Here is a 65,977-nt window from a genome sequence, read left to right as displayed (position 1 = left end):
ATCAACTTCACCCAGCTTCCACACCCACTGCCATATGTCTCACACCTCCAGCTTGTGACTGTCAATGTCTGTACTGCAACACCTCAAGGAGACAAGGCAGCCAGACAGTCGGACAAGCCAAGCCTTCGTCCTCCCTCCTCCTCCTTCTTCAATGCTGGCAGATGACATGACCGGCGGCCACACACAGCAGACAGGCGAGAGGGCCAGAGATCACATCCATTCTGTCTGCTGTGAAAAGGAGCGGGGGGAGAACGAAGGGCATATGTAGCTGTGTTGAATACAAGTGTTTTTGTGTGTGTGTGAACTTTGATCTTCAGCATATTAATTCAGTCAGAAGAAAAGCTAAGGCTTTTTTCCCCCTCATATGTGCCCCAATGGCCCGAATACATGAGGCGTTGATATGGCAAGACACAGGCGTCACACTGCTAATCTCTATTTTTTCACGTCTAGTCTATTTTTTTCTTTACACACAACTAAGCTGCTCTGAACAGACAAAAGCTACAAAGAACTGTGTAAAAAAAAAAGAGTACAGTCTCTTTAGAAATGATCAAAATAAATAAACCTCATTGTAACAGAGGCAATGGGACACAAGAGACACAACTTTGTGGGTGTTAAAATAAATCAATCACTGTGATAGGTAGTTCATTAATTGAGTACCAGTTAATATAGCTTACAATTCCAAACACCCACTTCATCCCGCCTAAGTAACCTGTAACATCCATGCCCCGTGTATTACAGTCAAAATACATTCAAGTTGTCTTGAAATTGAGGAACTTGAAAATTTTGCCCCAACATTTTTAAATTAAATGTACTACAAGGAGTTTTTAATTGATTATGATACTAAATTAAATGCAGATGCCTCTACATGACCTATACAAACAAACAAGACCAGAGAGGAGATGTACACTAAATACTAAACTAGTGCTGGCTGGTAACTAGCTTAGCATAAAGACTGGAAACCACTAGCCTGGCTCTATCCAAGGTTAAAAACCATCTGCCTGTCAGCACCTCTAAAGATCACGAATCAACACATTGTATCATTTATTTAATCAATACTTAAATAGCTGTGGATTTACGGGAAGTTTAATGTTTGAACTTGGCTGGGTGAAGTGACTTCCTCAAATCTCGTCAGAACAAAGGGAATCATGGGGATTAGGGCGGGGATCAGGGTCATTTACTACCTTTGTTAGTGCAAGTTAAAAAAGAGCTTCTCTGGAGAGACTGCTACCTAATTGGATACCTGCTTCAATTTCTAGTACTTCAGAGAGAAAGGGAAGATTTGAATTTGGTCTAATAAGTAGAGACATGAGGGTGGAGGTTAGGATTCTTAAGCCGTGGTATGGTCACTGCTGCTTTTAAGGCCCAACACGGGACACCGGAGACATTTAATTGGAGGTCCTGGGTTTAGTTTCAAAGAACAGTCTTGATGTAAGAAAGTTTGATGTTGGATACCTGTGTACCTGTTCTGCCTCAGAGCCTCATTAGCTAATAAAGCGATAATCTCACTGATAGACCCAGTTTTGTGAGAAAGCTGAGTACAGTGGACTCATTTTTGCTTCCATGTCGAATTGGAACTCAAAGGGTTATCTTCATTGGCCCGAATTAGTTCTGTGAAACTTGTGGCGCTAGAAGCAAAATAGCTCCTAATTCCTCTCTTCTGAGGGTGATAAACTCTTTCTTTCCAGCGTTAAACTCTCAGGCTCCTCACAAGTTGTTTTCTATTCCCAGTGTGTCTTTTCCCTGCATTATGAGAATGCCTACATGCATGTATGAAAACCAGAGCAATATGGCAGTATCTACATCTGGGATATTTTGGCTTCATTTTTGTGAGTGGAGAAGACATCTTTTATAAGTTGAACACACAAGCAGTCAATATTCAATATAATAGACCTTTTTCACAACGGCCGTTTTGACTTGAAATAATAGGGTAAATGCAGGTGTTACCAATGATACTAATTAAGTTTCCATTCCATTTAGTGTAGCAGTCTCAAACAACTAGTGCTTGAGACCATAGACTCATTAGGAAACCTGAGCTAACAAATCACGAGAGAAGTAGGGTCATTTCTCCATAAGACACAATGCTATCGGACTTCAGGGTTTTTGGAGCTGTCCCCTGCTGGTCATTAGAAAGAGTGCAGGTTTAAGGTTTTCCCGCTTTGGACTCACCTCACAGACCCAGAAGCTCTGTCCACTAATTATACACTGTCAATAGATGGCATTAGAGAAAATGTCGGAGTCACCAAAACATTAGGATTCATCCCCTGAAGACGGGTTTCCATTGCAAATTTAATGCAATCTGGTCAGTAGTTGTTGGGAAAATAACCTGCTGTGAGGCAGAAATGTTGATCTCAAAATACTATTGAGTTGTGGTAAGGAAGGAACACTGATAGCAGCTCAAACATTGAATTAACTCTCCTGCAGATTAGATTTTCGGACAGACTCTGTGACTGATGTGTTGTAATGTTGAAGGGCGCAGGTATGTGACCCTTTCCTGGAGCTCGTTGTCCCCTGGGGCCCCCCATACTTTCATTTTCATCTCTGTGTCAATAAAGCATGGGAGTGAGAGTGGAGAGTGAATGGCATACAGTTAATGTGTGACCGCGAGTGTGTGTGTTTGCGTGTGGGCTCACAGTTCGTGTGTCGGGCCCCGTCAGCAAAGTGTCCCATCGGCCCCGGCTGCTTCCATCAAGACAGACATTTTACAATACAGTAAGAGACAGCCAATCGAACGGCCTCTGTGCCGGCGTAATTCAACAACGCTCTGGGGACTCATTCAGCAGAGTGGCTGCACAGATAAAAGCTCCCAACATGAAGAAAAAAAATCATAAAAGGACAAGAGACACGGAGAGGGGCTTGATAATGATACCTTTATTCTGAAGGATACCCCACACATTCAGTCAAGGCAGAAGAATAAAATAACGCAGTACAGTAAAGGTTTCTCCACCAAAAACCTTGTATCTCCAAATTTGTTGATTTATTGTTTTAGTACTATTCTGGGGATTGAAAAAAACTGCTGCATCTCAAGATTGTAAAACTCTGGAAAAATGAACTGACTTATACTATATCTAATAAACCAATAAAACACTGCTTCTTACATCCATACTAAATCAGGAATCAATACTTCCTCCTACATTTCTCATATTTTATTCCTCCTGCTATGCTTGGGCAATGATACTTAATTAATTATTTATCAAATTAAAATACAAGCGCTTGCTGGTTCGACCTTTTAAGATGTGAGGATTTGCTTCTTTTCCTCTACTTTATTCAATTAGTAATGATATATAATGTGGGCGTTTTAACTGTTAAACAAAATAATAAGCTATATGTGCTGCTTGTTTTTTGCTTCAGAGGAAAATTCCAGTTCTCCATGGTCAAGTTTGCAATAATAAATATGCATCGTCTGGTTACAGTTTCAAAATAACGCGATCAAGCGAGCAGACACAGTATAGTTAGGTTTGGGTACTAAAACTGCATGGTTAGAATTTGGTAAGTGTAAGGGTAAGTTACATTATGTACAATATATCCACCTGTCTGCCTCCATATACAGACTTTCTCACTCCGCTTCCAGAAATGATGCTAGGAGGTTAACTACAGCATTGTACTTTAAAGCGGAGGGCCACTAACCGAGCAGCAGTATTTGACAACTCTGAAATTAGACTGGGTGGACAGCTGGGCAAGAAAGAGGCTAATCTATTCAGAATCAACTATAAGATCTTACTGATTACATATAAAGCACTTCATGACCTTGCCCCCGGTTATTTCAGATCTCCTTTTTCCTCATTCCACTCCTTGGCTACTTCGCTCCTCAAATCTCGGCCTTTTATCCATTCCCCGCTCTAACCGTAAAACTAAAGGTGACCGCTGTTTTAGCCCCAACATTGTGGAATACTCTTCCCCAATTTCCCAGATTTGCTGAATCCGTGCACTGTTTTAAAACCCACCTCTATAGGCAAGCCTTTTTATAGACCTCCTTGTTTGTTTACTTATCTCTGTCATCCCTCTTTTAATTTATTCTGTCCCTCTTGTTTTATCTTCCATATGTTTGTATTTATATGCTCCCTATGTATGTATATGATTAGGTATGGTTATGTATCTACACATATATATGTATATATGCATACATATATACCCATGTGTGTATGTATATGTGTTTATGTTTTTATTTGTTTGTTTGTGAAGCACGTTCTAACTGTGTTAGATAAATAAAGCTTTACTTACTTACTGACTTACTGACTTACTTATTTACTTACTTAATAGGATGTAATCAAACCAGCAGTTTGTCCAGAACCACTTGAACTGGATTGGATTAAACTTCCTCTGGGTGATCACTTGAAATCACAGTTTTTAAACTCTGTATCCATTAACCACTGGCTTAATAACTGACTATTTTAACAAGCAGCTTCATATTGTCTTTTTTGGTGTTGTACATTTACATTTTTAGACTGCTGGCGAGCCTCCAAGAATAGTGAAATCCTAATATCAGTCAGTTCAGCACTGTGGTGCGTAACAAAGCACTGCAGACTTAAGGGGCCGCTAGCAGTGATTTTTAGACTTGTTTTTACTGTATCTAGGGCATCCACAGGTGCCTTTCAAACCTGAAACATAATTGCCATAAATTAACCTTCCAAACACTTGAACACAGTCAGAAGAGGCAACACGAGAGCTGGATGAGATCAGATGAGCTCTCCTTGTGTAAAAATAGCACAGCTGACAGCTTTGTCTCAGACGGTGCAGAATTCAGAGGATAAACAAGGATAATTCAAGGTGAAAATGAAGGCAGGGTTTTTTATTTGTCTGTTGCAAACTTTAAAATGTTGGTTTCTTGCAGATGGGAAGTTTAGACATATCAGTTTAGACAGTTTTGTTGTCAATGTCAGTATACAATTGTGTGCGTCCACCAACAGTTACACTTATTTAGTAATGGCAGTCGCCAAGTCAGTGATTCTAACAAGGTCCCTGCAGTGAGTTATACCGATTTTTAAATTCATGACAAAGTGAGCACCAGTATTGGACTGGTAGGGAGTTGAAGTAACAGAATTGGCACGGGAAAGAAACAAATTGTAGATGACATAGTAGGCTTTGATAGCTTCCACCCATTGGACTGTGCAGCTCTCTGTTGATTAACTCATTATTTATCAAGAATAAGTTGTAGTTCTCTTCATGCTACTCTCAAAACAAATGTTATATACACAAATGATATACATTAGATAAATAAATAAATAACATATTATTACATGTTGTATTAAGTGGTCTCAGCCTGAGGGAAGAAACTGCTCTGAAGTCTGGTGGTACTGCAGTGGATACTTCTGTATCTCTTGCCAGATGGCAGCAGGGTGAACAGGCTTTGGTTGGGTTGGGTACTGTCTTTTGGTAGCTTTTGGGCTCTGCGCAGGCACCTCACCTCACTGATGTCACTAATGCTGGGTAAATGAGTACTAATGATCTTCTGCACAGTTTTAATTACTCACTTGGGCTTATCCTGGGCCGTGCACATCCAATGCTAGTTTCCAGTCGGGATACTTTATATGGCTCCTCTGTAAAAGTTAAAAAGACCTTGGCATGGAAATGTTGCCTTCCTAAGATTCCTGAAGAGATACAGCCTTGTGACTATGAGATTGACCTCAAATAAGTGGAGTGCCCTTTTAAGTAAAGTTAGAGAGCACTTTACATCCTCATGTAAAGGTTAAGGAGTGAAAGAGGTGACACAAACAAATGGAAACAGGAACACACACACCCCCGCAAAGTTTGAATAACCATGAGATTTTAGCCCTTTAAGACCTCAACCATAAGCTTGGTGTGTGCGTGTGTCATGTGTCTTCTCCATATTCTCTCTTTGGGGGTCAGATTATTTCCTCGTACAGTCTTCTCTCTGCTGCTGCCCCACTGCAGGTACGCTTCTCCGTCAGCCTGCAGCACCACTCCAACTTAATCTGCCTCCTTTGAAAGTGATTTTAGAAAACAGATTGGATGCAGGGGAAATGAAAGCCCTCTCTTCGAGCCCCTCCCCCCACAGTTACCAGCTATACTGCGTAAATGATGGGATTGGCTGCATTGTGCTTTTGCTGATCTGTGGTGCACAAAATATTCACTGTATCATGAATATGGGCCATTAAAAAGGGTAACACAACACTTGTGAATAAAGAAATGCATAATTAACTATCTCTAATTTTAGGATGGTTTTAGATAATTTAGATGATTAAATAAAATTGAATTGAATAGATGGAAGTTGGGTATTGTGGATACATTCTGGCTTGGTTTTAAATAGATTTTTTTCATCATAGTGACCTCAAGGGGTTTGAAATGCTGACTTTGGGTTTCGAGCCATTCTGTATTGTCCTTCTCAGGCCCCTACACTCCCCAATCCCATCAACCCCCCTCTCTCAAACTGCCTCTTCCCCTCTCTGAAAAATATGCAAATGTATGAAAGTAGGCTACAGTCATCCCCCCATGTTTGCTTCTCATCCGTCTGTGCTGTGGGATTTGGAAGGAGGAAAGAAACGTGGATCCTCCTGCCTCCGATCCCTCAATGTTTCTCTTCTTCTGCTCATGTCTAGATCACATTTGGACATCTAATTTCCTGATGTGGACCGCATGGCCTCGCAGATTCACTAACCAGGCGTATATATCAGAGTGGGCTTGTTTTGAAAAAAATGTAGAGGTGGCTAAAGCTGAAACATCCCTCTTGGTTTGTGTAGGACAGTTAAGGTCAACATGCAGCATGTGAGAAAGGTCTGAGGATGATGCATTCCCCTGCAGAAAGGTCTGAGGATGATGCATTCCCCTGCAGCAAGGCATGAGGAGTCTGCTGCTGGATGAGGAATCCTGCTTGAACACTGCTTGTACACATGTACATGACATTTGCAGCAACTGCAGGATTAGACGTAGTGTGTTGTGCCTGATCTCGGCTAGCTCATTTCTTTTACTGATTGGTTTTAATGAACTGCGCTTTAACAGTTTTCTTTTATTTTTTTTATTAATTTATTTTTTCTTCGATAGTGACGGCTGAAGATAGACAGGAAGGAAGGAAGGGGGGTAGAGAGACGGGATGACATGCAGCAAAGGGCCACAAGTCAGATTTGAACCCTGGGCCGCTGGAGCAAGCACTCTGTATAAGGTCGCCAGCTCTACCAGGTGAGCTAACCGGCCGCCCTTCTACAGTTTTTTAATCAATTTTTCATTTAAAGTTTCAAAAAATGAATCAGGATAAACGGGCCTCTTTTAAAGAGACCAGAAAAATAACAGTGTTGATTGTTTCTTAAATTCAATTTTATTTGTTTGTACACCACCATAACAGAAGTCTCTGGACACTTTTCAAATAGAGCAGGTCTGCATCATACTCCCTATGAAATTATTTACAGAGACCCAACAGTTCCCACCATGAGCAAACACTTGGTGACAGTGGCAAGGAAAAAATTCCTTCCTTCAAATTGTGCTCATTCGAATACTGACTCACTGGAGTCATTATTGGCTGATGAGAAGTAGATGTTCCAATGCCATTTTTTCCTTCCTGATTCCGATACCTTATAACTTTGCGGATAATAAATTACGTGTCATCACATTGTTGCACAATAACATGTTCTTACCCATACCCGATAATGAATTTTAGGCAGTATCAGAGGAATTTTTCTTATACTGGTATCGGAACGCAGAAAGAGCACTGTAAAACCAAAATGTGTGGCTGATGTTAGCTTTCCGTATCCTACTAACAATCATTGATGATTTCCAACAATGACCACGATGTTTCCTTAGCCTTGACCAAGTAGTTCTAGGTGGCAAAACTTACTCTAACTTTAACTTTAACTTTCTGTAACCCTGGGTGGCTGTGGTTCAGAGGGTAGAGTGGGACGAAAGTGTTTCCATCTCCCATTAAATTCATTAACTCTTTTTAGAAAAAGGCCCCAAAAAAAAACACCTGAAGCAAGTGTACATTTTTCGTGTGTGACACTTCAAAATGGGCATCAAAATATGTTGATGCAAACTGAGCTAATGTCTTCACAACATCTGCAGAAAGGCATTCAGTCAGTGTTATAAGATCACCTCAAAGGGTCATTTTGGAGGGCAAAGACAGAAGGACCCATTTCATTGTGTATGGCGTGACAGCCAATGCAACCTCCTCATTCATCCATCCAAATTCAGCAAAAATTTTAACTAATTTCCAGAAAATCTACCAAAGAATTAGCAAATTATTGCAAGTTGCCATCCAGTAATGTTACGTGAATATTATTTTGTTTGTTCTAATTCTCCAGTGAGTGCCATTAAACAACTGCAGAAGAAGAGAACATAACGGGAAGACTCCATTAAAAGAGCTCCAGTAAACCATGTGGAAAACATGATAAAATATGACATTTCTGTTTGTTTCAGTTTGCCAAGCTTCAGTTGGCGTTTAGGTCGAGCAATCAAAGTGTGTTTCCGTTGCACTTTGTTGAATACACAGCGTCGTCCATCAACCCTGCTTTTGCCACAACACACTGCACGTATTAACTGGCCAAAGCAGTGCTTTGCAGGTTGACACTGCAAATGCCTGTTCCTGTGCACAATCGATGTGTCTCTACTGTTTACCCGATGAAAAATGAAATTATTACCTCCTTAGTTTGCAGGAATTCTTGAGGGGATTTGGGGTGATATTGGGTGCTGTATCAAAAACAGGCCACATATCTTTGGTGAGTCATAAAAGTATCCGTGTTAGAAGTCTTTCCTCTCTAGAAACAAATATATATAACTACTGATCATTCACCCACTGGCTCCATAGAACATTCCAGTATATCAGAAGCATTGTGTGTATTTCATCCCCCCAAACGAAAGGCCCCGTTGTGTCGTCAAAGGCCATCTGCTGGTCTGCTTCAGTAAACAACAGCTTCTGTTTGACAAATGCTCCATTCCTTCATTTCTAAGCAGCTTCCAGCTGAGGACAGTGTTCTCCTCACAAACACTTGAACTGCAGGAATGTTGGATTTCTACATACGGACTGCAGAAACTTCCACATCGGAGTCGGAAAAACAGGCAGATATATAGACAAAATTTATCATACATTTTTCAGGATGTGAGAACAGTGAAAGCAAGAAGCTGACAGTGAGATCAACAGTCTAGAGCAGTAGTAGAATAGTAGTCCTAAGTGATCCCTGTGGATCAATGCTCCCAGTATATTAACATATGCTCTGTTGTATAACAGGTCGATAAATCATATTGATTCTCCGTACCGTGTATTTTTATGAAATCCATTCTTGTGTTTGATTAAACTCAGACACATCTGTTGCACTTCGGCACAACTGCCTTGCTCTCAGTTTTTTCTAATTGCTTTATGAAATCATGTCCAAACAGTAAAAGCAGTGATTCACGGGTACAGATTAGGCTGTTCAACGTGGTGGTGCATCAGTGGTGGTATAAAGCGAGGGACCAAAACCTCATTAGGATGGTATTTGGAATGGGTTTTCCCAACCTGGTTTCACTCCCCTTGCCAAATGCTGCAGCTTGGTCAGTGACCCCTGTAACACGTAATGTAATTCATGACCTTTTCCTAAACCTAACCAAATTGCTGTTTTGCAATGTTAACCAGCTTTATTTTGAAAGGTCTAACCTGACCTGACATATTTATTGTTGCTAACTTGATGGAGCCCTGCGAGTCCAAAAATGCTATGGGGATACTTACAGTGTCATATTTTGATGCAGAGGGCCACTGACCAAGCTTCAGTCGTTAGGAGTGAGACTGGGTTAGTTTCCCACTCATACATACAGAAAAAGGTTTGTAGAAAAAACTTAAACAGTACAAGACTGACTCTCTTCTAAAGGCCAGCAAAGGCTTTAATATTTTTCCTTTTAATCCAGTGGTAGAAATATAATAATGGCAAAGCTTCAAGAGCTACCTCTTAGGCTCGTTAGATCTACCTGTTTCTTATGTTGTTGCAAATAGAGGGACTAGAGGTGGAAATTATGAATCACTTTTCTGACTTAAATGCTTTTACAGTTCAAAGATTTATAAGGACTGATCAAACGTCTTTTTGGTGTAAGCTAGTAACAGTCACTGTTCATAACATCACAACATCAGGCTGCTGCTTCTGACTGTATGAAGTCTTATATCTGTTCAGACTGTGGCTGAAAGCACAGCCTTTTCTAAGTCCCCCCCAGTCAAAAATCAGTGTTTCCTCTTGTTCCAACAGTGTAATGTCTGATCTTCACTGTGCAGAATGATGTATGTGCTGAGTTTGGCACTAGAAGGATGTTTTCACATTTATCTGCTGAAAGTGGAAAGTTTCTCTGTGCTCGTTGAAAATCAGATTTTTAATGGGCAGGGCCTATGAGCATGATTTGTGACATCAGAAATAGTTTGGAAGTCAATCCTGATCCAGTATGCAACTTCTACAAGTGTGATGTAGAAACTTGGAGCCACCAGTGCACATCCACTGAGAATGGACAGTGAAGTAGGAGACATCTCAGCAGGAAAACTTCAGAAATGAACAACATTTGTATATTCATAGATTCTGGAATTTTTAATGAGGTAGAGGATTTTAATGAGGAAATTATCCTTTTTTGCAGAAAAAACATATCAGACACACATTATTGTTCCAAGCACATTGTTGTTTCTATATGTCTAATAAATGTCTGTAGGGGGTCTTTAAGCAATATAATCATGTAATACGAATGCAGCAGTTTTCTGTCAACATTATGAGGATATTATGAGGATATAATAGTAAAAAGTTAAATGTTCGCAGACAATGTGTTTCCTATGCTTAGCTGCTAAATATATGGTCAGTCATTGCATCATAGGCTCATAGTGACTGCAGCATTCAAACAGGAAATTTAGTTTTACAGTGGACAGCTCCTGGTGCTGAAATCCAGTTTCCATTGCCCATCTTTCATGTGCAAAGTTTGGAGAAAGATACTTTCATTAATAGGAGATGCTTTACCCAGTGAACAAACCATGTCCAATCCCTCCACATCTGTCAGAATATTACAGCAGGTGTACTGCAGCAGCTGTGTTTCATTCAGGAGTTTGAATAGCAAGAACTTAAGTTGATTTTTACTCCAAGCTGACTAAAATATAGTGTTCAGAGACAGAATGAGAAATACTGACAAACTGTTTCATTTACCCTTTAAGATATTTGATGTACGATCACATATTTAAGGCAGTACTGTGATATTGGAAATCGTAATGTTTTACATACTTTTCTACCTTTTCTTTGCCACCCAGTACACTTGATAACACAATGAGTGTTTCTCTCTCTGAATGTGTGTGTGTGTGTGTGTGTGTGTGTGACCCTGTCAGGAAGCCCTGACCCAGCAGCTGAGGCGCAGTTTGTTTCCATTTTAGAGAGGTGAAGTGCTCTGTGATTGACACTGAGGACACGTTGAGTTCAAACTCTTGCGGGTGTATTTTTGGCTCGGCTTCCTGTAGTGCGGCTGTGGTCCACAGATTCCTGAGTTTAAGGGTCTTTGTACGTTACATAAGTACCGAACAGGCATATGGAGTTGAATTTACAAAATCAGTACTTTTAATGAATCAGGAAAAGGGAGAGCAAACGATGTCAATGCTCAGTAATTGTGTTGTGTAATCGACAGTAAAATGAGTCTGCAGTGTTTACTCTGTCATTCACTGTGACCTTGGCTCCTGCTGCTTTTTCTCATGTCCTCGTCCAAACAGATATCTGCTCGCTCTAGACCTTTCCTGTGATTAAAATCTAAGGCTCATCTTAATCACGTCCCTGCCTGTGATCGTTGTCTTTGATTTGAGTAACCCTGATTAACTGCCAGTGCTTTGCTGAAGCTCGCTGCTGTTAGTGTTGGACGGGAGGACAGATGGTGATTGTGTGTGTTGTTTCAGGTTGAGAAGAGAGTCCATCCAGAAGTCCAAACTAAGCAGAGCACATTCTTTGTGTCATGCTGTTGTGTTGGCATCAGGGATGGAGTGCGGTGCATGCGTTTAACTGTGGGTTTGATGTGTATTGTTTCCGTAATCATAATTTCCGTAATGCAATAAATTCATAAAAGAGAGAGTGGAAAAAAGATTACAGGAAACACAGAAGAAGAACGAAGGAAGGAAAGAACTAAAAATAAATGATTAAAAACTCAAAAGAAGGGTTTTTTCAGATGGAAGTGAGTAAAATACAAAACCATGTGGAAAAAAGGCAAAAATGTTTGCAGTTTCATCATTAAATTAATACACTAATTGTAAGACAAAAGGACAAAAGGAGGCTTTTGGCTCCCATTAATGAGGCCTATTATTCAACAGAGTAATTATCATAATTAATGGCTTGAATGACAATGCACTGTAAAACTATTTAAACACAAGTTGGCTTGGGCGCCCGGTTAGCTCAGTGGGTAGAGCTGGCGACCCATGTACCGAGGCTGAGTCCTTGCTGCAGCGGCCCAGGATTCGAATCCGACCTACTGCCCTTTGCTGTGTGTCATCCCCTCTCTCTCTGCCCCCCTTCCTGTCTATCTTCAGCTGTCACTATCATAAAGGCAATAAAAGCCAAACCCCCCCCCCAAAAAAAAAACATAAGTTGGCTCAACTTAAACTTCTTGAGGAAACAGATTTCCTTAAACCATTTAAGGATATTAAGTAAATCATTTGTTAAAGTAACTTGGATAAATTAAGTGAATTCTGCCAATTCCATTCAGTTAATTGAACTAGTAAGTATATTACACTCATATTCAGCATATTCACAAAGTGCTTAACTAAATTAATAATTGTAGTCAGTAAAATCTTTAGTCAGTTATCACCTCATCAAATGAAGGTAGTTTTTTTAATTATGTACTTGAAATACCTTAAAATATCTTGGATTTAAAGTTGTGAACTGTAGATCATTTATAGAATTATAGCAAATAATTTAAATGAATATAGTTTTTTTTATGTATAAGAGTGAACATTCCCAGTGGTAATGAGTGCAGTGTATCATTGACTAGATTTGACAACATGGGGCCTTAGTATGCAAAGAATAAGTATATTAATAATACAGTTATACAAGCTATAAATAGCATGCTATGCAAACAGGGTATTTTCTAATTTGAAGCATGTCACAGTATAGAAACACTACAAGTTGATATAACTTATTACCACAGTGGTTTAGGGTTAGTGATTTTATAATTGTGGGCATTATTTGTTTGCTACCATGTACCACAGCGACTTTTAACAATAAACAGAGACACGTCAAAGTCGCACATTTTCAAATCAGTTTTAATGATCTGAATCCAAAGAATTGATTTAGACCACTAATGAGCACAGCCTTTAGATCTTACCCAGGAGGGAGAGAGAGAGAGAGAGAGAGAGAGAGAGAGAGAGAGAGAGAGAAGGACAGAAAAGGAGACAGAGATTGGGAGAGTTTAATTTTGTAAAACCCTCTCTTCTTGCTGTTTTTGAGGCAATTTTTGGGTTTAGTTTCCACATTCTTTCATTCTTTCACTTACTCAGTGTGCCAGGCTAGCTGTTAAATGCAGTCCCTTCACAGTCTCCCCTGAGGTGTCCTTCCAGTTGAATACCTCCAAAAGGAGACAGCCAGTAGGCATCGTTAGCCACTGGAAGCCTGGATCTGGTTGTTTTTTTCCTAATTCCAAAGGAGCAGTGGCTCGGTCCCGAGGCCCTAGCACAGATCCACACACATAGTGAGACCAGCAACCCTGCAGGCAAACCTTGTTGGCTGTTTGCAAGGGTGTAATTAAGACCCCTCACTTTCAGGCTGATTTACTTACCAAAATCTCCCTGAACCGTGCTGTCCAGCCACCAGAGAGGAGATGAGTTGATAAAACTGGACGAACAAGCCGACCCTCATGAATCACATGTTGGGTTTTGAACAGGGGTCACCGTGAGCGTGCACGAGCATCACCCTGAGGCCTGGCTCCCATCTGTGGGGTTTCCCTCTCCTAGTTTAATTTTCAGTGTCTTCATTTGCTCATTTCAGTGATGAGACTGAACTGAAATACAGTATTTAAAAATGGAATCCCCCCCTAATAGACATCAAGTATTTCACTTGATTAAACTGAAGTGATTTAATAAGATTTTGTGACGCCCTGAAGGTTTCCGAGCTCTGACACAAATCGCTCCTCAGAGTATTGCATAATTGTGATCCTTATCTCAGTCAGATCGTGCACCGACTGCTTCTTCTTCTTCTGTGTTGAAATATTGGAATGTGCTTCTTCTTTCCTAATGACAAGCTCCTTCAGCTGTGATGAATGTTAAGATGCATAGAGGAGTGGGAGGAGAGCGGGAACAGCGTAGGAAGAAGAGGGAATATCACATGTACTTCAGTCTGCTCCTTCCAGTGTTGAGATGTAAAGTACAGCTACGCCACCTACAGGCCACTCGCTGTAAACTCAGCTTTAACCATCGTCCATAGGTCTATGTCAGAGGTGGGCCACACTGATCTGATTTGTGATATGATGATTGGTCCCATGTATCACCTTTTTCTTCTCTTTGTTTACAGCATGATACATATTAATGTAGACTGGGTATGTGAACCGCAATTTCATCATAAAGGTAACATGACTGTTTTCTTTATTCCAGAGCGAAGTACTGAGGAAGTCCTCCCAGACCCTGAAGAAGACATAAACCAGGTTGGTTGACCGTTTTAATGTCCGTCTGTTTAATGCTGTTTCTGCAATTTTTTCAGTCCCAGCAGTGAAATTGTGGATTTAAGTTCACATAATGCTTGATAAATGTATTCACACTGTAATTAAACATCTTGACGTAAAATGATAATAATTCATAGAGGTTGAGTTTTTTTAATTTGAGAGAGTCAAAAGTGACCGTAATTGCAGAAACACCCATGAATGGAATATTAAAGAGGCACTCAAGCAAATTAGGTTTTTTATTTGCCTCAAAATAAAGGTCAAAAGAGGCTGAGATATCCTGACTTTTAGTCCAGGGTATCAGTTAAACTCCAAAAGCACTGGAACCTAAATTTCCCGTAATGCAACTTTTGCTTGGATCTTCTCTAATTTGTAAATGTCTTTCGAACCACGGTCACTGTTTCCAGATAGTGTTGCACTCCTCGCGATGAGTGAATGGGTCCTTAAAAATCATTGGCAGGCATTCATAAACAACATCAGGAAATACTGTTGAAATAGGCCTCAGTAGCACCACCCGGTGGGCTGTAATCAGACGTGCAACATTTATGTAGAACTTTACGCCTCCAGCCTAGGACATACTGACCTTTTGAAAAGTAAGTTATACTTTCTGCATCCACGTAGCCATGAGGGTCCACATTATGTCCATACCATATTGTCAAATAAAATTATATTGCGATTATTTTGACAGATATTATGATTGTGATTAGTGGGAATGATCACTTTTACGTCACAATTCTTTCATTTTCAATGCTATTAAAATCATGGTGATGTGACATTTGTTGGGGTCTGTACCAAACAAACATGTTTTCTTACATCTGAAGGCCAGGCCGTCTCTGCAGCACTACAGTACCTCATTGTAATGCTGTTTGTCACACATTTTACCTTGTAGCTTCTGCAATTGTGGTATTGCACTTGGCCATATTGCGATTTAAATAGTATTCGGATTAATTGTGCTGCCCTAGTCTGCATGCCTTTTGACATCATCCAATGTAGAGTGTACAGGACTGCAGTGCTTTACCCATCCATGGCCCTATATGGAGTACCTCAGGGCTTTTTAATAGACAGTGTTTCAGTTAAAGATCTAGGAGAGCTGACCTGTAATCACTGTCTGCTATTTCTCTTAGAGACATTGGGAACACTTTTTTATTAAGGTGCTTATAATAAGCGTTAGTTAATAGGTAGTAAGGGCCTTTATAAGATTCTTATTAACATTGATATATGTAAATAAGACTATTTATTTAAATGTTGCATTGCATTATAAACACGAGTATAAGACATTTGTAAGCACTTATAAGAAACAGTTGATAGACTGCTTATAATTGTCTATGATATCATTACAAACACATTTATTGTGTTTATAAATAATGATCTGTAGTGAGAACAATGCCTTATTAAGGGTAATAAATTGTTATGCACCTATTAACAGATTATGCTTTTGCAGCTCCTCCATTTGGAATGAGCTCTACATGTTGATAAAATGGGAATAAAAAATGAATTGCGTAATACGATGTTTAAGCAGCGCTCTTATATTACAAGCAGCTTAATATAAAGCGTTTCCGATAGTGGAGCGTGTCGAAGGTCTCTCTGAACCAAAGAGTAACAGTGAGTATGATTCAGTTTTAATTCAGCTTTGTAAACTTGGCTTGTAAGTAATGAGAAAGAGCTTGTTAAGATGTAATTGGTGTGATGCACTGTAGCTCCGTGGAGGGTCAGCCTAAGATTTAACACAGACCACAGAGCTACAGTGCATCACACCAATTACATCTTAACAAGCTTGTATCGCCTAAAAGATTCCATCGAGTTTCCTGGAAGGGAAGTCCAGAGCCTTGATAATAATAATGTAGCAATAATAAGAAGTGTTGAAATGCAGGTGTAACCGACACTAAGCGCTTTGAGAAACGGCTCTTAAAATTTGCAGTATATTATCTGTGGAGAGTCTGGGACCAAGTATGAGACGGCTATTTGAAGGCTGATCAGGTCTACCCCTGTTTAGGGTCAGGACCCAGTAGATCTGTCTCAATACTGATCTTTTGCCTAGTCACAGAGGGGAAAGCACAGGTGTGACTAATAACATTAATGATGTCTCTGTTGAGCGCGATAGCAGGACTCTGGAACTGGAACACCTAAACTATTATTAATATCATTAGTTCCACCTGTGCCTCTGTTCCAAATGTCTGCTGTGGGGAAGGTCTGCTTCCCCAAGGGGATCATTAAAGTTTAATCTTAATTTCTTCAGTAATAATAATCATCATCATAATACCTGGGTAATGAAGAGAAAGTGTCTACTCAGCTGTGATGTTATAGTTCCACTGTAGACCACAAGGGGGCAGTGCTGACTTTTCCTTGAACATGTCTACATGTCCAAATTATGTATGTAGTGCCATCATCCTGTTACCGCTCATCTCTATTTAACAACGCCTGTCTTCCTACATTAAGCTAATTATACACAGTTAAAGCAAACAGTACATAGCTTCAGACTTCACAGTTAACATAAACTTCTTACATGTTTTATTTTATGATATAACTTGACACCTGTTCTTATTTTAGGTATGTTTTATTTACCATCTTATTTGACATTAATTATAGCATCTGTTTTTATGATCAATATATGTCTCTTTATTTGTGTGAAGCACTTGATTGATTTCTCAATTTTAAAGCACTTTGAGCTGCATTTCTTGTATGAAAACTGCTAAACAAATAGTTTTATTATTATTGATATTATTATTATTTCCACATTTTCAAATCTTATATAGGCCATTGGTTCTTTAACTTGCAACACAGTATTACAGTGATTTAGTATTGCACTTCCATCTTATACACCTACAATTATTATTATTATTATTATTATTATTATTATTATTATTACCACTAGGAGTCAAGTGAAAAATGAAAACAAAAACTGATATCCCGACTCCCTAGTATGGCTCAATCTCCAAAAAGGCTGGCCTCCAGGCATCCTCCATTTCCCATAATGCAACTCAGTGGCATATTTTGTTAAACTGGCTTGTAACAAAGGCGTTCTTTTATAAATTTGTAGTCTCCAAGCTCATGCTGAAATTGTATTCTTAGAAATCTGCATAGAGAAGAAGAATGTTTTTCTCCTCTGGAACCAATGATCTACCATGGACACATGGTTGATTTTCACCAAAAGCGTGTCATCTCATCAAACTTACCTTTTCCACATACAGTACTGAACCTGCTATATTTTGATATCTGGTATTATGTGCCATGTAGTTTCCAGGTTGTATTGTAAAAATAACTTCAAATCTGCCAACATTGCACCATAGAACACAGAGTAAAGTTGTCCCTTGTCTACCCTTTAAACACATTAATGTGAGCTTTACTGTTCAGCTCACAGTAAGCTGTGTGTGTGAAAGTTTTATGAGGCATTAATACAGGTCTGTGTTAAAGCTGCAATCATTGATTTTAGTCCACTTGGGGGCAGCAAAACAAGTTACAAAGGTAACACTGACATACCGTCACCTTGTAAAGTTGTTATTGCAAGCATGAACCAAAACAGTAAAGTTGAGTGCCGTAAAACCAAAACAATGAGCTAAAAACACATTTCACATAATGTAAAAATACTGATGAATGTAGCTTTAAAAATGTGGTCGGTTAGTGGGCGTGTTGCTTCAGGTAGCAGAGAGGTGATGGAACAAAGTTAAGGAAGGCTGGTTTGAGTAGTGGTCTGTAATACTCTGAGACAGGATGGTACAACTCTGGAAAGTTATCACCAATCATTTTATCCTGAATGTGGACTATCACAGTATTGCATCTTTCATGTTGTGCCCATTTGTATTTCATCAAAGATTGGAAATGTGTGTGGATACAAGACTCTCGGCGAACTTCAATAGTGGTAGCTACTATGGTTGAGTGACTACTTGGCTGAAACGAGTGTCCGGTACAGATAATGTGTATTTTACGAGTATCAAACGAGCAAAATGTGTCAATATCTGTACTTGTAAATACAGTAACTTTAGAAACATGGCACTTCAACATGGTGGACTTCAGGTGATTGTACTCTTAATACTCTTAATTAATGAAAACATAGTTATGAAAATTATATTCCATTTCTGCCAATAGATCCTCCTAAATGTTGTACACTGGACCTTTTAGCATAAACAGTGGGGGGAAAATGGCTTCATTCATTTATGTAACACTTTCGAAGTGCTGCATAAACTCATTTACATCATGAAAGTGCATAAGCAACTTTTGATAATAAAAGTATCGAGATCTGCAGTTCTGGCCCTGTATTACTCAGATCAGATCGAAACCAACATTTTGTGGTATGCCTAATTAATGTGTGTGCTGCCTTTTTTCATTATGTTTTCTCACTTAGGGCTGAAGTTGGTCTGAACATTATAATTTATTTAACGAAATTTGGAATGCATTTTTTTTTATTAAAGGAGTTATAATGATCATTAAAGCCATTATAGGTGTTCGTCAACAAATTCAGGGAACCAAAGATGCCAAACATCTGTAAAAGTACCGCGTGGAAAAAGTAATGTTCTAGCCATTTTTACTAAGCAGCGTTTCCTTGAATGTTTGGCTGTGTTTCCCAGTGTTTAGCACTTTTGCAGCCACTCTAAACACTTGTCTCATGTAGTGTCAGATGCATATTCAAAAGGCACTTTTTGGTATTTTTTCAAGAGCGCTTGCCAAGTTCATCCTAGCCCAGAGAGTGGATTTGAGAGTTTGGGGTTGGGGTTGGGAGGGGTGCAAAGAGTGAGGAGAGGGAAGCCAGAAAGAGACACAAGAGGGAGGAGCAGGAGACATCCCAGCCCATTTATCTAACAGCCATTTACCACAGCGAGTCAATGTGCCAACAGCTCTCTGCCGGCTTCATGGTAGACTGGCTGCCCCTCCCCCCTCCATCCCCCCTCCTCTGTCTAAAGTTGTATAGGCACACACACTCAGTGTCTATACTTAGCATTAGGAGCACATCAGAGCCCGCAGGGTAACTGAGGGGACAGATCCTCGTCTGTGAGCCCGAGCCATGGCTCTGCTGCTGGACAGCTCCCGCACCACGGCAGCCTACTACTGCCTGATCCGCCGCAGGTTCAAGAGGAGGAGGAAGAAACGCTCCGAGCGCAAAGGTACCCCTCCGTATTGTACCTGCTGCTCTGCTCTGTCAGTCTGTTAGTCTGTCTGAGTGTTAGAGGACCAGAGTAATATAGTGACTTTGGAACAGATTGCGTTAGTTCTGCTTCAGTACTGTTTTATTCTCATCATGGACAGATGCATCCCTGAGGGCTGCTTTTTGAAAGTGACTGGTCTGTTTCGAAGCTGCTTGTTGTCCGATACTGTATGTTGTCATGAATTGTGCTGATTAGAACTCTCTGAAGTATTTAGCATTTAAGTTGTAACCCTCTCATTTCACCCGTTACGTTGCTTTTTCTGTGGTTCTGTTATTCCATATAACAGAACCACATAGGCGTCAACTTTAATGGCATAAAGATAGATTTCAAGTGTAAATGATGCTGGATTCTTATGGTGAATAACACATTTTATTCTAAACTCAATGTCATTTTGAATGCATTTTTTATTAAATGAGTTACTGTGAGCTTTAAGACATTACAGGTGTTTGATATTAAACATCTGTTAAAGTACTACGTCAAGAAAGACATTGGAAGTGGTGTTTTATTCACTGTTACTTGTGTTTCTTTGAAGGTTTTATCTTGTTTTTTCAATGTTTAGTAGAGCAGAATGATTATTTTCATTATGGATTACTCCTGTCTATTATTTTCTCCATTGATCGATTAGTTGTTTTGGTTCCATAAAATGTCATAAAGTTGGAATATATTGATCAGCGCCCAGGGAGACAACCTCAAAAGTCTTGTTTTTCTATAGGCATCAACTTTAATGGCAAAAAGATGATAGATTTCAGTTGTAAGTTATGTTGGATTCTTGTGGTGATTAACATGTTTAAACCAAAACTTTTAATGCATTTTTTATTAAATTAGTTATTATGGTCATAGAGCCATTACAGGTGTTTGATATTAGAGGAATACCTTGACATCTTTGGTTCACAAACATCTGTAAAACATTTGAGGTGGTGTTTTATCCACAGCTACTAGTGTTTCTTTTAATGTTTTTTGCTGTTTTTCCTAGTGTTTATTGGGGCTAAATCATTTATTATTAATTATTAATTAATCTATTGATAATTTTCTCCATTGATAGATGTGTTTCTATCAATGTCTTGTTTTGTCACCAGGCATCAACTTTAATGGCAGAAAAATTATAGATTTCAACTGTAACATGTTTTAATCAAAACTCAGTGTACTGATCTTTAGATGGTATTTATGCTTCTGGACCTATAACACCAAAAAATGTTTTAAATATTTGATTTGATACTTTTTTATTTCTTTTATGCCATAATTCTTTCAGAATTACTGCAGGAACAAACATAAAATCTGACATTGAAAAAAATTTTTGAATTGATTAAAGTGCATCAATATTAGAGCCAACAGATCAAAAAGTTCATTTTTGAGACAATATGCTTTCAAAAAGGGAAGCTTTTTGGTAGCAAATTTAATTTGCCAAGCTTGGGAGAGAAAGCAGAATATTCTGTTCAAGACCTGGCTGTAAAATAATCTGTGTTTGGAAATATTTCTTAGTTTCTCTGGGTTTATTCTTTAGATTCACTTTCAACAATACATTTTTCTCAATTTAAGTGAAATAAAATACACAGTTACATGTTTATTTTAATGGCCAAGAGCAGCACTTGTAAAATAAAGTATTTGACATATAAAATGTATTTTTTAAAATAAATAAATCATATAAAAATGACATTATAGTCATTTAAAAACAATGAAAAGTCATCCATCATGCACATCTGTGTGGCATATTTTTGTGTTTTTATATTAACCACTGCTTACTGCTTTACCTGTTAGTATTTCCTACTAGGTTTACTGCCTCCAGTGATCAGAGTGAAGTTTGTTCACTGAATTATTAGTGCCAGTATTCTCAGTAACACTCTGAATTCACCTGATCACTGACTGTGTTTGCATCACAAACCTCTAACAACGTAAAAAATATCATACTGATATGTATGATAGAGTTTGGTTACAACTTTAACAAATATAAAAAAATTAAATAAAAGATTTGGGTTTTTTTATACTGACAAAGGACTTGTAATTCATGGTAATAGTACCAAAGTACCACTTTTGCCATTAGTGGATATAACTAACAATCAGTAGAGTATGTTTTAGAAAAACTAGTCATCAGATTGTTATTTACATACATTTATACATTATTATTAGTCACCTGCTAAAAGTGATGTTTAACTTCCTGGAAGGAAGGTACCTATCATCATAGTTGTGAAGCCGTTGTGAAGCTAAGTGTGGTCGCCTCTGGCTCAGGCATTTTAATATGGGGCCTTATGGAGATTGACTGGCTTCTGGAGCCAGCCTCAAGTGGTTGTTTGAAGAACTGCAGTTTTTGGCCTAACATACTTCAGACTAGTGCTAGAGATGGATTGGTCATGTTGACTAAAGAAGATCAAGTGTTTCAACAAAATACAAACAAATAATGGAGCCTAAAGCAAGTTAGATGTAGTTGTACTACTAATACTGTAGGACTTGAACAATGATTGTGGAGAGAACAGTGTCATTGTGGATTTGTTGTGACGAGGAAGTCTGAACGGCTTCTTCTCAGCATAAACCATACTGAAGATCTCATGTAGCAGCTCTTCAAAGATGTGCTTAGAAACGAGAAGTGTGTTTTCACTTCTAGACTTTAAATGCAGTGTAATGGGGCATTTGTAGCTGGCAGTGCAATCACTCACAGTGTTTGGAAATGGATCTGGATTTTAGAGCTGATACTCAAGGGGGAAAAAAAGCTCTTGGTCCTGATTGGTCCCGATCTTACTTGAGTTGTGTATGCACTGTCCTCTGACCCGGGTTGTAATGAGTCCCTGAAGTACAAAACCTTAGGATAAAGTTTGTGATTAAAATATCTTAGTCATAATTAAGTTTCAGATTTCTATAAATAAAAAGTAATTTTTTTTTTCTTTAAGCATTCATTACTCCACCTTTTGTTGCACACGTGCCTGCAGACCAACGTCTTTTGTCAGTCCCTTGTGTATTGACCATAATTGGAATAATAGAAACTACTGTAAAATATTGTGAAATATTGCTATATGGCTTATTGTTCTATCCCTAGTGTGGATATGGTTAAAATGTCCTACTTGTGCAAGCTGAGTAATTGAACACGAGAATTCCAGAATCCAACTATATAAAGCAGAAAGTCCAAAAACCAAGGTATGTAGCTCAAAACACTGGAAAGACTAATCAGGCAGACACAGGTGACACAGAAAACCAGCTGGAAAAAGACAAAGGCAGGAAGTAAAGTCAATCAAGACACATGAAAGGACCAAACCATGACATAATAATCTATCTTGCCCTTACAGTCAAACAAATAGAGGATATATTTATTTTTTTAAAACTTACTTGAGATTTAGGGAACATGGTTCAAGGGGCATATCCAGCTGTGTCACCACCTGTGAAATCTGATTGGCCACCCTAAGTGCCACCTCATTATCCTTACCTCTTCCACTCTGTTTTTCAGTGGGCTTCGTTTTAAACCCAGAGTGAAGTTACTGGTATCGTATGAAACAAGATGACCTAACGCATCCATTGGTACCAACCATGTCATGTTAGCATGTCTGCTCAAGGGAGCTAAATGATGCTCAAAATTGAGGCATCATTTTTTGGTGATGGAAAAACTGGCATGTCCATTTTCAAAGGGATCCCTTGACCTCAGACCTAAAGATATATATTATTTGGTGAAGAGTGTGTTATGACTTGTTTAGGACTCAAAACTCAAAGTTTAGTACTTGGGACTTGACTTGATATTTGAGTGGAGAGACATGAGACTTACACGTGACTTGCAAAACAATGACTTGGTTTCACCTCTTCTGACTTCTGAATGTGATGGGGTTTTTTGTCAGGAAACTGATTTCTTACAAAAAACACAAGTAATAAAAAAACCAAACTGTGCCAGACATTTGTCAAATCAAGCCATTACTAAGCACTTTGCAGAAGCATTAACTTCATCACGTAGTGAATGTCAGGTGTTTAGTCTTTGTTGTAGTCTCCCTGCTTGAACATGTTTGCTGTCGAGCTACCATCCCGAGGCACCAACCAGCAATCCAGCTCTGTTCGAGTCATTTTCTGTTTCACCCTGCTTCGTTGGCTCTGTTCATGATTGCAAACGTCTGCTAATATTTTCACCGGCTGCAAAACTCAAGTGCACTTAATCCTCGCATTAATTCAAATTTCAGCTATCGCCAGGAAAAGCCAAAGCAGCAGGTGCACTGTGATTTTTCGTCTTTTTCTCCCACTCGGGAATATTCAATTTAGCCTAACTGTTATTCATGCAGAGTGTGGTAAACAGTATTAATGTGTAAAAAAAAAAAATGGAGCCGTTGTACATACTTTGCATGCGGGGCGAGTAAGAAGCCCATCATTTCCGTGTCCCTGCTAAGCGGGGTGTTGTGAGATGAACTGAAGTGTGAGTTTAATCTACTGGGAGCAAAAGTGAATTTCAGACGAGGTATAAGCCGATGTGCTCTGTGAGGCGTGCACGGCACGCTGCTGCTAAGGGATGTGTCTGTCGGCCCAAAACCGCAGCCGCAGATCTCTGTCTGGCAAACAGCCGCCGCTCTGCGATGTGGAGGAGTTGATACAGCCTCCTCCCTACCCCGACTCCCCCCTCCCTCCCCCACCCTGCAGTTGGGGTTTGGCCTGAAGCTCTGCTGATAACCCAGACTCTCCTCCGAAACCCAGAGGCTCAGGGTTGTGAGCTCCGCTGGGGGCTCTGACACACACACATATACATACCTTCTCTACCCGAACTGTCCATCAAAAGTCCCATCAGACAGGTAGAGGGGGAGGCAGCATGAAGGGCAGGCTTATGTATCAGTTTTACTAATATTGACTTTTAATTTAAGCCAGATTTAAGGCAAGATTTTTATTGAAATGCACGCATCTTATCAGCTTAAATCGAGCTGTGACAGACAATCGTACTATCTACTGCTAATAAATATTTGCCCAGGTTAAATTCTCCTGTCAGGTGTCAAATCTTCTGCATCGCCAGAAAGCAATTAATCAGAACTGAACAGTGAAATACAAAAGCAGCCACAGTTACATGAACCAATTTCCTACATAAGGCTCTTTGAGACGCTAATTCAGCTGTTGCAGCACAGTAACCACACAGAAACTTTACAAACAGCCATGAATGCGCTTCTAGTGACTGTCAAAGTTCAGCGGATTCTTTGTTTTCAGAGGTGACACAGAGGGCCGTCCTGTGCTGCATTTTTAAAAATTTTCTGGAAGGGAGAGAGTTTAGTTATACTTTAAGGAACTATAGAAACAGCAGAAGAGTGATTACCAGTGGAAATATAAATAGCATGTTCATTAATGTGCTAACTGTCGAAGTTGATCCCAGCTGAGAGTACGGACAGTAACTCTGTTTGTTAGGCATCAGTAGACAGCACCAACCTTCCACCCTCCACCTCCACCTGCCTGTCCATCAGCTCCCAGTCTCGCTAATCCTGAGGCCGTGGGGTGTGAAATTCAACATCAGCCCTGAGCTTCCCCTCCTCCCTCCCCACCACTCTCTCTCCCTCTCTCTGGGAGATAGCAGAGGACCTGGCCTGGCCTTGACTAGAGTGAGGAACAGCGATAGCCATCTGTTGTGCGCGGCGAGACCAGTGATGCAGAGAGAATGGGGTGGAGGAGGGTCATCGAGCGCGAGGGGGAACCTGGAATCTCTCATGCCGACCTTTGGAGACCTTATGAAAAATAAAGAAACTCGTGAAAATGACTGAGCACGAGCAAAGTCAGAGCCTGTCACCTCAGATCACATGGTCAAAGGGGTTGTCGATAGACAGCTGTCACACAGGCATTAAGGCCATCAGAGTACAACTGTTGAAGAAATATGCTACTGATCCTCACATACAGAGACTTTCGGTAGTACACTTCTATAGAGCACTAAATAGTGCTGCAAACAGCTGAAATTGTGACTTAAAAAGTCAGGAACTCTAGAACTGAGTTTAATATTGAATATAAAAAACTGCATTTCACATGTTCATATTAGTTTCGGTGTTTTTAAACCTTCCAAACCAGTTATCTCATACCCTCCATATCTGAAGTATCCATCTAAAGGAATGCTTCAACACGTTGGGAAATTTACACATTACATATTGTTATAGTGCCACAAAACCACTTAGAGAAAAGGTTGGGGTAGATGGTTGGTCATCAGATTTTCCGACTTTGATGCCAGAAATTGCTTTTAACCTCCAAGCCCAGTATGCTTAGGAATTCATATTAGACAATTCCACTCCTCAAGATTACGTCCAGTAATTTACGTGCAGAGCCAGTGCAGGAAGTAGCATGTCCTTTTAAGTAGTGTCTTTTCCTCATCAAGTAGGTTTAACCAAGGTGCATGGAAAATTTTGAAAATTGTATTAGAAGGCAATAACAAACAACCTGTTTACACACATAGGTTTGAAGCCTTGAGGCTCAATTTAAAAGTATAAATGCTATTTCTCATGTTTGGTTTCAGCACATTAAATGTGTCTGTTTTTATTAATTGTAACCCCTCGGACTTCCAGAAAAAAACAACCCTACAGCCCATAGACTCATCAATTGAGCAGAAACTCTAACATTAAGGCTTAAACCCTTTTATGTGTTTTTAAAATTACCACTGTAAGGAGATGTGCACCCATGGTATAAAATTTTGCTTTACTGGTTCCTCAGCATGCATGTGTCTGCGTCCCAGTTGGCTACCACAAGCAGAGCTTTCACAAGCATGTAGTCAGCAGCAATTTTCAGGCCCATGAGGCGCAGGCTACCTGTGTTAGCGTTAAATGAAAATGAGAGTGTGTGCCAGTGGGGCAAAGGGGGGATAAACTGGCAAAGTTGCACGAAATAAACAGCAGAGAGTCCATAGGCTGACAGGAGAATATCTTATTGCAACATGTAAGCATTCACAGCTGTAATAAGAAATTTTACATACAGTAGCAGACCAATGTTTTGGTTGAATGTAGGTCTTGATTAAAGGACATTTTTTAACCAAAATTTCTTCCTCCCAAGTAGTTATGCATACTTTATACATTTAAATATGTAAAAGCTTGTGTATATCCAGAAAGGAGTACTCAGTTTGCTAAGGGACCCGTGTCTACTCTTGAATGCTTTGTTGGATTTCTGTATATTTGCACTTTGTGACTCTGTCAAGTAGGCATTAAACGATTATCCTTATCTGAGTTGACTTATCCGAGTGTTTTTCTATTACGATACACAATAATATCAAATATTGTCAAAATTAGGTCAGTCAGTGTGTTTACATGTGCTGAAGTAATTGGCTTTCTGTCAGCTTTCTGATTTCTTAAATGTCATGTGTATGAAAATCCCAGTTTTAATCATGTTAGGGAATTGAAGGAATCCAACTAGACTTCCTCTGGAGAATGATGATTTCTTGGACATATACATGTAATTAAGTTTTAATTGGCTTTTTACATTTGACTTCAGACAGGATAAGTAACAGCAGAGCAACAAAAAGATAATTACGTGTAGTAATGCATTTACAATAAATTAAACTGACACTAAATAGTCCTTAAAAAGTCTAGTTTGCATAACCAAACTGACTATTTGTAAAATCCGGGCTCATTTGTCACTAATCTATGTTCTCAGTACAGGGAATGTCAGTCCAAATGCTCTGCCAAATACTCTTAAAATAAGTAGATCATGGTTCAAAAATACAGTAAGGGTACAGACCTACTGCCTGTGCATGTTTTAGTAATCGGGTAACCACAGTGCATGTAACTGCGTTGTCTGACCTGGTTTCTTCCAGTAACCTGGCTTCTTTTGTATGCGTGTGCATTTAAACACACTACGAGGGGGTTTATGAGTGTTTCAGTTTTATACTAATGCCTCTATATGACCTATAGAAACACAGGAGTCGCCAAACTCCACACAAAATGAAAGTGCCTCGTAGGGGCATTATGGATGCATGGAGGAATTAACAATGACTAAACAATGTGAACAAAGTAGCTATCCACAGAGAACTGAGTCCCACCCCTTTTTACTCTGTGCTCCAATAACAGTTGAACAAGGCTCGGTCAACTTTCTCCTCTCCTGTACGTGGATGTCTATGTTGAAAAGATTACTATCTTTTAAAGATGGTTAAAAGATAAGTGACATAAAGTCGCATTTTAAGTTAGCTAAGGTTAGCAAAGCCCTAGCTTTTTGTTTTATGACCCACAGGTGCCACTTGGACACTGATTCCAGTGAAAAGTCTCTGATAAACCCACTGTATACTACCTGCTTAGCAGACGGATACAGTTGGTGAACAGTTGAAGCATTCCGCAGTTAGAGATTTTTTCTCAGTGGTGGGTAGACACAAAAAAACACTTGTTCCTTAGCAAACAAAGGAGGACTAACACCTAGCTACATCTACATATAGTATCTTTGAAGAGTTTGGTGCAACATCCCAACCTCAGATGACCTTGAGCTAAATACATCAGCTTTATTTCATGAGTGACTCCTGCGGTCGTTGGCCCAGAGGCTTCATTTACAATGCGCTATCAAAGCATTCTCTCTCTGTCTCCTCCGCAGTATGGAAGTAGATAATCCACTTAATTGCTTTACCTTCAGGAAGGCTGGCACTTCTCCTTGGCCCCCAGTGGAGAGGGCACTACAGTGGTTTGACTAGTTTGCTGTCAGCAGCACAAATGTCTCTTGGAGGGAGGGGAAGGAGGGGCTGTGTGGTGGTCTGCATGGAAGCCCTGTTGGTTAAGTGAGTCGCATTAGCGTGCGGAATTGATACAGCATTCGCTCCGGCCCCTCCAGCTACTGCCAGGGCCACGCAGCAAATTAAAGCCGTCATAAAGATTTCACAGAGTGCCTGTGAAAATGTTAGAAAGATGGCTGAAGCCTGCAAGTGTCCTTGGGAAGCAGTGAGGAATTTAGTTCAGCAGTGCTGCTGCAACACAGTTAAATTAAAGAAGAGAAGTTGATCTAATATACAGTGGAGACTAAAACCCACCTGAAGTTATTGTAAAACAATTTAATCATTATCCCTGAAAGGTTGCTGCTGCAATGTCTCTCCCCCATCTAAACCCTTTCACCCATTTCAATGCCTAGGTTTAACATCGGACAGCTCTGTATCAGCTCAGTGGCTGGATAACAGCTGGAAACTGGACTAAAAGTGACCTTTGTTGCTGTGTAATTAATGACTGTGATTACTCAAAAACAATGGTGATCACATTGTTAGTATGTCAGGAAAGTTGGTCTGAGTGGATGATTGGGTGTACAAATTGACACTTGAGCCTGCAGCCTGGGACCTGGAAATAATTTGTATATATTACTTTTTAATTGTTTTCCCAGTTATGTTGTGGTGACAGACGTTATCTCTGCCTGCATTACGTTCAGAGACAATGTTTCTATAAAGCGCAGGTCTGAGAGGGTGTCCGGAGACCGTCTTAGTAATTTCGTTTTTAGTTTTAGTTAAAGGACAAGCGTGTAGGATTTAGTGGCATGTAGCAGTGTGGTTGCTGATTGCAACCCCCTCGCCTCATCCTCCCCTTCCAATCGTGTAAGAGAAACTGCAGTGGCTGCAAAATCCTCCATGGAAGAGGACCCACTTTTTTTGTACATAAAAATGGCTCATTCTAAGGTCACAAAAACACAATGATTCTTATTTTCAGGTGATTATACACTAATGAAAACATAACTATGAATATTATATTACATTTCTACCAATAGATCCTCGTAAATGTTACACACTGGACTTTTTAAATCTAATATAAGTTTTTTTCTTTATTAACTCAAGACCATGATCTTTATTTTATTTAGTTAACTAAACTTTAACTATAGATGTGTCAGAATGATCAGTTGTAAAAGTTGTTGTTTACTCTCATTCTACAGTATATGAAAGACTACCAGATGTAATATCTTGCAACCAGTTCTCTCCCCATACAACATATTAGATTATTTTAACCATTAACACACGGCCATGAGTGTTGCATTATTTAAATGATGTCCATAGCACACATGGATTGTGTCACGCAGACACAAAACATACAGTAGTTACGGTATAGTAGCCTAGAAGTGCCATGCTCTGGACTGCTGTTTTTCTGGAGAGTGGATGCACATAAATGATTGGAACTAGGGCAGCAGCATATCTTGAAGCATTGATCCCAGTATCTTAACTTTTCCACATTGTTAACAAGATTAATTGTGTTTGTTCTACCCGTACTTTCCATGCGTATCCCCAATGAGGCTGAAAATGATCCACAGCTGCGTGTTTTTGCATGTCACCCGCTGCCTTATTCATTTATTTCCTCGTGTGATTGAATATAATGGTTTTGCAGATTCTGTTATGATTTTGCTTGTAATACGCTGCAAATGTCACATTTCCATCCCGCTCCAGAAGCCTGTGAAAAGTTAAGTGAATTCAAAACAGAAACTTCCAGTGAGGTGCAGGTTAATAAGCTTTCTATTTGTACCTTCCAAGCTGAAAAGGTCAGGCAATTATCTCGATGACTTGAGCAAACTTTATTGAAATGTCTTAATTTAGTGATAGTCTTGTTCACAGTCAAAATGTCACTTTTTTCCCCCCACAAAGTTACATTTAAATTCTGCTACAATACAAAATTGTAGATCCTGATTTAAGTCAGTTAAAAGTTAGAATTTTGTTGAGGAGAAACAACACCTGATGTGACTGTGTGATAGAGCCAGACACTTCCCTCCAGTGTTCACAGGTTTCTCCTCTCTGTCCCCTCTCATCCAGCATCTCATCACCTCTCCCTGGCCTATCAATATGTCACACCCCGGGCCGTCAGGGTCCAATTTCTGCACGTCTCAAAATGTCATTTCATGGGGAGAAAATGGAGTTTGTGTGTGAGAAAAGCGCAGCGCTGCCGGCAATGTTCAAGAAACTTTTATTTATTTTATTTTTTTGTCTGCTTCACATGTTTGAGGCTGCCTTTTTTTCCCCTCCTCTCTGTCTGATGCTCTTCAGGATCGTCCATCAGCATTAGACCACTAAAAGAGTTCTCTGACAGCTGTTTGCAGTTGTTTTCCCTCTCGGGCTATGATTGTAACTCGCCTCAAGCGACAGAAAAAGGCTCCAAAATCCATTTATCACTGTCGGCTCAGTCGCTAGTAACCACTGATGGCTGGTGTCCAAATTCTCTGTTCTTGTTGATGGGGTTTCCTGAGGGCTACACGAGAGGCTGACATAGGCTGATGCCCCTGAAGCCGTGTTTCTGACATATCCACAAATGTATGGAGTGTATTATTTTAATTTCTTTCCCCACACGAGTAAACAACATAGCCATGACAGAGGGTTGTGTAGTTAATAAGACCAATTGATTTTGATTTCTTTTAGCCTCATTTTTCAAAGCCTGCCATCAGTTTTCATATTGATTTCCTCTCTAGTCAGCCATTAGCTTCCATTAATTTCAGTACAACATGAAAATCCACTTACAGGGACAAGGAACTCACAGTGAATATTTATAATGTTTCACAATGTTACTTAAATATATACTAGTAGTGTGGTTGAGGGCGGCTATGGCTGGTTTGCAAATTCACCCATTAGTGCAATTAAAGACGCTCCAACTTTGGATATTTAAAGGCATACTATGCAGTTTTCCGGTTTTGTCAAACAGCTACCCCTAGAGTCGCTGCGGAGTACTTGTATTTAACATTAACTGTCGTAAATACCACTCACCAGAGCCGTCTCTATATACGTCTCTGCGTCTCTGCACTCACGGCCTGATCCCCTCCCCCCTGTATACCGGTACATGTTCAGTAGGATGGAAGCTCGGACATCGAACAGGCAAAGATAGATTCCGAAGATGTCTACTGACCAGGTAACGTCTGAGTGAATGCCTGCTAGTGTCTTCCATTGAGGCTGCTTCTTATGTCGCTGATGTATGTGACGTCGCGGCGTAAAGCAATTTGTGATTCTCGCGAGATTTGGCGGGGCGCCACCTTTCAGACTTGCATTGCTGGTTCTGCCAGCGGCGTACCTCTCCTGCTTTGCTATCGGGATGATTCGCTATACTACGAGTTTGTTTACCATCGAAATGACTTCGAAGCTGTTATATTAAGGTAAAAATCTTTGAAGGTTATATATATAATATATACAGTGTATATATATGTATATATATATATTTAAAACATTAATATAGCAGCAAACAACTATTTGATATGTAAAGATATAGTGGAGTCATCAAACTCACACTCTGCCTTTGTTGCTATCGCAGCCACTCTGTGGTTTGTTTGCATAGCCGGTCTGCTCCATGTGCAGATGCGTAATGCGATTAAAATTGATGTTTTTTCTCACCTGGGTTGGTGAATTAAAGATTTATTTCAACCAAATCCGAGATGGTGATTGTTGGAACAGTGGAAAGACTAACAAAGACAGTTTTGGTGAGTTTTTTTTTTTTTCTACTTTAAATGCAGTTAGGATGTTACAATGATAAGCAAGGTAAAATTACCATTTTTGTCTATGGAGTCTGGTGGCGAGTGATATTACAGCTGTTTCTGGTTAAACAAAAGGTCTATCTCTGTATGGATCCTTTCCATAATATGTAATATGAGACATAAGACCTAAGACCATACCAACCTTAGCCTTGTAGTGGAAAAAACAAGAACTTTTAGTGGGCACATTTGTCCCCAAGGATTAACATTAGTGAAATTATCGTATTTCATTTTTATTTTTGACTTGGCTCCATTGACACCTTAAAATCACTTGTTTAACAGTCTAAAACCCCCCAAACACTGAATTTAAGATGATATAAAATTGAGGGTAACGGATTTTTTAACCTCGTCCATGTTGCTTGTTGCTTGGTTTTAGTGTCAAATGTTTAATAATAATAATAATAATAATTCAAGTTTATTCTATATCATAGTTGATCTTCTTCTGTGCCTGCCCCTAACCTTGTTTGACTGTACACAGTGTCTGCCTCCTCTACTCAGTGTGTAAATGTGTTTAGTTCTGAGGGCTGTTGTTGTTAGTGTGCTGTGATGCGTGATCTGTGGCAGGACTGTGTCTGAGCGTGGACGTATGCAGCGTAAATAGATTTTTATTTATTTTGTCCTGCTTGTCTGATAAACGTATTCTCCATGCGACATGGATGGCGAGCCTCGGATTCCTTTAATATACATGCCACTTTCCATTCCTGCCGGCTGTTTATCCTCCACAATCTCATTTTCTTTCCAATTTGTTGATGGCGCTTTGTATTACTGCTCAACAAATAATGTTCCATACGTATGTATGTTTGAAACGGTGCATAAAACACTGTCTGCATCAGATAAATCCGATCATGTAGCAATGCCAGCATAACCTCAATGTAAATAATGAGGTAAACGAGGTTTTTAAATGAGCATTATACAATTTTCAAAGCTTCAAAAGTTTCTGTTTCTGTGACAAGCCTCCCTGATAACTACATTTGTTGACATTTTACTTCCTCTGAGTTAATTTTCTTCTTCCATTATCTTGAGAAAGGCAACCTAAGCCCTGTTCTCCTTCCACCCGTCTCACACAATAGAGCCAGAGAAGCCTGATAACATTGTCATTTCTAATGTTTGGAGCCACACAGCTGAGTGGCAGCGGGGCAGGAGGCCATATCTGCCGACAGAGGAGCGATTATACAGACCAAGTGTGAAGCCTTTCCTGTCAATCCGATTGGCTTGGAGTTTGGCTCTGTTCTTCCTCCAGAGGAAAGCTGATTAGCCATTTCATTGGGTCTAATTGAGGTCTTCGCACTTGTAGCTGAGTATAGCAAACATTGTGAACCAACAACTTCTATGAATGGATTTTCTACAGACAAAAAAAAAAAAACAACCTAGCATCAAAGAATGAATGAAATAGGCTCAACTCTGACGACTTATTGCAGGCATAAATAGTGCAAAAGTTTCTTCACTGTGAAATGTTAAAAAAGTTAGCTAATGGGTTGAGTTTAAGCTGCTCAAACAGTTTGGTTTTGGCAGAATGGGTGAAACTGAGACTTAAATCTTGACTTCTCTCTCAACATTTAAAAGCAGAATTCACCCTAAAATCAACAACACATATTTTTCGTCTTACTTGTGGTACGATTTATCCATCGAGATTGTTGTGGTGTGAGTTGCTGAGTTTTAGGGATTTCTACATTGTCTTGAATAGAATGAAACCAGATGACACAACAAAAAATACAACAAACATTTTTGTGAGTAGTTTCATGTGAGAACTATTTTCTTTCTACACATCACTACGCAGAAGGAAGTGTGCATCTACTCATGGACGAGAGGCTGTTGGTTGTGTCATCAAAGGATGTATACATTTACAGTGTCCTCTCAGCTGAGCTCCAGTGTTTGCTAGCTCACCTAGGACCATTGAGATAGCTAACATTTAGTAGTAGTTCGGTAGAAAGTAAATAATTCCTCCGTGAAGCTGCTCACATCAAGGTCTGTGGATTATCTTGGGTGATCAGATTTGGTGTATAGTTTTAACAGGAGACAGGGAGGGTCTAGCATGATATTCCGTCGAGTTGCATTATGGGAAATGTAGGGTCCAGGGTTTTCAGAGCCTGAGCCTTATTGTTGACTAATAGTCCGGATATCTCGGCCTCTGCTGCTTCGATTTGGGCAACTCTTTGTTTATCTGTACTTCACAAGTGGCCAATCTTGGGGTCATTAATGTACAATGCTGTTGTCGTTTTTTTGCTGAGATCACCATGTTTCTGCTTTTTGCCTCCAACTGCAAATCATACTGCAAAATGGGAGCTGCCCATGGTGCTGATTTGAGACACATTGTTTTCATTTCCCATCTGCTGTACTTTTAGTTACTGGGTTCGGCCATTGTTGTTCGCTTGTTTTAAAGAGAATTATAATATTTATTTTTGCCAGAATGCATGTAAAACAGGTCTTAAATTGCATTCATAATGGTCTTAAAAAGTCTGGTATATAACCTGGGAAAACTCAGCTACTCGTCCATGTTTAAAAGCACATTTTGTTGGTTCATTGCCAAATCTTCAACTGACTTAAACATGTAGTTGGTAACTTTTATTAAAAACCTTTGTCTTGTCATATTTGCTTAAGTTTTCACTATATCCTAACAGTAGTACAGAATTTAAAAAGGTCAGGTTCCTCTGGCTCCTCCTAGTCCTACTAATGAATGAAAACAACAAATCAAAGCCAATTAAGATAGTTGATTATTGAGCTTCATTCCCAGGACTCAGCAATAATTTATCTTCAAGCCACCAACCCAAAGTGTCTTTCTATCTTTCTCTTATTGGTCTCTGATTGGTTTTTTTTCGTTCAGGCCTGGTGGATTCTTGCAAATTCCATTAGGTGCACTAGGAAGAGCCAGTGGAACCTTTCACAGATTATCTGTCTCATGTAGCACTGTCAGGCTATAGTGAACATTTAAGCAAATGTGACAAAAAGTTAATTTCATAAAAGTTACCTACTGCAGCTTTAAATCCTGTAAAGATATTCACTTGAATCAAAATGACAATACTGGACATATTCCACAAATCACTGTATTCACGCCAATTATTTTGTGCTTTCATATTTTACCTATATTAGTGAATTAACATCAAATTTGTCACACTGTAATCTCTTCATATTCTACAGGTCAGTGACTAGGAGTCTGGGAGTAAAGATTTAGATTTAGTTTTTATATGACTTTATTGTTCCAAGCAGACCATTTGTATGTGTTGTAAAACATGTATGGAGGGGTTCTTTAAGCTTCCCCAGCATGTTTATTGCACTTTTGTTACATAGTGAAGTCCTTCTGAAAAGTAAGAATTATGAAGAATCCCATCCATCCAAGACAAGAAGTCAGGGTTGGTCTCAAAACAATATAATACAGCACCGCAGCTGACCAGAGGAGTGAACCTCCACCACGGCCATTTCTGTAAATCGACAATAATTATTGGCTAATTTCTGCCGCCCCCAGTTTGTTTATTTTTTTCCAGGGATGGCACACTGAGTGGCAGCTTCCTGATTAGACCGGAGGAAATAATGGCAGCTCAGTGTCTCTTATCAGCCCGAGAGACGAGTACTTCTGTCTGACAGGAGTAGCTTGGGGCACTGTGGAGGTGGAGGGGGAGGTAGAGGGGGCACGCCGAAGGGGAGAATAAGCCGCGTGATGAGTTGTGACATTTGGGCAAAGGAGGTGTTGAGGGAACGAGAATGGATTGATTCGAACTGGTAAACGTCAATATTAGATTTGTTAAAACAAAATTTCTCAAAGGTCTGTAAAGAAACCTTCATTGTTGAATATAATGGCATAAGGAGTGATCTTTCTAGTTTGTCATCTGCTATTTGAAGTCAAATATCAAGCGAGGAAGCGTCTTTTCATCACATTTGGTTTTAAATTTCTTTGATAGCAGTTGCTTTTATGTAAAGTGCAAAACTTTCTAAACTTTCCAAACATTTAACTTCTGTCTGGTTTGGTTAAAAAGACTGTTTCATGTCTTTTAATTAAATCTACATGAAAGTTGTTTTTTTTTAACCTAAGACACATCAGCTCAGCGTTATCTTCTTTAGCAAAGAACTTTCATGCGTCTCTGTATGAACAAAATATCAAATGTTCCCCTTCCTGTTAAAGATCCACTTGATCTTACCAAAAGTATGGGGACATATTTGATCTTTTACAGTGTGTGCTGATTATGTGAGTGATTGGCAGAGTATTAGATTTTCAAAACATACACACAATTAAAGATGAAACCAAGTACAAAACAAATAATCTCAGGGTGTGGAGTTTGAAAATAGTGAGTTTGCCAGACCTCTGTGACCCGCTCCTCATCTCTGCTGCAGGTTCTGGGCTACATTAGCTACTACTAGCATAACACACTTGCATTGTGGGTAATGTAGGCACCAGGTTTGCTAAGGAAGAATAATGTGAGGTGCAAAAACTATGACATCTGTGTTTTTGCTGAACTGATTTTGATCCCCTTTTCAAAACTCTCTAGTGTTAAAGCTGCAGTAGGTAACTATTAATTAAATAACTTTTTGTCATATTTGCTGAAACTTTCACTATATCCTGACAGTAGTACATGAGACAGATAGATAGTCCCAGGAGACTGAACAGTCGACTATCTTCAAGTCAACAAGCCAAAGCATCTGTATTTGACGACCTGGGAATGAGACTCAACAATCAACTATCTTTCTCAGCTCTGATTGGTTATTGTTGTTCAGGCCCAGTAAATTCTTGTAAATGCCCTTGGGAGCACTAGGGGGGAGCCAGAGGAACCTGATATTTTCACAGATTATGTTTCATGTACTTCTGTCAGGATATAGTGAAAGTTTCAGCAAAAGTGACAAAAAGTTATTTTCATGAAAGTTACCTACTGTAGCTTTAATAAGGATTGCAATGATAAATCAGTGGAGTGGTCTTATAAATAAGCCACTTGATGAAATTAGTTACTAACGATGTAGTCAACACATTTCCTTCCTAGTGTTTTAAGGAGATGTATTTCTTTCTTTGTGTGGAGGCTCATATATCTCACTAAACTTCTGTTAAACTGCAATGAAGTTCATGATATCAGTAGTTGATGGCAGATAGACAGACCAGCCATGCAGGTAATTATTTTTAATTAGCTTAACATACAACCACTTGTCTTTCTGCCAGCACGTACTGCCGTGAAACTAGAAACCAATGTGTCCACAGTGCCTCAATTTCCCTTCATAGCTCATATAGCTTAGAAAACAGAAATCCTATATGGACACACTTTTATATATGATATATCCACCTTCAAAAATGTAATCGCCTCAACTGTGACGGGTGCTTCATGTTTTTATCTCTCATTTCCTGAACTATGTGTAATCAAACAAAGGCGAAATGCACAAAAAAGTTTTCATTTTCAAACGTTCAGCGTGTTATATGGGCTGAATAAAAAGCTGAAGGTTAGTCAAATGTATCAGTCTCAAAAGGCTGCTCAGGCTTTTTCTGGGTGCTGTCTGCTGCATGTTAATGTTTTCAACGGGAACTCTCTTTCACCTGCCAGTTAGTGTTTGTGTTCCCTGCCAAGTCGGTTAGCAGTGAGCAAATTTATTTTAGTGCATTTGTCTGTCCGCTGCTGTGTGTTCAGGGAAACAATAATGGATTTGATTTTGTTACCACTTTTCAGAACTAAGGTAGAATGCTTTACAATCAAAAAACATCTTTTAAAAAAAGTAAAATAATGGCAGTATGAAATAGAGGTGGGAAACAAAAGAAAAGAAGAAAACTATAAAGCTGGATAAAAAGGTATTTGCATAACAAGAGCGTCTACAGCCTTGCTTGCTGCTCAGTGAGGTTGAGCTAAATGCTAGCTCAGCATGCTAACCAGCTCACAAAGACAATGCTGAAATGCTGCTGTTCGATTGTTTGGCTCTCCTGAAAGAGACATAAGCTCCCCAGAAAGCCTCTTTTGAGAAATTCAGGCGGACTTCTAAAATCGCAGTTCCCAACTTTGGAAATCTTTCACACTTAAATATACACAGTAGGCCTCAGGATTTTGTTCATTTCTTTAGTTATTGCCCGAGCAGCAACCACTGCAAAGCACTATTGAAATTCAAGGAGTTATTATTTTACTGCCAAATGAATCACACTTTTTCAGCAGCCACGGCACAAAATTCCAAAATTCCATCAATATGTATCAAAATTGGTACACACAAGAAAGAAAAAAGGTCTCTTGGAGTGCATTCTAAAGACCTTCACGTTTAAAAGTTGTACTATTTATGACTTCGTTCAGTCTCAACCAAACTTCACGTTTGATAATAAAAGTTCCACCCTGAACACATCTACATCTAGTTCTACATAGTCATACACCACCTGCTGGAGAGAGAAAGTAAGCCTTGTGTAACAACCATCATCTGATTTATGGGAAATGTACGCAGTGTGGTACATGATGTGTGACGCGACTGCAGCATGAACCAGTGCAGTTATTATGTTCATTATTTGGATCATATCAGTTGTTCTCTACTTCTTTTAGTTAGGGTTAGTTGTACTGTTATACATTCAATATAATATGAAAAATCAAGAAAATATGTCACTGAGTCAGGGGTCAACAGTTGACTGAGTGAAAAAAGGGATCCCTTAAGTAAAAAGGTTGGGTTGGATTTTGTTGTATTTAGAGTAGCTGTTGGAAAAGTTATCTTGTTGTGGGCATGTTCATAATTGTTAATAAGTGTCTGGTCTGTTTAACAAAGTAAAGCAAACTTTTGTCTGTCCAGAAGAAAAGGAAGCTAAAGTTTTACAGTTCATATGGTTCAATATTTTAGAAAATAATCTGTCCTGCAGTGACTTCAATCATAATGTGGGACATTGTTTCACTATGTTCTTCTGAGAAACTCACGCCAACACTGTTTGCTGCAGCTCCCAATCACCCACACCACAGCCTCCTCTTAATTAATTTATTCTCCTAGTAGACACCGCAGCTCTGGTTCCTTCAAAAACAGATCCTGTTCCCACCAAATCGAACTGTATAAACATTTGCTTTGTCTTTACTGTGTGTGTTTCTTCCAGGTCGAGTGGGAGCTCGGCTACCTCGAAACCAACAGAGGCTGCTCGCCATAGAGGTGGACGAAGTGGAAAGCATGAGTGAGTCAATTTTTCCATTTCAAGTCTAAACAAGATGACAATATCTGATGTCGATATGGAACTTTCCATAAGCATTTACAAAAGCTTTTCTCAGTCTTTTTCATTTATTTTCTTTTTAATAACTTTTTGTGTACTTTAGAATTATGCTGTTGCCCCGGGTATGTCCAGGTTGGGTATGAGATGCATGCATATAGCTAAAGGAAATACAGAATCCTGAGTTTAGATATCCCTGATTCACCATTGTATTCCTCTCTGACTGTCCTTGAAAATGTGCCATCCAATTCCTTTTTTACCAGCTTGGGAGGCAGGATCAGAGCTTAATCCCAGGGTCAGGGTGTATCTACTGTGAGATTTCAGTCCATTTTGATGACAGATTCTAAGCTTGTCCCCTTGCTCTCGACAAAAAAGCTCCCTAAAGCCCCCTGAGAGCTACCTGGATTTTGGACATAGGTCTATTTCAGCTCTGAAGCCATCTGACCCATGATAAGCCTCAATAGGATTTTATGGAAAAGATGAATATAGTAAGGGTCTAAGTGAAGTTAATATGCAAGGCAAAGCAAATTAAGTTAACATGAAGCTTTACTTGTACCTGACACGTTCCATTGCCTGTTTTTGGTTATAAAAGCTGATTCACAGGGACATGAGGTTTGATAAATTGGCTATTTATTTGCAAAAATGATACGATCAAGCATCAGGCTGAGACGACATTCCATTTTGCGAATCTGGCTGTTTGTCAGGGCAGACTGAAAGGACTCAGGAGTGCTTGAAGACTTGAACCAGATAGCCAGTTTTGCATTGTGATTGGGCCTGCTGATGCTTTGCCCCAGCGCTAACCGATGTGGCCACTTTAAACACTTTTTTATTTGTGTTGAGACAGCAGTAATCCGGTCCCCGTTCTGTGTAAGCCAAAGTGAAACCTGTCGGGAGAACATGTGGATTACGCCTGACAGTGTAGGGAGAGTTGGTCACAGGCTGGAAGTGGTCAAGGTTGTTCAAGGGCTTTTTGCTAAAATTGTAAACCATAAGTCATAGAAATCAAGTATCAGATGTCAGGTAACGCAGTTAGTGCTGACCTTACAACTGAGCATGCCAAGACCCATAGACATAGACGTGCCCAATGGATTCACTTCTCCCGCAATCTAATGAAGAGAATTTCTGTTTCTGCTTCAAGTATTTTGCCTGCTGAGCTGCAGCACTGGCTGTTGGAGTGGAGTAACAATAACAATATGTTCCCTCTCCCCCAACAGACCTATAATCACTCTCCCCCTCTTGTTGCTCAGGGCATTATCTGCTATTGTGTTTTTCATGTTTGAGTTCCGTCCCCCTTTTGCATGCTTGGTATTTACTTTGCCTACAGTAGGCTGCGACTGAACGCCAAACTCTGTCCAGGCACTGTACAGTTTGGTAAGGGAGAAAGTGATTTACAATTCATATTGGAATGCATGAAGCTAAACTTTGCCTAACACAGAGGGTAGGGATAGTGTTCTATTGTATTTTATCAAAACTAAATCAACTTCTGAATCCGCTTATCGAATCCAAAATCTCTCTAATCCCTTATCGAATCTTTTTAGGTAATTTGTTTGGTGCGAAATGAAGACACCTTAGTTAAAAGCTATGTTTTTATTTCACTCAATACACCTTAACCACAGAGATTCTACTCAGCTGAAAGGATTTACGGCTTTCATCGGATATTCTGTAACATTCATTAACCCTGTCCTAGCTCAATTTTCCTTTTGCTGCAAGGGAAACTGCATTTTTTCCCCTTCAGTGGCAGCCTGTACTACAGCTGCAGAAGTCATTGATGCTAAAGTAGAACCAGCACAGTGGAAATATGAATCTACTTTCAGAAAATATTATCTAAATAAATCGCAGACTTTATCGAATATTGAGTAATACCAACCATATTGGTTGACTTTTTTATTGTATTTGCACTTCATAACATTTAAGTTAAGTTGGTTCACCATGTTCAGTGGCTGAGTTAGTACGTGTAAAGTCACCAGTTGTGACTGGCAAAAGAGAATATCTAAGAGAGACTGTGAATGAAAGATTCGATAAGAGATTCAATGGCCATGGAACTTAACAAATCCTGGTATTTTATCAACGTGGAACGAGATCCAAAATGAATCCAGTTATTAGAACCAATCCCTATAGTTGGCATACAATTGAACCTTCCTGAGTCCCTTCCCTTTTTGCACTGTGCTCCAATAACAGTTGAACAAAACTCTGTCAGAACTTGTCGTCTGGGCTCGTCTATGTTGAACAGACAACAAAATTTTGAAGACGGTAAAAGCGACATATATGTAGTCACTTATTAAGTTATGTTAGCAAAACGCTACCCAATGAGCTAGTTAGTTAGGTCATGTTTTTCTCTGTAGCAAAACACTAGCTAATTTATATTAATCATTACCTAGCTAGTTACATCTGAAAGCTTATGTTAGGGTAATGCTAGTTAGCTAACATTTTGCTAATAACATTAATAAATATATGTCACATTATCTTTTAAACAGCTTCCCAAACATATTTATGAGCCTAGCACATTGCACATCTAAGCACGGGAAAGAAGAAAGTTGACCGAGGTTTTGACCGAGGATTGCTCAACTGTCATTGGAGCATAGAACGAAAAGGGGCAGGACTTAAGAATGGTCAGTTGAGTCAAGTAGCTGTAGCTTTTACAACACTCCACTGCAGTGCCTGAACTGTGGTTAATTGTTTTTTTTAATTAATTTTAGCACATATTAAACATGAGCTACTAATTTGTATTTATTCTCACATGGATGGTAATTTACACTAGCTGCTGGTTCTCTGTCTGAAGTGGCCATATTTAATCAATCAAATGCTAAAAGTTTATATAATTTCTCTGGTCTTCCTTCAGGCTCAGAATTATTTTGGGAAAAGTTGACACCCTTGTTTGCTCCTCCCATCTTTCCCCACAACCCCTCTAAACCTGCATTTTATAGGATTGTTTTCTGTCCTAAGCACCGAAAGGAGTAACCTATCGAGCTTTTGCTGGAGGATGTTATAAATGAAAATTTACATTAAGTTCCATCGGCTTTGTTAACAGGGCCTGGTGATATGTGTTCCCAAAACACATCAGATCGTCCAGAGAAAGAAATTAAAGAAAATATATGTTTCGAAAGACCTCTTTGTATTCACAGTTTGTCCTGTAATTTACTAAATATAACATAGAGTACTGCAATAAATAGCTGAAATTACTGTATTTGCTTTCCATGCTAATGTCATGCTTTACTTTGGTCAGGGAAGTATTAAATGTTGACAGTATTCATTGCTTAAATGTAATTGCACCAAAAAATATTCCTAGCAGTGTACACAGATTGGTCCTGATTGTGTGTAACATTTTTGTTGTGTGTTTAGAATACACTTATTACCAATATTATTTACTGCCACTATATTCTTATAATGTCACCACATAAGTATTGGTTAAGGAACACACATCACTTGTTCAGTTACAAAGAGAGATAAAGGAATCTCTAAATTTTACATTTACAAGATCCTGCAACGAAGGCATTGTAAGTTACTCTTTCTGGGCACCGCAGGTTCATGCAGCACAGATGTTAAGGAAAATCGGAACTTGGACAACCTCTTCTCCAAAGAGGGGGTTGCAGCTGAGGCTGCTCAACTCCCCAATGGGAGTGCTGGGGGTGGGCGGAAACGTCCCTTAGAGGAGGGCAATAATGGGCATACACATTCCAAGTACAGGCCCAAGAAGCGTAAGAAAGTCCCCGGGCCCATTCTGCCTAAGAATGCCCTAATGCAGCTGAATGAGATCAAACCAGGGCTGCAGTACAAACTGCTCTCTCAGACCGGGCCGGTCCATGCGCCCGTCTTTGTGATGACTGTGGAGGTCAACGGGCAGCTTTTTGAGGGTTCGGGTCCTACCAAGAAGAAGGCCAAACTGAACGCAGCAGAGAAGGCCCTGCGATCCTTCGTCCAGTTCCCCAATGCATCTGAAGCCCACATGGCCATGGGCCGGACTCTCTCTGTTCACACGGACTTTACCTCGGACCAGGCTGACTTTCCAGACATGCTCTTTAATGCCTTTGAGACATCCACTCCTGTAGATGACCCGTTTTACCTCGCACCCAACAGTAATGGTTCCTTCAGCTCATTGGGAATAGAGTACCCATTGCTACCCTCCCCTGTTCCAAACCTGGTCCAGGCCCCCTTACCTCCAGCCCCCTCCACCTTCACCTCCCCTACAAGCGGCAAGAATCCAGTAATGATCCTCAACGAGTTGCGACCGGGCCTCAAGTATGACTTTGTGTCAGAGAGCGGTGAGAGCCATGCCAAGAACTTTGTCATGTCAGTGACAGTAGATGCTCAGAATTTCCAGGGTTCTGGGCGGAACAAGAAGCTGGCCAAGGCCCGGGCTGCCCAGGCTGCTCTGTTCGCTCTGTTTAACATGCAGCTGGATCAGGCTCCATCAAGACAGCCTATACCCAGAGAAGGGCTGCAGCTTCACCTGCCTCAGGTAAGCATGGACTAAAGTAAATGACTATTGAGCCCCCAATATTTTGTTGCTTCCTTTACCATTTTCACCTTGCCTTGTTAAAAGATATGATCATAGAACAAAAAGTATACAGAGTTAATGAATGCACTGCAGGGGCTTTACTTGATGAATGGCACCAGGAACTTTGTTCCATTTATTTTCAATTGTTCTGTGCTGCTCTCAATTATTCTCTCTGCTATGCATCCCCTGGGTGCTATAAGTTAAAAATATACAATGCACAGCCCATTATGTAAGTGTCATGGAAGTAAGCAATTTCTAACAGTTGAGTAACTTTACAATACTGTTTCCTGCGGCATAATATGAGTAGTAAATAGGGATTGTTTTCAACGTGGCTTTTATAGGGCCTGATGCCTTGCACATAAATCTCATGTGCTAACTATGTAAATTGACCAGATGTTTGGTCATTAACCAGACAGGTGAATAACAAAGAAAAAGTCAGCATCACTACACAGTTAGTAGAGATTATTACTACTACAAAAAACATGGACAATATTGCTTGTTTTTCTGTTAAAAGAGGGAAAGAGGTCATTTGGATGTCTGGAGTATTCACTTTACCAAACAATACGATTCACAGAGGTAGAGATTAGACTTGAAGCATGTTTCCATCCAATTGTTGCATAAATTGTAGGTTTACAGAGGAAAATTCTCATTGTTGTCTGATTACATGAGCTAGAGAGTGTAACAAGAACGTAAATTATGGTCTTTCATTGCTGCATCCTAATTAATATATCATTAATATTTTCTCATGATTTCCTCTGTCCATACACACATTGAGGTCTTTCTGTCACACTCTTTTTGGTGGACTGGAGTCATGTAATGATGTGCAGCAATAATACATAATAGTTGTATCCACTCTACAGAAAGTAAAAGAAGAATAAGTGGACACATGTCCTATATCATCACTGTTTGTTCAAAAATGCACTTTTTATTAGCTTTTATTGTATCTGTCCTGGCAATTTATCTCCAGTTTTGGGGAGGGGGTGGAGTCTGTGCCAGCATGCTTTTGGGAAGAGGCAGGGTTCTGCATGCACAGGTCGCTCATACAGCTAACAGTTGAAGACACATACAATCACGTTCACATCTACGAGCAGCAGAAAAATTGACCTATATAAGGCTGGGTATAAAACCCCTATACTTTTTGGTACCGACTGTCATGGAACAGGTAGTGCTGGTAATGATTTGTTGTTCGGTCGAGGGGATTTAATTATCACTAAGCATTACCACTAACACATATGGCTATACTAGCTACTAACAGGCCACAACATATACTGACTGCCTGCAGCTGCCAACAACACTTACCTGAACTCAACTTACCTTCCACTGTTCTTCTCGCAGCATTGCTCACTTGACTGGGCAGGTGAAGCCAAGCTCAGTGCCCTCTTCTAGGGTCACCAACCATGCACTGGTCTCTGCATCGGTTTCAGTTAGTTAAGGTTAGCAAACAGGTGCAGACAGAAACTAAACCAAAATACTTCAGGGAAGAGGGTTATCGTTCATCGTCCATCACCAAAGGTCCCCACAAGAGTTCTTTGCCATAATTCAATTCAATTCAATTTTATTTGTATAGCGCCAATTCATAACAGAAGTTATCTCAGGACACTTTTCAAATAGAGCAGGTCTAGACCGAACTCTTTATAACATTATTTACAGAGACCCAACAGTACCACCATGAGCAAGCACTTGGCGACAAGGGCAAGGAAAAACTGCCTGTTAAAAGGCAGAAACCTAGGACAGATCCTCCGGCTCTAGGTGGGTGGTCGTCTGTCTCGACCAGTTGGGGTGAGAGAGAGAGAGAGAGAGAGAGAGAGAGAGAGAGAGAGAGAGAGACAGACAGACAGACAGACAGACAGACAGGTGCACAGCAACAACAGTGTTGGCAATGGCAATCTAGCAGGACCATGGCAGGAGGCTCCACCAGAATCGATAAGAACCGTTCGATAAGAACCGTTCGATAGGAACCGTTCAGTTGCGTTCAGGTACATTCAGTAGTGTTCAGGTGCATTCAGGTACATTCAGGTACATTCAGTAGTGTTCAGGTGCATTCAGGTACATTCAGGTACGTTAAGTAGTGTTCAGGTGCATTGAGGTGCGTTCCGGTGCGTTCAGGTACATTCAGTAGTGTTCAGCTACATTCAGTAGTGTTCAGGTGCGTTCAGTTGCGTTCAGGTACATTCAGTAGTGTTCAGGTGCATTCAGGTGCATTCAGTCGTGTCCAGGTGCATTCAGTCGTGTCCAGGTGCATTCAGTAGTGTTCAGGTGCATTCATTCTGTCTGCACCTGTTTGCTAACCTTAACTAACTGAAACCGATGCAGGACCAGTGCATGGTTGGTGACCCTAGAAGGGGCACTGGGTTGGCTTCACTGCCCAGTCAAGTGGCATGCTGCGGAAGAACAGTGGAAGGTGTTGAGTTCAGGTAAGTGTTGTTGGCAGCTGGGCGTGTATATGTTGTGGCCTGTTAGTAGCTAGTATAGCCATATGTGTTAGTGGTAATGCTTAGTGATAATTAAATCCCTCGCCGAACAACAAATATTCCGCACACCTGTTCTGCGTGGCCAAAGTATGGGGTTTTATACCCGCCTTATATAGGTATTTTTTGCTGCTCGTAGATGTGAACGATTGTTGTGTTTCACTGTTGCTGTTGGGCCGCAACCCTTCGCTCCATTCAGTTGCGTTCAGGTACATTCAGTAGTGTTCAGGCGCATTCAGGTGCGTTCAGGTACATTCAGTAGTGTTCAGGTGCATTGAGGTGCGTTCAGGTGCATTGAGGTGCATTCAGTAGTGTTCAGGTGCAATTAGGTGCATTCAGGTACATTCAGGTACGTTAATTCAATTCAATTCAATTAAATTTTATTTGTATAGTGCCAATTCATAACAGAAGTTATCTCAGCCATATCTGCCATAAGCAGTCACCCTCATGCATTTCTGCCTCTACTCCCCACTTTTTGCGTCTGGCTCATAATAGATAAGATGCACCCTCTTGATGTCAATCAAAAGGACAAATAACAACCTTGACTATGACACTGAATAAAATATGTCTGTAGCATCAAGTGAAAGTAAAAGCAAAGCTGGTGTAGAATATCTTTAAAAGGAAAAAATTCATTTGTTTGTATATCAGCAAATCACTGCGTATTACATCTTGACAGTGAATAAAAGATACTAGGAATTGCTGATGTTACTGACATTGGCCTGCATGTAGTACTGCTTTGCTAGGATTTATAACTCTTCTTCTATGTGATCTTTCCTTGCTCTCTTCGCCCTTTTGGAACCAGGCTGACATTAATGTAATAGTACTAAAGTTAATACTGATGCCTGTATATAACCTACATAAACAAACAAAACCATCAGTGAGAAGATATGTCTATATAGTTATTCCTAATTACAGCCACCAAATTGGATTTGGTCAGATTACCTTGACATCACTATTGCTTTTGTGCACAGGGGAAAGTTCCTTGTAGGTCCTAGGAGTCAAAAAATGTGTAACAAAGATGTTAGCTTTAGAAGCTTTTAGCCTCATTATACTGAAACATTTTACAATACTTAGTCCTAGTCTTACAAGAGACAAGGGACATATAAAGAGAGAGGCTTGAAATTTGTCACATAAAGAATTATTTTTAACAAAGCCACAGTCTGAGAGGGGCAGTGGCCTGTTTGATCGCGTGCTACAAACATTTCCTTGTCAGATCTCTGTTGTCTAACGAAAGACATCGTCTACAAATGTCACCACTCACCGATTGAAGATGGAGACGGCTTCAGGAAAGACACAAGTTCAATACACTGGCAATCTATTTACACATAAACTAATCCCTGCCTGTAATCCCTGCACACCGATAACAAAGCTGCTATCTTAATTACCATCACCCTCTGAGTGCTATTCAAACACTGCTGTTCATTATACCAGCCTTTCCCAGTCACTCTGCTTTACTCAAAGAGCAGTCAGTGAAGCAGAGGATTTGACTGTTTTAAGCTGCTAAGATCCCTGCCTGTCATTCACACCGGTGCAGCATACCTAATTGAAATATTCAGTAATAGTTTAGTGCAGATAAGAAGAGCTTTCACTTGCTTTTATCATGCTTTGGCATTGTTGTCTTCAGCTATTTGTTAATTCAAATGACATAATCTGGTTTCTTTAATTCAAAGAGTTCTAACTTATTTTATGTCATTCTTCCATTCTGCCTCATCTATAATAATTCTTTGGTTGCCACCTCAGGTCCTGGCAGATGCCGTCTCCCGCCTGGTCGTTGACAAGTTCAGCGAACTGACGGACAACTTCACGTCTCCCCATGCTCGACGGAAAGTGTTGGCGGGTGTCGTCATGACAACAGGTAATTTTTTGTTTGTCAGTCAAATGGTTGCCAGCTGAAAATCATTCAACCCTTCTCCCAAGAAGATTTTAGAAGCTCTTAGTATGTCAGCGTTTGAGGCTGCAGCACCAGATATCAAGGGGATTGGATACTGGGACACTGCAGCTGAGCATTTACATAGAGTCAAGTGATTAAAGAGATGTTTACTATGCCTGTTCTGCACAAACCGTGTCTTAAGTCTCAGCAGGGACCTGATACGGTTCTATTCTCTTATTCTTGAGCTGTGATTGTGATGCATATGTGTTTTTATGTAAAATATTACACCTAACCTGATTCTGACCCCAACTTTTCTTTCACATATGTAAGGAGAGTATAAAAACGCTCTGTCAGTCTCTCTTTAAGTTTAAACCTCAGTGTTTAGAGTCAAAGACACAGTTAAAACCTGACTGCGCCAGATTGTTTGTTACACAGGACCATCTGGGAATTCGTTGTTGGAAACTGTTTGGAAAATACTCTGTAGGTGATTGGGTGAACCATCTGTCTTATCATCTTCTATCATGGGAGAACTTCAATGATGTATGATGTCACCAAATCAATGTCCCTCTTATGTCTTTATACTTTCTTACATAGGTACTGATGTGAAGGAGGCTGAGGTCATCTGTGTGTCCACGGGGACAAAGTGCATCAATGGTGAATACATGAGCGATAGAGGTTTGGCACTCAACGACTGCCATGCTGAGATTGTGGCTCGCCGGTCGCTCATCAGGTACCTGTACTCGCAGCTGGAGCATTTTCTCAGGTGAGCCGCAACACAGCAGAGAGCTTGTTAGGCTGTCTTTTCATAGCCCATTTTTGGCTGTTTTGCTTCCAAACCATGTGTTCTTACAGACCAGTGGAAAGAAAGCGCCCAAAATACACAAATGGTTATTTGACTGCACTTCATCTGTCTGCAGTTGTAGATTTCACCAAAAGTTAGCATCATATAAGGCCTCATTTTCTTATTTAAATATAACATTTCTGAACATTTTTAAAAATAATTGGCTTAATATGAGTAATAAACTGCAGATGTTTCATAGTGATATCCATTTAAATTAATTTTTTTTACCCTATTCACCTGTCATGAATTTTACAATACATATCTTTAAAAGCCTTTATCCCAAAATACGTTTTTTTCTGAGCCCGAACTCCCCCCTTTAGTAGCAGTTTTTACTGAGGCCTTTTTCTGATACATGGAGTGATAAAAGGAGATTTTCCCTTTGACTCTAATATGTCAATAAAATGAACCTAGCTTTTTCTAGTGTTCATATTTCTGCTCTAGAAATGGTTGAAATATATATAACGAGAGAGCTCAGAATTAAATCTGTTAGTTAGATAAAGTCTTAACATGATTTTCTTCTGCATGTCAAACCTTGGCCAAAACTGTGTGAGTCATTCTGATACAGATGAAATGCCACCTGCCAGCCAATCAGAAACTTTCCGTATGGTATAACATCACTCAATTTCACACTTGTGTCTCCAGTAACCATGAAGAGGAGCAACACAAGTCCATCTTCACCAGGTGTGAAAACAGACAAGGCTTCAGACTGAAGGAAAATGTCCAGTTCCACCTGTACATCAGCACTTCCCCCTGTGGAGACGCCCGCATCTTCTCTCCCCATGAAGCTGGAGTGGAGGGTGAGAGGAATATAACAAAGGCTGTGCATGATTAGATAGAAGTTATCCTGACTGTAAGATCCTCAAAGTTGTCTGTCCTTTGCTCATCTTCCTGTCTCAGATCAGGGAGATAGACACCCAAACAGAAAAGCCCGTGGGCAGCTCCGCACTAAAATTGAGTCCGGTGAAGGAACCATCCCAGTACGCTCCAGTAACACCATTCAGACGTGGGACGGGGTTCTTCAGGGCGAGAGGCTGCTCACCATGTCCTGCAGTGACAAGATTGCTCGGTTTGTGTTGTTTCACTTCCTGTCCTAGTTTCGTATTTTACATTAGTTTTTACTTTTGTTTTGTTTTCGATTCAGTTTAGTTCTTATTGTTTCATTTTAGTTTAGTTTTTATTAGTTTCAGTATTAGTTGTAGTTTTTCCAATGACTTACATCTGTGTTTCTCAAACGTTTTACACTGCGTATCCATCATCGACATATATAAAGGTGGACGACATGACAGCTCTCCTAAATTGAAGCCAAAAAATAACTGTAGCAACACTAGGTTAACACACAAAAAAGCGATGGGTCCATTAGTCCAACAGAAAAATAGTTCATAAAGTCCATTAGGTTGAATAAATAGGGTTTTATTTAAAAGGGATAGGGCAGTCACTCTTTAATACCAAATGGTGTATTTTTACATATGTACACCCTGTGCCACTTTTTAAAATATCTTTGGAAAGGAAAAAATACACAATATGAGTGTACATACAGTGTGAGTAAATGAATCAACATTTCCTATAAGCTAACCATAGCATATACTGTAGTTTTCCCTTTCAAAATATTAAACACAGCCCTGCAGACCCACTTGAAGTGTTGAAGGGTGTTATTGAGCCGACCAGCAGGATTCCTGATGATTATGTGCATGTGTAAAGAGGGTGAATTATCTCGGTGTCATGCTGCAATCACTCCATTTCTGTCTGTCAGCTGCAGCTCTCGGGTGTCATTAGGCCACTGGAGCTATGATTGGGATTCTTGATGAATCTCCAGGAGGCCGGGACTCCTCTGAGCTGGAATCAGATTTGTATTTTCAGGAGAATTAGTTGGAACAACAATGTGGATTTTTGCAGATTTGTGTGATTGCTCAGGCTCCCTCAGGTTAAACCTCCTGTGTTTCCATAGTTTACAAAAAGAGGACCCTAATCCATACATTTGCTGATGAATTTGACGAGAATGTTTTTCGAACAAATGGTTTGTTCTGTGCCGCTTCAGGTGGAACGTGGTTGGATTCCAGGGCTCTCTGATGAGCTACTTCACTGAGCCCATCTACTTCTCCAGCATCATTCTGGGCAGCCTGTACCACGCCGACCACCTCTCCAGAGCCATGTACCAGAGGATTACTGAGATCGAGGACCTGCCGCAGTCCTTCAGCTTGAACAAACCGCTGCTCAGCGGTGAGAAACAGACTGCACTTTTACAAATGACTGATTTCCACCTGTCTCCTGTTTTTGTTTTTTTTCTCACACTGACAGTACAGATGTGACATTTTCAAGTGGGCATCTGTAGGGCTTCCAGAAGTGTGAAAAGCATGGTTCTCACTGGACCTGGATTTTATGGTATATGAGGGAAGTTTGAGTTTACAGACAGAGATTGTTGTGAAAGTTCTGTGGAAAAGTCAGGAAATTCACAATCTTTTCCTTTTATTCTCAGTTCATTGCATTATATAAATAACCAAATTAAACCCTTCCTAAGTCCCGCCCCTTTTTGCTCTTTGCTCTAATAACAGTTTCCCTTGGTCAACTTTCTCCTTTCCTGTACTTCTATTAGTCCCTTCAGGAAGTTGCAATGTTGAGATTGCAACAATTAATACAAACTCTTTTTTTGTCCAACTACCGCAACTTTTTGACCAATCATTGTAATTGCCCGCTTTTTAACCTGGTAATTGGACATTTTCTGAAAGCTAAGCTCATGAAGAGTTTGTGTACAAGACTTCACATGTAGTAACAAAGAGGGTACTAGTTCCATTTGGAGGCAGCAAAAGTTGACCGAGGTTCTGACTGAGGCTTGCTCAACTGTTAATTGAACAACATGAATAAACCAGGAGAGTTTGAACTTGTTTTGCCATGTTTTCATGTTCTACAGGGATAAGTAACGCAGAGGCTCGTCAGCCAGGGAAAGCACCCAACTTCAGTGTGAACTGGACGGTGGGAGACCAAGGCCTAGAGGTGATCAACGCCACCACAGGGAAAGATGATCTGGGTCGACCCTCCAGGCTCTGCAAACACGCTCTCTACAGCCGCTGGATGCGTCTGCACTGCAAGGTAACACACTCAATGAATGTGAGTATAAATGATACGTTTTATACTGAGGGTTAGAAATACAGATCCCACAGGTCTGGTTGTATAAAAAAGTAAACTTTTTTTCTTTACTTTGATTTTATACATATGTGTGTCTTATATTTTTAAAACATTACAATATATTTCCTTCCTTAAAGTATCGCAATATACTGAATTGTAACCCCTGTATCATGATGCATATCGCATTGCCAGATTCTTGCAAATTTATCGCTCTAGTTCACATATTCTTCAAAATAAGAAATGGTCATACACCCCTGATTCCTTTAGTATAATACAGTATCATCAGGGTCCCTGCATGCTTCAATTTTCTCTTATTTTGAATTTTAGGAACCTTCATAGCTGAGTGCTACATACTTTTCTTTAAATTTTTATGGGTATATATACTTAGTTTAATTCTCTTTTGTTGTTTGTGCTATTTTACCCTGTTAATGCAAGATTTGCTACCTCCCATCATGCCTCAGAGGTCATAAAAGTTTCAGTATGTTTATTTCGGTTTGTACATCAATTATTTTTAGAATCAATAAGAGTAAGTCCCCATGAATATAAAATTAAGAAAAGAATCAATTAAACTGTTTAAGCAAATTAATGTCACTGTCTGGCCACCATAGAATTTTGAATCAATGGCTAGCAAAAATGTAAGCTCCAGTGCAATAACAATTAGGTAAGCATCTGCTTTTCTTGGCATTAATGATTTCTACGGCAAAGACAATTTCATTGTGTGTCGACCTTCTGTCCATGTCCCTGCAGCTTTCCTCCACCCTGCGGATCAGGGTAGTGAGGCCCAGCATCTACCACGACGCCAAGCAGGCAGCAGTGGAGTACCACAGCTCCAAGCAGACACTCTTCAGAGCCTTCCACAAAGCCGGACTGGGCGCCTGGGTGAAGAAACCTATAGAGCAGGACCAGTTTGCACTCAACACCTGAGTTAGCGCTGGGCTGCCGGTGGTGGGGGTCTTTGACAGAAAACACGTCAGACTGCTCGCTTTTCTTTCTGAACCAGTTTCAGTGGTGGAATAATTTTCCTCTGGATTGTTATGGACTGGACTGGTGTTACTGGGAAGAAAGAGGATGTCAGAACCCATGGATTTAACATTCCTCCTTAATTTTTATAGCCTCATGCTACTCCCTCTCAGCCAGCACTACACATAAAAAAAAGATTATTCATTGGTTATGCAACTTTATACAAAGGACAAATGTAAAAACAGACTTTGGGAATGGAAACTTGTAAACGGCATTGTTAGTTAAAATGGCCCTTGTTTATATAAGAATAGTGATATATTCATTTTGCATGTATGATTATACCAAATTCATACGAAGTCTACAGTAAAAGGTTTGTTATCATGTCAGTATTGTGATCTCAAATTATCAGTGTTGTGATAACTCGAGAATGTCCTCCCACAGATTGTAAAACTCTGTTTTATCTGCTCTGTTGCAGTTCGTTGACTGTAAATTTGAGGCCACAAGGATATTTTAATTTTATTTCAAGCTAAGGATACGCCTCCTCCAATGTCTAAAATTACAAAAATTGTTCTCTATGACATTAGAAGATTCACATTCACAGCTCCTTCCATTTCTTAGGTACTGGGAAGGTCAACACATTTTTGATTCCATGTGATTCTTAAGTATGGTGGACTTGCCTATGCTGTTCTTGTTCCAAATTGTTTCTACACTGTAACTGAGTATCCGTCCAGACTGTAAAATAGCATAGATGGAGTGTCTGTGGCATCACACACAGGTTTCTGAAGAGGTATTTGAAAGGCTGTGCTGCTATCTTGCCAGAAAATCTAAATGTGGTCCAAGGGGAGAAAACCTGGGTAAAAGTGACAACCACCAGGGCTGACTGTGATAGGGTGACACACCTGTCAATAGAAGAAATATGATCTAAAACATTGTTCTGTTTAACTAGAAGTGCCAGCGACTATGCCTTTTTTAATCTACGGTCTTGTCCATACTTTTATTCTCGTTAAACATCAAGTCGACATTCCACATTTAGTCAAGAACGTCCAAACGCCCAGAGATTTCTTGCTTCGTCCATTTTATCCATAACCTGACTTGTTACACAGAGCGGTCTAGGAAAGCGTTGGTTGAAACTGTTTGGAAAAGGGCAGGCACTTTCAAAAAGTACTTGGCAAGTGATTGGATGAACCATCTGTCACGTGCAAACTTCAACCAATAAGATCAACAGCCATTAATGTAGTCAAACTCTTAATAAAGCCAGTCGTGAGAAGAGCGAAAACATCTTTACCATCGAGAAAAGGCTTCAGTGCCGTTCTTTGCTCTCCTGATATAACTGACACTAGCAGAATCTACACTAACCTCTATGGTAGCTGCCAGTGTGGTTTAACCAACAGTGTCTTCTCACCACATCACACCTAGGGCCCACCACCCTAGCTGCCAGTACTTCCTCGAAGGAAGCTGATAGGTCTGGCCACAAACATAGAGCATAGATCAGCATAGATTGAAGATGGATTATCATGTGATTTTGTGATCTTGCAAGTCTCGCTGCTTCCCAAGGTATCCAGAATGTTTTGGGAGTTGACTTGTGTTTGTGGCTATCCCAGCATGCATTTCACATCAACCAGCAGCAATGGTAGAGAATAGCCGCACTCACAGATAAGTTATTGTGACACCAAATTTAGTTTTGAGTAATCAAATATGGGGTTGATTTATTAATATAGTGAACTAAAGGTAACTGAAGGGAAAGTGAAGGTCGGTGTTCCACATATTTAACATTGTACAGAAGCGCCTTTCCATAAATTTTAATTAGGAACATTAGCGCTTTAAGTGAACACTGTCCTAATTTCAATTTGATTCTCAATTTGGAATGGAATATAATATTCATAGGTATGTTTTCATAACTGTCATTAGTCATTATTGTAGAATCGCCTGAAAATAAGAATCGTTGTGTTTTTGTTACCTTAGCGGTTTGATTGGTTGCAATCTTCTTACCACTTGATGCCACTAAATCCTACACACTGGTCCTTTAAGCTCTCAGCTGTGGTGGTTGGTTCAGATTGATGCTTCATGTAGTTTGGTTTGCCTTTCAAAGCAAAGGAATTGCTGTTTATCAGATGTCGCATCTGTCCCCTCATACCCTTTAACCCTTGCAGTTTCCTCTAGGGTGACACCAAACCGATGCAGTTGCAGACAGCTGAGTATGAATAGCCTCGTTCACATGTAACAGAACAAAGGAAACACTCCATTTTAACACACCCTAAAACATCTGTCCTTATAAGAGCCCTGTTGCACTAGATCAGAGTTACAACCCTTATGCAATGATCTCTCCTACACTGATAGTCTGTATGCAGTAACCACAGTAAACCCTGCTAGTGTTGTTGCTGTTCAGTCACTATTGCCGCCAGTAAAAGCTCACCAAAGATGATGTCAACATCTGTCAAACTGTTAAAATGTGTTCTTTTCTGTGTCGTTTTCCACGCATTCAGATGTTTTTATTATAACTGCCTCGACAAACCTTGTATCTCAAACCATTCAAACGTACGTTTGTGAAGATGTGTGAAGTTTTGTGTGTAATGTTCTACTCTTTTAAAACCAAACAAGACAGAGTCACAAATCACCTGTTTCCTCTATAGCAAATGTAAATTTTAACTGTCAAAATAATGTTTTTAATTTTCTAAATTCTTTATTTAGCTGTGAAACCCCCTCTGGATGTAAAACACACACAGGGCATATTAACTTATTTACTTTTAATGTATGGTTGAGTTATTTTCTTTGTATATTTTTAATGTGTATCCTTCTGCTTCTATTTAATGTCTTAACTTTGAGCATGTTTCTGTCTCGGCATAACTGGCTCCAGGCGACAGGCCCTCAGGGTTTTTGGAGGTGCCGGCCAATTAAGTTCCCAGAGGTATGCACTTTTTAAAAAGGGAAAACAAATTTTCCATTGACTTTGAGTTAAGCAAAAGTGAATGGATGAATGGGAAAAGATGCTCTGCTGTATGTCCATCCTCCCTGTCCATATATTGGTGGTTGGTACAGTTCTGATGGGTTCATGCACTGCGTTATTGATTTGCCCCATAAATATAGCAGGACTGTGGGGCCTAATGCATGAGCTCTACCTGTAAAGCATGATAAATATAAAATATGTAGAAACTGAGTCAAGTCACTGAGCTAGAGATTTAATAAAATACTATTACAGTCATTTTGTGTGGTTGTCTTGGCTTTTAAATAAGAATTACAGCTAACTGTGCTTTGAAATGAACAGGAAAGGAATGCTCTTGGATCTTTACCGTATCGAATATTCACCCCCTGTAGGCTTGAAAAGTGGCTCTGAAAGATTTTAAGCTTGACCCTTCAAGGAGGACGGCAGCTGTAGTCCTCTCAGATACCCAGCTGTTAAAATAGATTGAAACGGGGACCCAGAGTCACAGCCAGAAATGTGTCGAAACACATCAAAACGTCAGAGAAACCTTAAATGAATCCCACCCTTTGCTTTGAGCATTGGAGCTTCTTATTGACCATGGAAGTAGTTGTTTGGTTAAAAAAAAAAAAAAAAAAGAATTCTTGACTCAAGGACCACTTACTAAGTTGTATCAGAAGCTTTTGATCATATCTCACAGTCAGAGTTAACATCTCACCAAGGTCAACTGAGGCATCTCCATGACAACTACTCAAACTCAATCCATTGATGAAGACCATTAACACTGTATCTCACTATCACCTCCTTGAAGCTGCAACCAAAGTAACTTATTTACTGGCAAGATTTTACCATAAATCGATGAAAATGGTAAATGGACTGTACTTACATAGCGACATGGAAAAGTGTGGCAAACATTCCCTGTCTACTGTGTTTGTACTAGGGTTTACACAGGATTCCAAGGAATGGCCATCCAAACCATTTCTCGTTTCCCAAGAAATAAAATAACAGGAAATATTTTGTTTTTTTTAAACATAGAACGTATTGGAATATATTTACTTTATTTATACGAAGAATGGTCGAATATCACTTTCTTGAGGCTGTTCTGTAAACACAGTAAAATTCATTTGCCCCTCCTTTTGAAATACAGTCCTTTTGAAAGCGCCTCACAAATTTATTTTTCCTTTGCATTCAAGTTGACTGATAGTGATTCTACAGAAATGAACAGATTTTTGTCTGAAACTTAGATATAACTTCGACTCTTTACTACTGACCTCATTACCATGAAATGTTCTGTGGATATACGTGCTCTCCAGAGGAGGATTCCTAATGGTTTTGGTGACCTTCTGGCTTCCACTGGCAGGAGCAATCTTTCTATATGTGCACAAGGAATTTCAAAATCTGATTGCACTAAATTTACTGAGGACCCTGGAATAGCATGGGTGTGAATTTTGGACATGTTGTAAACTTTGCTTTAGCAAAAATTCTGAGGTCATGAGTTTGTGTATATCTAGGGATTTGTGTTTTTACTTCATGGTCCCTGGACAAATAAAATTAATTAAACTGAAATTGAAATTGGTCTCAGGCGAACCCCCACCCACATAGGGCATTTTTGGTCACCAACCAAACTCTGTCAAATTTTGTATTTTGTGTATATAAAATGAATTTTTATGTAATATGTATGTAATATATTATATATTCTTTTACTTGGTCAATTATATTTCCAATTTGACCAATATTGCATGGAGAAGCTTTAGCGCTGCTTCGTTTGTAAACCTTTTATGACGGTTAAGGTGTAATGTCAAAATGATGCTGTTGAGTAAAATCTAGTGAATGCTGCATTGCTTTTGTTGTTGTTGACATAACTCCAGGCTGCTGCTGTTTATCTGCCACTATCTAAAGCTGTCCTGACCGCCATCTCCACATGGGCTTTTAGAGGCCTATTACTTTGTGTCATATCAGCCAGCGGCACCTGTGCAACATGAGAGAGCCAGATAATCTCACTGTGGATTACCTGTCCTCTCTGCATCACCAGGGGGACAGCCAGTCTCCCTGCACAAAAAAAAAAAAAAAGACAGACCTTTTTATATTGACAGTTTTATTTTTCTGCGGGAACCTCTGGCTCCATTCCCCTTTCGTGGTCCACGTACAAGAGCAAAGTTAAGCAGTTGATTTCCGGGCCGTGGGATTTGAGCTGATAGAGTGTGGCTGAAAATGAGAGAAAAGAGAAGTCAAACAGCTTCAAGGTGAAGTGGGATTAGTGAAAACAGCTCTTCATATACTCCACCTTCCCCAATTTATCTGCAAATTATGTTCCCGGGCTAAGTCTCTGACAGGGGCAGCGTAAAACGGACCTCGAAAAATTTTAAGTCTTCCCCTCAACTTCTCTTGGAATACTTGGATAGTCATTTCTTAGCAATTTTGTACTTTATATCAAGGCCTGTGTCACTTCTGTCTCTGATGCTCTGAGGTGGTGGTTCCAGTTTCTTTTTGTGTGTGATGTTTGATCTTCACTATGCAGAATGATGTATGTGTGGAGTCTGACACTAGAAGGATGTTTTCACATTTATCTGCTGAAAGTTATGTGTGATCGTTTTAAATCAGAATTTTTAAGGGGTGGGGCCCACTAGCATGATTTGTGACATCACAAATATTTATAAGAAGTCAATTCTGGTCCAGTATGCAACTTCTACAAGTGTGATGCAGAAACTTGAAGCTATCAGTGCATATACACCGAGAAGTAGGCCAGTGGTTTTCAAACTGGTGTCTGGGGACCAGCAGGGGTCCTCGATAGAGTTTTAGGGTGTCTGCAGCAAAAGGAAGAATAGAATGTTTTAACTTATATCACATTTTTTGAAAGTTGGAACTGTAAGGGACGAAATAGGATAGGCCAATTTTATTATTTTAATAATAATAATATTTAAAATGACTTGCTTAAGAGAAAATCTCTCATACTGGGGGTCTAATGTGCATCTATTGCGGGGGTCCTTGACATGAAAAGGTTTGGGAAACCCTGAGACTTCTTGTGTCCAGCAGGAAAACTTTAGAATTTAACAAAGATTTTTATTTTTTTTAAGGATTTTAACGCATAAATTATACTTTTTGAGTAAAAAAACATACCAGACTATGAAAAACATGCCTCATAAATACATTGTTTCATTTTCAAAAAGGATTAATCCACATTTGGTGCTCTAGTGAGTATTTGGGGCAACAGGATAGTGACATGTGGGAATGAGTCAAAATAAACTACAGTGTGTGTTCATGGTAATAAAGAGAGCAACAGTGCAACAGTGGAGCTCAATGGTGATTTTAGTAGTTTTAAGACAACAGTGGAGCTCTATGGCACAGAGGAAGATGATATATCAGACTTTGATACACACACAGTCAGTCCCTCCAGGATTTTGCAGGATTTATTGGAATTGCTGTGGCATAAAATGTCAGATTTCACGGCAGCTTTTTCTAAAAAACTGTGATCATGTTGCAGTGTTTTTATCGAAGGCAACTTGTTCCAGTGAGAATAACACTGTTGGAGGTCCCTGTGAGACACTGTCGTCACACATGTCTGCATGCTCTGCATCTTCAACACTAGAAATGAGGAAGTGAGTTTGGTGACATATGAAACTACAGTGATTGGTCAGTTTTGCAGAAAAGTTGCAGTGTTTGGTGTTTACAGGGTCATGCAGAATTCACAGGGATTGGTTGAATTTGTTTTCATTGCGATTACAACGTCATAACTTCTTGGACCGCACAATACTTGTTAGCAGGATACATTTATTGTTGGTTTGGCTCTGCACATGCGATTTGTGAATGTTTAAAAAATACAGAATGTCACCAGACAAACATTATTCGTTGCCATTAAATAGGACAATAGTGCCTGCAGTTTTGTTCTGAGAACTGGACTTCATTCATGTGAGATAAATGTTTGTTCCTCTTTGTAAATAGAATATTGCAGCTGAAGAGGCAGATTTGGAGCAGAGCCCGAGTGTCCCGTCCCACTCCATCAAACTCTCTGGCTCAGTGGCTGAAGTTGTCCATCCATTAGGACATCTCCTCATTTGTCGCGGCTCGTTTCCCCGGCAATCAAACCCCATTAGCCACTTAATGGGCCTCTGCATGAACTTAATGTACATACAGTAGAGCGGCACTCAGCAGATGGTCAGAAAAATGCTCCAACCACACTTTGCTTTTTCTCTTAGATGCAAAACCACGGAGGTGCTGTAAAAATACACCACTGATAACTTTATAATCTAACTTTTACAGCAACATTATGTAACACATTGATTTTTCTTAACAATTAACTTGCCTTTCATGAACTCTGTACATGCAGGTTTATTATTAATTAAGTGCTGAGGAATGGTAAACCCAACTGATATCAAAGAATCTCAAAAATATGTTCCTTTTCATTAAAAGACAGTCTAGAGTTTTGAATGAGACCAAAAATTAATTATTTCTTAACTCTTCTCTATATCCTGTTTTGGCTTTTGTTTTTTTCTCACTTCAAAGCATTAACGTTGAGTTGTTCTGCTACGTCAGTCTCCATTTTTGTTTGCTTCCCCAAGAGATCTCGCGAGGTGTTGCATCACTCCTTCTGGCACGATAATCATAATAATATCCTATAGTGTATGATGCACAATTATTCTGTCGCCTGTGCATGTTTGAGATTTGACAGAGGAAAAGTGTATTTCCCAATAATGTAATTGTCTTTTCAAGATATTTGTTGTTGATGATGAAGAGCCTTGCTGTGGATGACATAAACCGACAGTGAAGCAGATAAAGCAGGTATCTGTGCTCTGTCAGTGACAATTAAAGCATTAAAGCAGCAAAGACCTGCTGAGATGGCAATGAGAAATCTTTGGACTCAAAATTGGCACTCATATGGTTAGCCTCATTAGCACTGAGGGACGGCTCATTGGTGTGCGCCCTGGCAGAGCCACGTCCAGTGATCTGTTTGCCTTGAGTCACCATCCTGTAACCAATCCTTTATTTCCTGTTTTTCAAATATGGATCTTTCTATGGATTCCTTCCATTTTGCGTAGGTTATGCTTGTTGTTTGGTTGATCTGCTCTCTTCTGCCACATGGCACAAACTTCGTAAATGACATTATCATTAGACCCGTGTGTCTAATATCCATCTGTCTAATATTTTGTCGCCTGCTTGTAGAGGTGGGAGACAGCAGACACAAACAATTCTGTTTTCAGTTGATTTTATTCATGCTGAGCAGCAGTGTCACCTGGCTGCACACACAGTGCTGCCGCAGTACCTGCAGAGAGCTGGCTTTTTATCCACTAATGACACAACACAAAGTAATATGAGTCATGTGTCTTAGGCTTTTTGCTCTTAAGTTGAGCTCATTATATCTCCTATCAGTATTTCTTGACATAGCCAGGGTGTTATATGTAGTTTCTACTACGAATTAGACGAAAAAAGGTGTCTCCTTATTCAGCGCAGCTCTAACCACAACATAACCCTAATTCTTTTTCCTCTTCTAGTTTTTTTAAGGCCCTGCTGTGTGCCAATGGTTGGCCAACAGCCAATGTCGTGCTGTTGTGAGCGTCCTAGTTGACTGATCATGTTGAATCGGCGGCAGTAGCCACCGGTGAAAGAAATCACTCTGATTGGCTGTTTAGCTGAAAGGAATCAGTGCACGGGAAGAGAAATGGAAGAGAGCAAAGTAGCAGATTTTGGTATTGTCTCATTTTTTAGCTTCTTTTCATTTTAACATGCAGCTATTTTACAAAACCTTCTGAGCGAGAGCGGACAAACTAATCGGACGTTTGCTGTAGTTGGCGCAGTGTGTTCTAGTGTCATTTTTTGGCCAAGACACAGGCGACGAAGCAACAGCTGGCTTTTGGCACTGCTAGTTCTTTGACGACAGTTTGTTGTGTTAGGTCATGTATCAAGACATTTTCAACGCTGTTTTCTCTGTGTGAAGTCAGGTGTGTCTTTATGCAGGGATGCAGTGCACAGGCGTTCATTTTTACCCACACGTATTCTACCCCTACTTTGCCTCTGATTGGCTCTGACCCTGACATATTTTTCTAACAATAACTAACACTCCTCATACCTAAACCTAACCAACCAAACCAACAAAGGCATCAAACACTAGCCAATCAGAGGAACAGTAAGGCGCATCTTCACATAATAGGAAAAAAATTAAGCAATACGCTAATGTTGTGGGTGCGTACCTAGACTCACCAGGAGGTACCAGTACGCAATAAGAAGCAGGCTACTCAGTATCTGTGAGTACTAGCCCATTTTAGGAAATGGTTTCTATTAAATCAAATTCTATCAAATAATATAAAAGTAATAATAAAGGGGCGGAAAAAAACAATGCCGTGAATTCTTGTATTTCCTCACTGTGGGGTAGATTTCTCTCATGCCTGCTGTGAAGCGTGTGAAGCAGACCACAGACACCTATTTTAATAAAAAACCCAATTTTCTGTCCGTGTGTTGACCCAAACCAATGACATTTTCCAAAGTCCCCCCAGCTTTTATTATAGTAGTGTTTGTTGTAGTATGCAGGCATATGTGTGGCCAAGCTATGTGTGTGTGTTGACATAATATTGTCGTCAAGATTATTCTGTAGATATTCAGAGGAAGCAATTTATCTTCGACATAAAAAAACGTTACATTCTAGACTTTTACCAATTTTGGACAATTAGACCAAGTCCAAACTTTATTTTTTTTAAAGGTTTTTTTTTTTTTGGAAACAGTTTCCCATGAAAGGAAATGTCTCATTATTCACTGAATAAAATTTCCAATGACAATCTATTCATCTTCCCATATTCATCCTGTTTATCAATCAATAATAAATATGCGTAGATCCATTATACAGTCTGAGGTTTATTATGCAGTAGTCAATACACGTTTACAAGTTTTAAACAAATTGAATGATGATTTTTACATTCAGTCAATGACTAATAATCAATAAAAAAGAGGATCAAAGAGCTATTAAACACTATTTTGAAATGATGGTTATGAGTTGGAGTATCGAAAGAGCTCTGTGGTCCAGGTAGGTAGCGTCGAGGTGATGTAATCACCCACCATAAATCATACAGCACAGGTCAATGGGACCCTCGACTCTGTTCAAGGCCTAAATTTCCATTTTAATTTTCTGCTCAGTGGAGTTGATGTATGCGGGGACACAGTGAGTAGCCAGGCTCTTCACTCCCGTCTATCCATTATTAAATGACGACCTTTCCTTTCTGGATCTATGAAGACCAGGCTCTCACATGAGGGGACAGGTAGGCAGGTACACCAGACATTTCGCATCCAGTGAAGAGAAATGTCAGACAGCATATAGGATGAGATTTAGAATTCATTTCAGATGCTGCGGCTCCAAGGTTGACTCATTTTGGTTTGGAGATCCCTCATATGCGTCTACCTCTAAATGACGACTTAAAGGACCATTACCAGTGGCTGTGCGTGTGACCACTTTCAGAACTTCCCTCATTGGTTCTGTCTGGTAATAGGTTGTCATCAAATGATCGTCTTGTTTGTGCAAATTAAGATACTAACACTGGAAGAGAGATTCACAACATGCAATGTTGCCACATAAATGATCCAATATCGTGTTGAGTTGTTAAGTTTGTATATCACTACATTGTTTTTGTTTTTTGGGAGGAGTACATTTATGTAACTTTGTGGAGTCACATGCAGGTGGTTGGGGTGGATGGTGGTCATACAAATTGCAGGACTGTCACACCACAGAACCAGACTGCAACAAAAGCACTTTGGTCAAGTTTGGAGAAAGTTTATGATTTCAGTTAAAAGTTAATAAAAAAACCTTACGTCTCAAGTCACTGCTGACTTATGAATAATGCTGTAGTCACTACGATTGAATGCAAGATTGCCTATTTTGGAAAAAAACAAATGAAATACGTTGTCGTGAACATTTTACTGATACAATGAATATCAATATTTTATTAGGTACATTTATATTAGGTACATTTCCTAAATATATGAAAGAATCAGTGTGTAGGATTTAGTGATATCGAGCGGTGAAGTTGCAACCAACTAAATACGTCTTGCCTTTCAAGCAGGTTGTGCATGTAGGAGAAACTACAATGAAATAAACGCAAAAGGCCCTATCTACACCCAGTGGTTTGTCTGTCAGCTACCGGAGAAACATGGCGGTTCAACATGGCGGACTCTGTAGAAGAGGACCCGCTCGCTCTGTAGATAAAAACAGCTCATCCTAAGGTCACAAAACCAATTCTTATTTTTAAGTGATTATACACTAATGAAAACATACCTATAAATACTATATTCTATTTCTGCCAATAAATGCTCCTAAATGTTACACACTGGACCTTTAAGGTATTTTTTTACACACAGCAGTAACCTTTTTTGGTTTAGTTTAAAAATAAAATCCAAATTGTCCCTTTAAAACTCAATCAAGACATTATTAAGAATAACAGCAGACATTCTGCATTTGCATTTAAATTTGTATTTTTGACCTTTCCACTCAGTGAGCTAAAGTTCAAGCTAAAGCAGTGACATTAGAATATGAAACATCCATGACAAAGTCAAACACTATTTACCGCACCATGCCACAGTCTGTTGGTGCCGACATGAGATTGCAAACCAGACACCTGTGTAAGGACATTTGCTGCCTGCCTGTCTGAGTATACATTCTTCTCAAATTATCATATATAAAACACGATTCCACCTCTGGCTCCCCCTGTGCCTGATCTGAACATTAATTTGCACGTTAATGAGGAAATGGCTCAAGGTTCAGGCAGTGTTAATATAAACATGATAACAAGCATATTGACACACAAATGTGTGCAATAATTAACACATCACTCATCTTATTAAACAACTTATTCAGCATGTTATGTTTAACAGAATATGTGTCTTTTGTTGTTTTAAGTATGGCTGTGTTAGCCCAGAGTCAGTCATTTAAAAAAAATGTGTTATGGTGAGTGAGATGCAATGTTGCATTGTGAAGAAGTGCTGAGACATGTCTGCCATCTTGTGGTTTCTAACATTTAATACAGAAACACTGTCACTGCATCTGCCTCATTCATTCTTAGAAAGGATGGAGCACCTATCTTAATCAGTGGCATTTTGTTTGTGTTGCTCAAAGCACTGAAAAACTCCACAGCAATGTGTTTTAACAGAAACAGTGTAACAGTATTAAAATCCACACACCACACTTTGGACAGTTTCCATATATTTCTTTAAGGAATATGGGGTCTTTCTTTGAGCTGTTTAAAAAAAAAAAACACCTGAAGGAAAAAATAAAGATTGTTGTAAAATTACACAACAGCAATGCCAGATACCAAGACAAATATTTGCCTTTGGGATATAAATGAATGTTACAGTTTGCCTTTGTACTGGTAATCTTAGGGTACGCTTCCAGGGAATGAGTCAAATGTCCAGAATTATGAAGGACAAAAAAATTATAAATAAATAGATACATTTTGGTCATAAAAATGGCTGTTTCTGTATTTTTACATTTATTTATTTCTGTATTAATGATTTATTTCTGTATTTCCACATGTATTTGTTTATGCTTTCTGTCATTTTTTGTCCTTTACAGAATATGATATGATATGATAGTCTGGATGTGGAATGAATAATGTGTCTCTTGATTTGTAAATCTCAAGATGGATATCCTGCCAAATTGTCTCTAAAACGAATCTAGTTGCGGGAATAAATTTGAATAGAATACCTTTTCAAAAATATTTAAAAAATATATGACTGCAATATTTGATGACTGCGACAGCGCGAACGTGAACGCGATTGGTGGAAGAAGCAAACGGCCGCATCCCATTGGCTGAATACGATTACGTCACAGCGCACTTGTTTGAATGGCGGAAGAGGAGAGGCGTATCGTGGAGTAAAGTAAATAGTAACGTCTGCTGTTTTACACTATCGGAAAACTCGGTAGGGGATAACGGAAACACTAATTGGTAACTTCCCTAGCTGTTAGTAGCATATCTTTCACTTTCTAAGTTACAAATACACCGCTAATATTAAGTGGGAACGCCACCTTGTTAGCTACAGAAGCTAACGCAGCTCTAAAGTTGGATATGCTAACTTGAGAACATAATGAAGTAATGCATGGACTCATGTCAGTAGACCATTTTGTGGAGAAATTGCATATGAAATCGAGCTGGTTCCTGTT

The 65,977-nt window shown here is 39.6% G+C and overlaps 1 protein-coding gene across 2 annotated transcripts; it reads left to right on the top strand.

Annotated features, from left to right (window-relative positions):
• The first annotated feature begins 19,480 nt into the window (after positions 1–19,480).
• On the top strand, positions 19,481–56,127 carry LOC127378434 (double-stranded RNA-specific editase 1-like). Of its 2 annotated transcripts, none has more exons than XM_051427255.1 (10): positions 19,481–19,655; positions 39,067–39,141; positions 42,696–43,630; positions 47,878–47,992; positions 48,602–48,770; positions 49,491–49,645; positions 49,746–49,914; positions 50,884–51,065; positions 51,754–51,950; positions 52,716–56,127. In XM_051427255.1, the coding sequence occupies exons 1-10, from the start codon at positions 19,556–19,558 to the stop codon at positions 52,890–52,892; spliced, it is 2,274 nt and encodes a 757-aa protein (XP_051283215.1). In that variant the 5' UTR covers positions 19,481–19,555; the 3' UTR covers positions 52,893–56,127. The 2 variants fall into 2 exon arrangements, with proteins under 2 accessions (XP_051283215.1, XP_051283216.1); XM_051427256.1 differs by having other exon boundaries at positions 19,484–19,655; positions 51,754–51,932.
• Positions 56,128–65,977: the final 9,850 nt, after the last annotated feature.

This window comes from Dicentrarchus labrax, unplaced genomic scaffold, assembly GCF_905237075.1.
Source record: "Dicentrarchus labrax unplaced genomic scaffold, dlabrax2021, whole genome shotgun sequence".
Classification (NCBI taxonomy): Eukaryota; Metazoa; Chordata; class Actinopteri; family Moronidae; genus Dicentrarchus; species Dicentrarchus labrax.
This window is presented reverse-complemented; position numbering and strand designations above follow the sequence as displayed.

Bases quoted from the DNA above. Each gene is read 5' to 3' on its own strand.
- LOC127378434 (XM_051427255.1), top strand. From the start codon at position 19,556: ATGGCTCTGCTGCTGGACAGCTCCCGCACCACGGCAGCCTACTACTGC. The intron at 48,771-49,490 runs GTGAGCCGCAAC...TTGTGTCTCCAG, and splicing joins CAGCTGGAGCATTTTCTCAG to TAACCATGAAGAGGAGCAAC. The intron at 49,646-49,745 runs GTGAGAGGAATA...TTCCTGTCTCAG, and splicing joins CCATGAAGCTGGAGTGGAGG to ATCAGGGAGATAGACACCCA.